The sequence below is a fragment of the Silene latifolia genome, chromosome 3 (genome assembly GCF_048544455.1).
Source record: "Silene latifolia isolate original U9 population chromosome 3, ASM4854445v1, whole genome shotgun sequence".
In the NCBI taxonomy this organism is placed as follows: Eukaryota; Viridiplantae; Streptophyta; class Magnoliopsida; order Caryophyllales; family Caryophyllaceae; genus Silene; species Silene latifolia.
The window spans coordinates 130195238-130267326 of record NC_133528.1 but is presented as its reverse complement, the minus strand read 5'-3'; the positions used below and the strand labels follow the sequence as shown (position 1 = coordinate 130267326).

Genomic DNA, 72089 nt, shown 5'->3' with positions numbered 1-72089 from the left:
AAGCAGTTCCTAAGACTCCTTATGAACTGTGGACGGGAAGGAAACCGAGTTTAAGACATCTTCGAGTTTGGGGTTGCCCAGCTCAAGTAAGGTTGTATAACCCAAATGAAAAGAAGCTAGATCCTAGGACAGTCAGTGGTTATTTCATTGGCTATCCTGAAAAGTCAAAGGGGTATAGATTTTACTGACCTAATCATAGTACGAGAATAGTAGAAACTGGAAATGCTAGATTCATTGAGAACGGTCAAACTAGTGGGAGCATTGAACCACAAAAAGTGGACATTAAAGAAATTCAGGTTGAAGTTTCTTCTCCTGAAGTTACACATGAAATTGTTGTACCAATCATGTCGTCACAGTCAAATGACATAATGGGACAACAACGAAACGAAGTGCAAGACCCACAAAATGACAATAACAATGATGATCAAGTCACAATTCAAGGGGAGAATGATATGTCACGTGAACAGTCAAGGCAACCTGTAAGGCGAAGGAGGGTAATCAATGTTCCAGAGGAACAATTAAGGCGATCTATAAGAGAAAGAAGATCAGCCATCCCAGATGACTACGAGACATATAACGTTGAATGTGACTTGAGCATTAGTGAGGATCCCGTCTCATTCCGTAAGGCCATGGAAAGTGATAATTCTGAAAAGTGGTTAATTGCCATGAAAGAAGAGATGAAATCTATGGATGACAACAAAGTATGGGACTTAGTAGTGTTGCCCGAGGGTTCTAAGGCCGTTGGGTCGAAATGGGTCTATAAGACCAAAAAGGACTCCAAAGGTAACATTGAAAGGTATAAGGCTCGACTTGTTGCCAAAGGTTTTACTCAGAAAGATGGTATTGACTATAAAGAAACTTTCTCTCCGGTGTCAAAGAAAGATTCTTTAAGAATTGTCTTGGCTTTGGTAGCTCATTATGATCTAGAGCTTCACCAAATGGATGTAAAGACCGCTTTTCTAAACGGTGAGCTTGAGGAAGAAGTATATATGGACCAACCTGAGGGATTTGCGTCCCCAGGTAATGAAGATAAGGTGTGTAGGCTGAGAAAGTCGATATATGGACTAAAACAAGCTTCCAGACAATGGTATTTAAAGTTTAATGATACTATCACGTCATATGGGTTTGTAGAGATTACCGTCGATCGGTGTATCTACATTAAGATCAGTGGGAGCAGATTTGTTATTTTAGTCTTATATGTTGATGATATTTTGCTAGCTGTGAATGATCTAAGCATGTTGCATGATGTAAAGAAATATCTATCTAAAAACTTTGAAATGAAAGATATGGGGGAGGCATCCTATGTGATCGGAATTGAAATTTTTCGTGATAGATCACAAGGACTGTTAGGGTTGTCTCAGAAAGCTTACATTGACAAAGTTTTAGAGAGATATAGAATGAATGAATGCTCCGCAGGGATAGTTCCTATACAGAAAGGGGACAAATTTAGTAAAATGCAATGTCCCCGTAATGAGCTGGAACGAAAAGAAATGGAGAGAATTCCATATGCATCTGTGGTTGGGAGTTTGAACTATGTTCAGACGTGTACTCGACCAGATATCAGCTTTGCTGTTGGAATGTTGGGTCGGTACCAAAGTAATCCCGGGATGGACCACTGGAAAGCTGCGAAGAAGGTCCTTAGGTACTTACAAGGCACTAAGGAGCTCATGCTTACTTATAGGAGATCCAATCATCTTGAGGTGATTGGTTATTCAGATTCAGATTATGCCGGATGTATTGATAGTAGAAAATCAACATTTGGCTACTTGTTCCTTTTAGCTGAAGGGGCAGTATCATGGAAAAGTGGGAAGCAGTCTGTCATTGCTACTTCTACTATGGAAGCCGAATTTGTGGCATGCTTTGAGGCCACTATTCATGCATTGTGGTTGCGAAACTTTATCTCGGGACTTAGGATCGTCGATAGTATTGCCAAGCCGCTGAGAATTTATTGTGACAATTCTGCAGCCGTCTTCTTCTCTAAGAACGATAAATACTCCAAGGGTGCTAAACACATGGAATTAAAGTTCTTATCGGTCAAAGAGGAGGTACAGAAGCAAAGAGTGTCATTTGAGCATATAAGAACGGATAAAATGGTGGCAGATCCATTAACTAAGGGATTACCACCCAAGGCGTTCATTGGCCATGTAGAACGCATGGGTGTTGTATCAAAGGCCTTGTTATTATAAAGTTAATATGCTTGTAATAAATATGACATCTAGAATTCACTTACAGTGTTGTTTCTGTTATAATAGACATGTTAATCATTACAGTATATGTATACATTACAGTTATTAGATTACATGTGACTAATTGTGAGAATTAATGTTCTTCTCATATTAAAGGTGACTTAGATTTGGAATTGATTTGTGATACATGGAAGGAATCATGTCGATTAATAAATGACGTGTGACCGCCATGATCCAATTAGTTCTAGTTCATTAAAGATACACAAGTTAATGAGCTTAACATAAAAGTGCACATTATAGTTATTGAACCATTAAATCAACACATAGGCCAAGTGGGAGAATGTTAGAATATTTAATAATATTCGAGTGCCCTATGTGTCTCGGGTTTAAGTGCAAGTTAAACTCATATTAAATATTATGGAACTTTAATATAAAAGACGACTCCGTGATGGATCGGATTCGATTAATGTAAATAAAGTCCGGGAATTATTATTCCCTCTTACCTTACCCTATTATACATCGTCTTTCAACGAAAAGGTACGAACGGTTTTGTTTTGTGAAAAGGTACGTAACCCATCATATATATATGATGGGATACAGTAAGAAAAAGATAATGAAAAATCATCCTGACAAAAACAAAAGCAAGATACGTACATTAAAGCAGTGAAAGGGGAAAAACAGTTTTTTCTCCATCATCAAGAAACATAAAGGAAAAGGGTTAAGGAGGAGAATCAATTGGTTTATACTTCTCATTATTGAATTGATTGCGTCTGTAAGACATGGACCAAGGTTAGTCTTTTATTCCGTCTTTATAATTGTAATAGGGTTGAATTAATTCAAGTCTATATGTTCTTGGGACTGATTTCATTAATGAAATTATAAAGTTAATCTTACATTTCTTACTATCCTTTTCTCTATTTCTTTTTCTGCTGCTCGTTATTTTTCTTCACAACTTTAATTTTTTATTTTTTTTATTAAATTAAAAAAAATACGTTTTTCACTTTATGAAAAAACCTAAAATTAAAAAATTATTTTCTCGTTTTCTTTAGTTTAATGTTTTTGTGTCTAAATTTTTTTTGTTTTCTATTCTACGTAACTTTTTAACTGCGTGAATAAACCAAATTTTTTTTTTAATTTTCTCATTCTTTCCTTCACTGTTTTTTTTTATTATTAGTTTATTATTTTTGATTTTATTTTTATAAACAAAGAAAACGCAATTCTCTTCTATAAAAAAAAAATTCAAAAAGCCAAAAAAATTGTACTACTATTGTTTAAAAATTCATTATGGTCCAGTAATAATTTTAAGAAATTAAAAACAAACAAAATTATTATTTGCATTTGATTTTACAATAAACAATGTCTATAAAAAAAGGAAATTTATTGTTTTATTTTTCGAATCTTATGTTTTTTCTTTTCTATTCTACGTAGTATTTTTTAACTGCCTGAATGAACCAAAAGTATGTTAATTTTCTCATTCTTTTCTTCACTGTTTTTATTTTATTTTTATAAACAAATAAAACGTTATTCTCTTCTATGAAAAATAAATAATCAAAAGGCCAAAAAAATTGTACTACTATTGTTTTATAATTCACTATGGTTCAATAATAATTTTAATAATTTTTTTAAAATAACTAAAAAATAAATAAATTATTATTTTCTTTTGATTTTACAATAATGTCTTTAAAAAAAAGAAATTTATTGTTTTATTTTTCTCTTGTCGCAAAATAAATAAAAATAAAAAAAAAGATAAAAAATTATTTTTTCTTCTTTTTTAAAAATTTAGAAAACACAAAGTGTTTTCCATTAGTTTTATATATTGGGGCCTAATATATTATAACGACAGACCTATCAATAAGGAATTCCCTAATCCCGACTTTTATGACAATCGGGTGGAGTTATTTTTTGGAGCTTTAGAATTCTATTTCCATTAGTTTCATTGGGGCCTGATCCCGACTTTGATGACAATCGGGTGGAGAGTTAAATTGGTTGATGAATAAGACGTAGGATCGAGTGGAGGTTACGTTGTAATTTAGTGAAAACATGCGGATTAGGGAGTGGACGATGTATGTTACAATTGGAAACGTACAATGTTATTGATGAGAATGTGAGAATTGAGATACAATGGTTAGTGACATACGGAGTATATATGTAGGTGTACGGAGTTGAATCATTTTAATGGAGCTTATACATACCTTATTTGTGAGATGGAGGAGTATCATTTTAACGGAGTTTATATCTTACGGAGTATTTGTGAGACGGAGGAGTATCATTTTAACGGAGTTTATATCTTATTTGTGATCGAGATGGGTGGAATATTATTTTAATGGAGCTTACATATTATTTGTGAGAGGCTAATACGAATGTTAGGGGAAGGATGAGGTTGATACAGTTTTTGGAATGTTACGTACTAGGCCATTGAATAGTATCCAATTTTATGTTGGGATGATGCATGGCCGAGATCGGAAATTTGGCCATTTAACGGTATGAAATTTTTGGGTAAAAACTTATGTTTTTTGTTATTTAGTACATTATTGTTAATTAACGGTGTGAATTAGTAGTTCGAAGTTGAGGGTCGAAAGAGTGGTGGCTAACGAGTGTCTTCGAATTTTAGTGATGGCTAGTATTAGAGATAATCCTATTACACCCTCTATGCCGATTATTGTATTCCAATTCCTTGCTTTGATCATCCATCTGCATGCGTCTTTTATGTGTGTGTGTCATTTCTTGCTTAATAATGTGTGTTAATTGTTTTTTCTTGTAATAATGCCTACGTGAGAAAAAAAAATCAAATTGTGTAAAAACAAATCAGAAGAAAAATGTGTGCTTACTTAGAAGAAAAAAATTAAATAATTCAAACTTTGGCTAGTGTTATAAAATTGGTAACTTATGACATATAATATGGTCATTAATTTTTTTTATATATAAAAATAGAAAATAAGCTATGAACTCAAAGACTAACCCTACACATTGTATAATAAATAGTTTAAAACCTATACACGTAGCTAATCAAAGTTAGTATATAACTCTTAGTGTTTCGTGTTCAAATTAGGTTTCGATTTGTGAAACCCGACCTTGTGACTAAGTTTCCGTTTGTTTGAGGTCTGATTTAATTGTAATTACCTAAGATTCGTTTTATGATTCAATGCTTTGGAGCCTACCCGATCAATCGGGGGGTCATAGTGGTCACGGGATGATTGCGACAAAGTAAGAGCAATGTGTTAACCCTTGAAAAGTTTAGCGGCTACGTACACTACACATGACACAAATTGGTATACATGCGAGGGGTGTAGCCTCGCGCTTCAAACCAAATCAAATAAAATAAAATATAGATAATATAAATAGATCAAAAAGGCACAATGCTTCAATGTCTTGGAGGAAACTCAGTGAAACGGGTAGCCACAGTGATCACGGGATGATCGCGACCAAGAGTATAAGCAATAATGAAACCTTCTATACTATATCGCCAAGTCATTGCACTGTGTTAGTGGAAAGTTTGTGAACCCGTAAGGGATGGATCATAAGATAATTAGGATCTTAGATCATAATAACGAATAAATCGTGTATCGATTGCGATCGGAATTAATTAAATTACTTAGATGCATGGTATGTGGAGGTAGCAATCTAACCTAAATTGGAAGTTTACACGAAAAAGTGTATAATGGTTTTGATTAGCTAAATGTATAACAATTGAGCAATTTATATGATGTTGTTTGGGTGAATATTTGTTTTCATGCTCAATTTTTTGATAAATTAAAGGAGACTTATTAATTATATATGACCATATGTTTTGTGCATAAGTTGTCAATTTTATGATATGTAATCAAAATGTGTGTCTAGTGGACTGTGTATTTTACAGGGATATTGGAGTGTTTTACAAGATGGTGAAAGAGGTCTTAAAGTGTCGGAGCTCAAGTTTAATTTATGTCAAATGATATGGCAACGTCTGGTGGTGTTAAGTTCTCATACCACTATACGCATATGTATAAGTTTTATATTAGTTTTTTGTAACCTCGTGTTATTCCATTAATATAAAAACCTCATGTGGGTATGGTGGTACAAGGCCGAGACTACCGGAGCCATTATCAAAGGAGTTGGTCGCCGAGTGAAGATAATTACAACGAGCGGACGGAAGAAGATTTCATGGATTCATTAATTAATTTTGTCATGTACATGTAAAAAGCTAAAAAAAAGATAATAAATAAAAAATAATTGGCGGGACTTAGAACGTCCCCCCGTGGTTTTCTCCCAGAATTTTGGTTTTCCACGTAAAAAAAAATATCGCGTGTTATCTTTTTATTTGCGTTATTTAGCTTTCTGTCAATTACTTTATGCATCGTTCATTAAAAGATAATCTCACCTATTATCTCGTCACATTATTAAAAGCATAAACAATGTTGTCAAATGAATTTTAATTTTCTGAAAAGGTATTTCACACTAAAATAATATGAGACAAACTTTGAATATGTACATTAGTTTTTAACAAAAAGAAAATGTAGAACACAGAAAAGATAACCAACAGTCATCTAAAACATTTACTTAATAAAATTATTCTTAAACATCTTATACTCCCTCACAGTCACTATATTGTTCCCATTTGATATGGGCACAATACTTAAGAATAAGTATAAAAATAGGAGTAAAAGAGTTGTGTGGGGTTGGTGATAGGAGAAATGGATGAATTATTAGTAGTTAAATAAAAAATTGTGGAGCCAAAACATAAATGAAAGTAATAAAATCGGAGTAAAAGAGTTGTGTGGGTTTGGTGATAGAAGAGTGGAATAAATAAAATAAGAGTAAAAGTTTCTAAAAATAGAAAAGGGAACATTAGTTGAATAATCTGTTTCGGGGAAGAGGGAACATTATAGTGACTGGAATGGAGTATAAAATTACATGTGAGGCCACAAGCATTGGAGGCTCCATTGAAAATATTCAACTAAAAATGGTTCAAACGAATTTTATTTACTTCACTACTACGTAGATGGTGTTATCTTACTAACTTAGCTAGTAATAAAGTCATGAGTGACGTTATTTATGATTTGGGTTCAAATTCCGTCAACATCAGTATCATCTTGGTAACTCTCTTTATACCACAAAAAAAAATAGTGAATAGTTTTTTCTTATTAATTTAACCATAGTAAGCAATTGTAATGAAAAGTATTTCTAATTTGACCTAATACGTTGGCAACATAATAGAGCCATAGAGGTTCAGCTAAAATTTCACACAATTCAAATATTAATCTTAATTCGAATATGTATTGACTCCGAGTAACTCAAACTTATTTAGGTAATTAGGTGATAAAAATGAAGCCCACATAAGCTAAATTTAAAGTAAGTCAAAGTTATTTATAGGGACGAAAATAATAATATTTTTTTTGAGGGAAACGAAAATAATAATACTTTATATGTTATATTTTTTTTTTTTTTACAATAGAGGGGATGAACCCCGAAACTTGACTATATATGTAAATCGAATACGCATTCGGGCAAAAGCATATCATAACTCATAATGGCAAGAAATAATGTAGATATATAAAATGGTGATATGAGGTGCAAATCCCCCCTATTACTAAGAGAATAAAAATTTTCTTAATTTTTCCTCTAAAAAGTATCAAGCTAAATAAGGTAATAAATAAAATTTTCTTTTATTACATTATTATCTTTTCAATGAATATGTTCTTATAAACAAATTCTTAATTTTTAAATAAATTCATAATTATGATTTTTTCATTAAAATAAAATTGGTATGGAGTATTAAATTATAAAGTATAAGTTCCTAAATTTTTCAGTAATGCAATAATTATAACTGTAGAGAATAACTTGATACATGTTTACTATTAGCTTCGTGACAAAAAAAACATTCACTTAAAATTTCACAGCTTAAATAATTTTTTGATAAATATTAATGAGGTGCAAATTTTAAAAGTATAAATCCTCCTATATACTAAGAAAATACAACTTCTCTAAATTTTTACCTTTAAAGTGCTCAAACTTATATATGGAAACAAATTAGATTTTCAATTCTTAAACTAATTTTCCATTTAAAATAATCTATACATAAAAACTGTATCTCCTATTTATTAACTTCGTGAAGAATTTTTTTTTTTTTTAAATTTGATGTAGTTAACATATTTTCATAAAAAACACAATTCATGGAATTATTCAATTCTTTTGATTAATTTTAATATTAGTTATTTTTTATAAAAATTCGCGAGATATAAATCTAAAATCTATAACTAATACACTAAAAATTAAAATGCCTATTTTACCGCGTATTTGCGCGGGATCTACACTAGTTATTAAGCTCAATAACTTAGTAAAATAACTCAATAACTTGTAAAATAGCTCAACAACTTTGTGTGAGAGTTCAACAACTTTGAGGCAGTTGTACAATGCTACTATACAACTGGTTGTAGGATAGTATTTGTGGATTTTCTTCCCCCTTTCCATTTTCAGTAAGTTTTTTAGTTGTGAAATTACCATAGTGTCCTTGTATAATTTTTTCATTTTAAAAAAATTGCCATTTATTAGTTGACCTAATTAAATTTGAATAACGCAACGATGAACATTGAGCTCAAACTCAACTTATTCAAATGTTTTGAATGTGTTTTGCATCTGTTATGTGTGAAACATATCTATAAAAATTGCACCTTTTGCATTTTTAAACAACTATATATAAATGATGTTTAAGAGTTTACCTGTAAATAAAATAGGTTAAACTTTCTCAAATAATATTTTTCGAGGTTTAACTTCAAAGTATTTAAAATATAAGATATAAAATATTTAATTAAAAGTAATATTTAGCCAGTCATAATCAATATTTATACTTGAAGTATACATATTTTAATTGAAGATATTAAAGAAAAATATAACGTTTTTTTTTCTACTTTTTCATGTCTTTTATAATACTATATTATTTAATAATCATTACTTTTGTTTTGATTATACAAACGCATTCGCGATCACTGTGTACATACATACTCGTACACATACTCGTTATCACACTACTTAAACTTATTAAAATCTCATATGTATTCAATTTCTTGCAATATAATTTTTTTCATTCCCACATAAAAACGTATCTCTTAGTAGTTTTCTTTAAGTTATGTTTTTAAGAAATACAATTACTCTTCCAAATATTTTTTTTTTAGGATTTAATGGTCTAAGTTTTATAACTTTCTCAAAATGTCTTTTTACGTAAACATAAATATTTTACGAGACACTCACTTTAATCATCTCTACAAATCAAAATATTTCAATAAATATAATGAAAATTATACTCAATTTGAAGCATTTTTCACAATAAACGTAATTATTTACATTTTAGGATTTTTATCAAAGTAATTTTTTAATAAATTTAGAATCAAATTACCGTAATTATTTAATGTAATTTATAATAAAATTTATTAAGCTATAATTAATATTTTGCTGAGATTTATATAGCATTTATTATATTTATATTTAATGTTCAGCTGTAATTAATATTTGTATTTAAAGCTGGGTTGACACGTGATACATCCACAATGCTTCAACCCGATTATATATATATATATATATATATATATATATATATATATATATATATATATATATATATATATATATATATATATATAAGATTACTCTTAAATTTATTTTTATTATTATAATTATTATTAATATAATTACTATAATATTAGTATATATTTATTATATTATTATACTTATTATTGTTATTATTATATTTATATTTATATTTAATATATTTATTTATTATTATATTATTATGATTAATGGTAATATTAGTAGTATTAATATTTATTATTAATAATATATTTATTCTTATTCTTCTTCCTCTTATTATTATTATTATTATTATTATTATTATTATTATTATTATTATTATTATTATTATTATTATTATTATTATTATTATTATTATTATTATTATTATTATTATTATACTTAATTTTATATTATTACTATTACTATTGTTAGGCCCAGTTTAGCCTGGTCTGACTCTAACCTGGCCTGACCTTACTAGGCTGATTGAGGCAACCAGAGATCGGACAAATCTAACTACTATTTGGCTATTGAAGAATATTATAGTAAGCAGGCTACTAAATCCTGGAAGAGAAGCCTGATGGTAAGTGCAGAATAGCCTGGCAGGACATTCAAACAGGCTGGATTAAGAAGATAAACAAGAGAGGCAGTTGTATGAGCTAATAACCACGTCCTATTCTCAAGGAAGACCAAGTCTAACTATAAGACTATATCATCAATGAATCAAGACGTATAAAAGAAGAAGAGCTACATATTAGTTAAGAGTAGAACGAGTCAAACCGGATTAATAGGGAGTGTACCCTATTAATCTGGCAACAACTCCGAGAAAAGAGAGGGACGTTGAGATCAATACAACGTTAACATTTGTAGGACTATAAATATTGTAATCTGGCATTTGTAAATTCATTCATCATTCATTGATTTTTATTTAGCTACTCCACATTTTACCTTTCATTATTTCTCGCATATTCTTATTATATATACAAATTTATTCAGCTTAATACAAGTGATATTCTTTATACTCAGTCTTCCCTTGTTATTCACTCACAATATTCCAAACTTATAGAACTAGATACCCAAATTACTCTTTAATCAAGCCGGATCCATTCAGGGGAAATTCTGCTAAAACAATTGGCGCCCACTGTGGGGCATCTAGTTCTTTAATCAAAAAATTCCTTTTACCATTCTCCATTTAATATTCACATACAAAAATGGTGGAACTCACCCCAGAACAACAATTAGCGGCTGCCCTGGCTAAAATCAAAGAATTGGAGGCAATTCAAGAGAAGGCGACCCAATGAAGCAAAATCAATAGGTCAAGGAATCGAGTCTAGCTTTGAGGAAAAAGCTGGAAAATCAGGCTTCAGGCTCCAAGACCAGATTCGAACCAGGAACCCCATTCTCATCTATTATCAAAAAAATTGACTTTTCCAATTTTGGAACTCCGGAGAAGGATACATTATCCGGTACCCAAATCATTCCCAATGATGAAACAAACAAAACTGAAGCAGTAATAATGATGGCTATGCTTCAGGAAATCCAAAAACTCCACAACAAAATAGAAAATATACCGGTGCCGGACCACTGTGGGTGAAGTAGAAGTTGATGACTTTGCAGATTCACCCTTTGCAGATGAAATTGCAAAGATTGATCTTCCCAAGAAATTTACCATCCCATCCATGAGAACTTATGATGGGACCTCCGATTCACAAAATCACGTTGCCATATTCAAACAGAAGATGTTGGCGCCTCAATACCCCGTGAACTCGGGCAGTCTGCATGTGTAAAGGCTTTGGTACAACCCTGACCGGAGCAGCATTACAATGGTTCATTAATCTCCCAAATGGAGGTATCAAGAATTTTGCAGAACTGATTAATGCCTTTAATCAACAATTTGCAAGCAGCAGAGACATGGCCAAGAGACCCAGTAACCTGTTAAGGGTAAAACAACTTCCTGAAGAATCTCTCAAAGAATTCCTGGCAAGATTTGTCAAAGAGAAGGTGGCCATTCCCAGGTGTGACGAAGAGACAGCGGTAGAAGCCTTTAGGCAAGGAGTCTTGCTTGACAGTGACATCTATGAAGATTTAACCAAGAAAGCATGCCCAACCTTTGCCACTGTTCAATCCATCACCTTAGAACATGTCAGATTGGAGGAAGATCTCAACATCAGAACAAACTCGTCCGGAGGAAAGCAAGGCTATGGACACACTAACAGGAAAAGCTCATACCAGAAAGGAGGCAACCCCGGATCGACCCTATTCCAGGCCCGAACGATCCAAGTCAACATGGCATAAGAACACAAAGGTAACCTTTCTAGCCTTCCAACTATTCCTGAATATAACTTCTCTATTAATACTGCAGGATTAATCAAACGCCTGGAAAGCCTGGGAGATACGGTCAGATGGCCCAAGAAATCCGACAACCCCAGGAAAGACCCAACGAGATGGTGTGACTTCCATCGGGGACATCGGGCACACCACGAAAGAATGCATCCAACTCGAAAAACAGGTGGCATATCTCCTAAAGAAAGGCTATTTGAAGGACTTAATCCAAAGAGCCAAAGAACAAAGATGAAGGACAAAACAAGAGAGATTCGGGGAACGGCAGAGATCCTCCTCCTCCTCCCCCCCATCTATGAAGTCAAGTTCATAAATGGAGGATCGAAAATCGTGGTCCGACCAGCTCGGCCGCCAAAAGAATATCCAGGGAATCTAGACTTGACCCCCTTCCAGGTCCAAGTCATTGCCTGCTATTACTTTTGATGACTCGGACTGCGGGAATATCGATCTACACCATGACAACTTGGTAATCACCATGCAAATTGGCACAGCTAAGGTATCAAGAATCCGATAGACGGAGGCGCTTCAATCAATTTGGTGATGCTTGACGTCATCAAAGCTATGAAGATAGATGAAGGAAAGATCATCAAGAAATCCAGCGTCTGGTTGGATTCAAATGAGAAACAAAGAACACCCTGGGAGAAATTAGCCTGCCAACCTATGTGGAAGGCGTGGCTTCGTATGAAAGATTCGGGGTAATGGATTGCCTATCCTCGTATAATGTAATCCTGGGCGGACCATGGATCCACAACGTCAAAGCAATCCCATCAACATACCATCAATGTGTGAAAATACCAACCGAATGGGGGATAACCACCATCGGGGAGAACAAAGAACGGCTCGAATGCTACACCCAGGCTTTGAAACCCTCAAAGTCAGGTAAGTCCCTTGCATAGCAATTAAAGTCACCTGTCGGGGAAGAATATATTGCACAAACACGGATGGAAACAGGAGAGGTCATTTTGGACCCGCAATTCCCACGACAGGAAGGTACTTGTAGGGTCGGATGCACGGACTCGGTCGGACCCGATCCGTCGACTTTCTCAAAACTAAAATGTCCTGTTTTGCTTGGTCACATTTTGATATGACTGGTATAGATGCTGATATTATAACTTATAAGTTGAATATTGACAAATCATTTAAGCCTCATGCAAGAAAAGAGAAGAAAATTTGCTGCAGAGAGGCATGAAATCATCAACCAAGAAGTTGACAAGCTATTGGACATGGGAATGATCAGGGAAGTAATGTACCCTGACTGGCTTGCAAATGTAGTAGTCGTCCAAAAGAAAAACGGCAAATGGAGAGTCCGTGTAGACTACACCGACCTAAACAAAGCCGCCCAAAAGATCCATTTCCCCACACCACACATCGATGCAATGGTGGATGTCATTGCAGGCCACGAGATGTTAACATTCATGGATGCCTCCAGTGGATTCAATCAAATAAAGATGCACCCTGCAGATCAGGAAAGCACAGCTTTCATCACTGAAAGAGGAATATATTGCTATACTGCTATGCCCTTTGGATTAAAGAATGCAGGTGCAACCTATCAAAGGCTAGTCAACATGATGTTCAAAGACCAAATAGGAGATACCATGGAAGTCTACATAGATGACATGGTAGTCAAGTAAAAAAAGGCAGAAGACCACGTCAAAGACCTGGAAGTAGCCTTCCAAATACTGGAGAAATTCAATATGAAGCTCAATCCACAAAAATGCCATTTTGGAGTCTCAGCAGGTAAATTCTTGGGCTATATGGTGACAAAAAGAGGAATAGAAGCCAACCCTGAACAGATCAAAGCTATCCTGGAGCTAGAACCACCAAAGACGGTCAAAGACATATAAAAGCTGACTGGAAGAATAGTGGCCCTGAACAGGTTCATTTCAAGATCGTCAGAGAGGTGCAAATCATTCTATAGTCTGCTAAGGTAGAACAAAGACTTTCAATGGACCCCGGATCATCAGGCTGCCTTTGAGGACCTGAAAATATATCTATCCTCTCCTCCCTTGCTGGCAAAACCAGTCAAAGATGAACCCCGACAAGATACCTTGCTCGATCACGTAAACTCTTTGTCGGTGCGGTCTTGGTCAAAGAAGCGGACGGACAACAACACCCGTCTATTACGTAAGTAAAAGTCTACGGATGCGAGAGATCGGGTATGGCCTACTTGAAATATATGTTTTAGCTTTAATTATGAGTTGCACAAAATTAAGACCATACTTTGAAACCCACCCTATAATAGTCGAACCAATCTTCCTATCAAGTCCGTACTTAGGAAGCCGAATTGTCCTGACGAATGTGCAAATGGTCGGTCCCAAAATAAGCACATACAACATAACATTTGAACCAAGGACAGCAATTAAGTCACAAGCACTAGCAGACTTTGTGGCTGATTTTAGTCCAACCCTAGAACCCGACCTAATAAAAGAGGTAAATAAACTGACCAGCGACCAAACAGACCTAGAATGGACCCTATTTGTCGATGGTGCAGCTAACATGAGAGGCACCGGCCTGGGGGTAGTACTAAAATCGCCACAGGGGGATAAGATAGTTGTAGATACCTCATTTCTGCACCTCCCGCAAACCACCCGGTGATGATTGGGCCGCATGTTTGATTCGCGGAACGATTTGTGACAGTTCGTAAGATTATCATCAAGTGATTGCTCAAATATTAAATGTCGACCTCATAGTTGTCATCTACGTCCTGATACGGTCGTTTTGGCAGTAATTAGAGTACATTCGGAGTCCGGGTCAAAAACCGTCTCCATTTTCTGATAACTGTTAAATCCCGAGTCGGAATGTTCTGGAATGTTCCGGATATTTCTATTCCATATTTCACAAATTCTATCTTTTGGCAAATAATATCCCGTAATATTCATATTAAATATTTAGGAAGATCGAATTATTTCCGTCCTACCATAACTCAGACGCGGAAATCTTTCTTCAGCAGGAGGAAACCTCCTGGGAATAGACGCAAAGCAGTCTTTGCGCCTATTCCAAGAGACGCAGTGGCTGCTGCGCCTCTTCCCAGACCCTTCTTTGCATGTTTCACGTATCTTTTTCATATCTTTCCGAGATTCACTTCCAAAGAGTCTCCGAAACCCTATTCCTTCACGTGATTAGTATAAATAGGAGCCTTCGTTCCTCATATTTCTCACGCGAGTGTCCGCCCTTCTCTTCTCCCTTTGCATTCTAGACTTTGTTCTTACTAATTGGCGCCTACATGCTTGGACTTCCGACCACGTAAGCTCGGATCTTTCCGGGTACCAGCCTCTCCGTTGCATGACCGACCAATTTGACCAACTACACTCAATCAATTTAATTAATCAATCGTTTTCCTCTTACGAGGGCACTCACTTTGCATTCGCGTCGAGCATTCACTAATCGATATCTTAGTTCATCTCGTTTCGTCAACATGTAAGTCTGAGGGTGTATAATCCTCTTTTATTTATTGTATTTTATTTATCGTATCACCATTGTAAGATTTATGTCGAATACACCATTAAAATCGATTTCTAAAACCGTGCTTTAAAACTCGTTTTAAGTGATTTCCAGACAGATGACGTCGAGAAAAGACGCAAAGAATCGCTGCGCTCTCTTGAAGGAGCGCGATTCTGCTGCGCCTCTTCGTGAGGCTGCCGCAGTTCCTGCTTCTTTTCTTCTTCCTCGTCCTCTGTAATTCGTATGTTCGTTATTTGTTTCGTTTATTTTCTTTAATTCTTCATCACAATAGCTTAATAATCACATGTATATTGTATCACATAATTCATCATTCATTAATATGTTTTAATCGTCATAAATCCGACTTAAATCCCTTGTAATTCATATTTGCGGGTTTTCGTCATTAAATTCAAACCCGGATTTTAGAGATTCAATTTGTTCATATTGAGTTTCGAAATTCGTCATTGATATAATTTTAAATGCCTTCGTCACATATTCGTTGTATATCCGTCATATTTAGCCTAATTGACTTATTTCAACAGAGGACTCATTAATATTTTCATAATTTCATGTAAATAATCCGTTTGCATTCGTCTCATTCATGTTTACTGTTTTATGACCATCATTGACATATAATAAAAGTATTAATCACTTTCATCCGAGTAAATAATTTAATCGATCCATAAAATTACCAATTAACATTAACGATTTGCAGTTCCGGCTTCACAGCCAGAACTCACCCTTGGAACAGACGCACGAAAGAATCGCTGCGCCTCTTCCGAGGGCGATCTCTCTGCGCTGTTCCAGGTTGATTTACGTCCCTGAACTCCGTTTCTGCCTTGACCTAGTTTAATTAGCCCACGTATTAACTAACTAATATCCGTAATATCGCTAATTCCTGTTCGTTGATTTATTTCTTTTTATTCTTTTATCTCTTTTTCTCAAATTATCCGTTTTAAAGGTATTTTCGACATAAATCGCCTATTCCAATGTAATTAATGTAATTTTCGTTATTGTAATTTATAGCTATTGTATTTCTTTTATCATTTGTATGTTTCCACATGTAAATCAACATTAAATTCCAACTTCGACCCAATTGTATGCTAATTACGTGTCTACCGACTTAGTATTAATTCTCACATGCTAGGATTAAAACTTGGATGTTGCATTGCATGCATATAGCCGACGATATATCGAGTATAAATAACTTCCCTAATCATTAGTAGAGGCCGCTATCGAGGCGGGCGGGATTAGGTGTTCGATCAAAAGAGCTTCCTAATACGTACCCTCACCCCTTACTCCAGATCTCCGTTAGCACCCGTGTTCATTGGCATCCACGAGAGTCATTCTAGACATAGAATGCTAAGGGTAACGATTGCTTAGTGTTCATGTCACTACTTTGTGTCTTGACATGACACGAGGTATTCGAACGGTTCCAATTTCCCATAAAAATTGGTGGCGACTCCTTACAAAATGCAAACGCTTGTTTTTTCGACCTTCACCAAGCGCCCCCGTGGGCGGCCCGCTTTCCACAGTTTGGCGACTCCGCTGGGGATATACACTTACGTGTAGCTAAGGGTGAAACTCGAACAAGGTTAGGGAATAGTTTGTACAAGACAATTGTCGGTTTTCATAACTCGGTCTTCCTAGACCGTTTAATTCGGCCTTCCTAGGCCCCACCCAACCCATTCGACCAATCGTCCCGTCTAAACGGTCCTAATTCTTATTTGGGCCTAAGGATGGATAACGATTGACGTCATCCATACCATGATGCTTACTCTTGTTTGTGTCAAGGGCCTTCACTACTTGAGGAAATGGACTAGGAATCGGCCTTACTCTTGTTTGGCACGAGCCTCTCCACAGACTTCGGGTTTGATGGTTCGGTATGACAACCTACCCTTTAAACCAAAACCCTTCTAAATGCACTCAGCATCCCGTTATAATGCCTGTATAAATGTGTAAACCCTACGTGATCACCACTTCTAAACAAAACCATGACGAATTTTCAAAAAATCAAAATCCTTATTTTCAAACAAGAATTTCGAAATAGGCCTTTAATTAGCGCAAAATCCGGTCAAAACTCCGTCCGTTTGTCGCGTCAAATTTCGGGCCACAAGCCCATTTCAAAACCTCACTTCGAGTCCACTCCTACAACTACACTACAGTTGACTAGGACACACATTTTCAAAGACCTTGTCTTTCTTCAAAACTCACTCAACACAAGTGGCACACACCCACTTCACGAGTCAAGACTTTTCTTCCTTTAGCAAGTGTGATAGAATGGTCGATCGTGTTTTGATTTGTCGCCGATCTCTTATCCAGTTTCCAAGATGCCCGGATCAAGTGATGAAACAAACCTCCAGCAAATTCAAGAGAGTAATGATCGAATCCTAGCCGCGCTAGCCCAAATGCAAATCACTCAAGAACAAACATATGACCGCCTTGAACTTATCGAAGGCCGTATCTTTGATGTAGAGGGAAGGTTGCCTCCCCTTAAAGGTGAAGTACTACGTTTTTCCGATGACGAGTCTAAAGATGAGAATCCTATCATAGGAACAACTCATGAGCAATGAGAAGAGACTCCAATACCTAGAGGAGCAATTGATGTACCTTAAAGGGGATGACATTTATAGGGAAAACAATCGCAAATATGAAGCCGTCAATTCCAAATTGCCAACTAACTTTAGCATGACGGATATCCCTAAGTTTAAAGGACATGAGAACCCTTTGAACCACATCCGCGCCTTCAAGGATTACATGTCTATCAAAGGCATCAAACCCGAGATGTTCTTAAGGATCTTTCCTTCATCTCTTGACACCATTCCGAAGCAATGTTTCTACACTTTAGATCACAAAAAGGTCGCTACTTGGGAAGACGCCGCAATCGAGTTCTCGAAACAATACGCGGATAATGCCGAGATCCAAGTCAACATGCGTACTCTAGAGGTCCTTACCCAAAATGACAAAGAAGGATTCACCGACTTCCTAAGTAGGTGGAGGAAGACTAGTACTCAACTAGTTGAACGCCCGGATGAGGCTACTCTTGTGGAAAAGTTTGTGGATAATCTCAAGCCCATATATGCCAACCATTTGAGATATCAAAACATCAAGACTTTCAAGGACTTAACTGTACTAGGAACACGAATTGAAGATGACATCCGTAAAGGACTCTTGTCCAAAACGGTAGGTCGAGGATATCAAGGGTCCACAAGTCGTTCATACGGCTCTACTAGCAAGACCGATGAAGTTAACCTTCTCGAGCCATCCAAGAAAACTACTCCACCAAGGAAATTCACAAACCTTGGGGATACATACTCCAACGCTCTAAAAAGGCTAATGAAACAAGGTAAACTCCAACCCATTGGACCTACTCCCGAACCCGAAAGGAAGTCCAAATTCTGGGATGAAAATTCCTACTGTGAATACCATAGGGGCAAAGGTCACGACACAGAAAAATGCTACAAGTTGAAACACGCACTTCAAGATATGATTGAAGATGGTCGACTCCCAATACCACCAGGAGGTAAACCCAACAACACTCAGAATCCTCTTGGAGTTCTAGTGATTACAAGTGATGAATCTACCTTAGATTGCTCACACCTCATTTCTCCCACCGAAAATGAAATTCATGCAATTGAGAAAGAGGGGTTCTACTCTACTATCCCCCCTACCATTTCCGACTTCATCACATGGGCAAGGAATGTAGATAGACAAGTGTGGGAGCTAGAAAACATGGTAACGGCCTTGCGCCATCCCAATGCAATACCTAAAGAACGCGTACCATTGATCTTCTCTCAAAATGCCACTATGCAAGAAGTAGTCACCGTGGTTGATAAACTAGTCGATCAAATCATACGACTAGAAAGTGACATCATGAGAATGAAGGAACTAGCTGCATCGAATGGGGTTTGGGCCGATGATGATGAAGACGAATATCTCATTGAAAACTCCTTAGTCAAGGAAATAGTCCAAAATGGTGAAGACCAAGATGTGGATCACCTAACTCGTTCGGGTCGCCCATATCAAAGCACTACTCAAAACGGTCCAACCAACGTCATCACACCAAATGACAACGAAGATGACCCCACTGATCATTTGCTCAAGCAATTACAGAAGACCAAGGCTGATCTTTCACCGCAACTAGTGGCAAGCTCATTTCCGCATCGCCAAGCTTTACTGCAAGCTTTGGCCAAATTGAATGTAGCACATAACTCCACTCCTGAAGATATAGTCAACTTGGTCTTCCAAGAATCACCGAAGCTAAGTAATCCTATTACTTTCTCAGATGAAGACTTGCCACCTTTTGGCGCTAGTCACAACCTTGCTCTATACATTACTGTCATTTGTCTAAAGAAGAATGTGCCAATGACTTTGGTAGATGATGGCTCCGCGGTCAACGTCATACCCCTCAAAACGGCATACAAGCTAGGCATGAAAGAGTCGGATTGGACTCCCACCAATCAAGGTGTACGTGCATATGACGGTACACGACGAAAAGTGGTTGGACTTGCTAGCCTAACCATAGCCACGGGACCAATCGAACGAAAAGTTAACTTCCAAATAGTGGACATCGAAGCTTCATTCAACATACTTCTGGGAAGGCCTTGGATTCATGCTTCCAAAGCGGTAACATCCACCCTTCATCAAAAGATCAAGATCCCACTAAATGGCAAAGTTGTGACGATCACTTCGTCACCCATCAAGGCAATAATCGAGAAACAATCAAACAATCAAGTCCTTGCGGATCCCATATACGAACTTGGGGCTTCCAAAGTGTGAATGTCATAGAAAGTGAGTTGGCACCCTTATACTATAATCCCTACTCCAACTTGGTGGTCAACCACATACTCAAATCTCAGGGATACTTCCCTGGAATGCCTTTGAACCCAATTCGGAAGAACACCTTCGCACCATACAAGGAAGGCAACTCGACAAGGATACCACTTGGACTAGGGTACAAACCCACAAAAGAAGAAGTTCTCGAAATGCTCGCTCAAGTCCAAAATCGCAAGCACGTGGGAGTCCAAATGAGGCCATATCTCCCCACTCTAAATGGGTACTTCGTTCAAGAAGGAAGTTCAGAACTCTTCCACGGATTTCCCGAACCTTGGCATTATCTTGAGAGGAAGTTAGCCGGAATCGAGATCTTTCACGATTGCTACTTTATTCCTCCCGAAACGGTTCCTACCGTCAAAACCCGTCAAGCACCTTGCTTCGACGAACAAGCTGTGAGCCTTTTGTTTGGAGAAGATCGATTCATTAGGGCCGCGCAGGATGAGATCATTACTATGATACTTCAGGACGATCGCTTCAACCCCACCGCGTTGATCACAGAAATCGACACAAAGCAGCAGAAAGGATGGAGAAAATCTATCAAATGGACCAACAACCAAGGAAGACTCTTCAAGCTCACCACTGGAGAAGGAGAGATGTTCAAAGGAGAACCAGAAGACGATGAGTTCGAGTCGGAGTCGGAGTCAGAGTCGGAGTCTAGAGAAGTCATTAGAGAGTCTACTCCTGTTGTCATCCCCACTCCCTTCGTTTCTCCTAGCTTAGCCTCGAGTAGTCACGGTAGTTCGGGAAATGCCCCAATTACTGTTCCTTTGCCACCACTGACCATGGATCAGTTGGCTTCTTTGTTTCAACTTTACTCGAATCTTAATATGAATAAATCAGGTTCTGCTTACTCTTTGTGTTCTTTCGAGTGCAATTCTGTTTATGATGATACTGAGGATGACCAAGACCCAGACTTAACCGAAATACCTCCCTACGTAGCCAAAGAAATATTACAAGAAGGGGAAGGGGGACCAGTAATAGAAGATACCGAACCCATCAACGTAGGAACCGAACTAGAACCCAAAGAACTTAGGATAGGGACTACCTTGAGCTCCACCGAAAGGGCCGATTTCATAGACCTCCTAAATGAATTCAAAGACGTTTTTGCTTGGTCCTACAAAGACATGCCAGGGATCGACAGGGATATCGCCGAACATAGGATTCCGATTAAGCCAGGTTTCAAACCTGTGAAACAGAAGCTTCGACGAATGAGAACAGAATGGGCTCTAAAGATTAAGGAAGAAGTTGATAAGCAATTCAAAGCCGGGTTCATCAAAGTTTCCGAGTATTCTGACTGGGTAGCTAACATAGTACCCGTACCCAAAAAGGATGGGAGAATCCGTGTTTGTGTTGACTTTAGGGACTTAAACAAAGCGAGTCCAAAAGATGACTTTCCTCTACCTCACATTGACATATTGGTGGACAATCACAAACCACGCATTACTATCCTTCATGGATGGATATGCGGGTTATAACCAAATCAAGATGGCCATGGAAGATATGCACAAGACCGCATTCGTCACCCAATGGGGAACATATTGCTATACAGTAATGCCGTTCGGATTGATCAACGCCGGAGCTACATACCAACGCACCGCAACTACACTCCTACATGACATGATGCACAAAGAAGTTGAGGTATATGTAGATGACATGATCGTCAAATCCAAAGAAAGAGAGGGACATATTGCGAACCTTCGCAAATTCTTCGCAAGGCTACGAAAGTACAACATGAGGCTCAATCCCCAGAAATGCACGTTTGGGGTAACATCTGGCAAACTCCTGGGATACGTGGTTAGTCAAAGAGGAATAGAAATAGATCCTTCTAAAATCAAAGCTCTGATCGAAATGCCACAACCTCAAACGAAAAAAGAAGTCGAGGATTCCTGGGAAAAGTACAATACATAAGTCGATTCATATCGAAACTCACGATGATTTGCGAGCCTATCTTCAAGAAACTCAAGAAAACAGACCACACCATGTGGGATGATGATTGTCAAAAGGCGTTTGACCGAATCAAGGAGATATTGGCTAAACCACCAGTGCTCATGCCGCCACAACGAGATCAACCTCTTGGTTTATATCTCACAAGAATCGAAACGCCATGGGTGCTATGTTTGGCTCAAATCGTAGGGAAGTGAAGAAAGAGCTATTTACTATCTAAGTAAGAAGTTCTTGGAATATGAGTGCAAATACTCACAACTCGAAAAGACATGCCTCGCTCTTGTGTGGGCAACGAAGAAGCTACGTCACTACATGCTCAGCTACTCCGTCAAGATATACTCCAAAATGGATCCAGTCAAATACCTCTTCGAGAAACCCGTCCTCAACGGACGTCTTACAAGGTGGACTCTGATGCTCTCAGAATTCGACCTCAAATATGTGCCACTGAAAGTCATAAAAGGTCGCGCCGTCGCCGAATTCTTCGCAGAAAACCCTATCAACGACGCACAAACCATAGATACTTGGTCATTTCCCGACGAGGATATACTTCAAACAGATGTAGACTCCTGGGATCTATACTTTGACGGAGCCTCAAACTTAAGAGGATTCGGAATAGGAGTGTTGCTCATTTCTCCTGAAGGTGAGCATACACCGATTGCTGTCAAACTCGACTTCGAGGTGACAAACAACGCCGCAGAGTACGAAGCTTGTCTCATTGGGCTACAAGCGGCAGTAAGCTTAGGCATTAAAAACCTCCGAGTACATGGGGACTCATCACTAATCATCAACCAAGTTACAGGATCCTGGAAAATCCGAAGCGAAAGCCTCGCACCCTATCAGGCTAGGATAGACCAAGTCGCTCAATTCTTTGATCACGTAACATACCTACACCTACCTCGGGAAGAAAATCAATTTGCAGACGCTCTTGCGAAACTTGCATCTTTGATAAATATGCCAGATCACATGATAGACATGCCCTTGTGTATCGAACGACGGTCGAACCGAAACATGTCCACCAAATCACCAATGAAGAGGAAATCGCACAGGAACCCTGGTTCCAAGCAATCCTGAATTTCAAGCTTAATGGTACCTACCCACCGGATATGGACAAGAGGGGACAACGCGCCATACGCCTATTAGCTTCCCAATACATTCTGATGCAAGGTGAATTATACAAAAGAACACCTCTTGGTGTAGTCCTACGATGCCTTGATCATTCACAGGCACGAAAGGTGATGGAAGAAGTCCACGACGGAGAATGCGGTCCCCACATGAGTGGGCCTATGATGGCAAAGAAAATCACACGTTTAGGGTATTATTGGACCACAATGGAATCCGATTGCATCAAATACGTGAGACATTGCCACAATTGCCAAATCTTCGGGAATGTACAACATGTCCCTCCTTCGTTGCTATACACGATGACATCTCCTTGGCCATTTTCCGCATGGGGAATTGACATAATCGGAAAGATAACCCCAGTAGGAACAGAGGTCACTGTTTCATTCTAGTAGCAATTGACTACTTCACCAAATGGGTAGAAGCAGCTTCCTACACTGGTCTTACGGCTAAAAATGTGGCAAAATTCATACAAAACAACATCATCTGTCGATATGGTTGCCCACATGAGATCATTAGTGATAATGGGTCACACTTCCAAGCTGAAACCGAGCAATTGCTAGCCAAATATAAGATTAAGCATCACCACTCTTCGCCCTATAGACCACAGACTAACGGCGCGGTAGAGGCGGCAAACAAGAATGTCGTCACAATTCTCAAGAAAATGACTGACAACTATAGAGATTGGCCAAGCAAGATACCTTTTGCCCTATGGGGTACCGTACATCGCTTAGGACGCCCACCGGGGCTACTCCTTTCTATTTGACCTACGGCATGGAGGCCGTACAACCAATCGAACTAGAAATACCATCCTTGCGTATTCTACTCGAAAGCCAAATCCCTGAAGCCGATTGGAAGAAGGATAGATATGAAGAACTCATCCTCCTGGATGAACGTAGGCTACGCGCCTTACATAATGTCCAAACATATCAAACACGTATCAAACGAGCTTTCAACAAAAGGGTTAGGCCAAGAAACATCAAAGAAGGAGACTTAGTACTCAAATCGGTTAGAGCTCTTTTACCTGTCGACCCAAGGGGAAAATTCAAACCTAATTGGGCCGGACCATATCTAGTCAAATCCATACTCCCAGGGGGTGCGGTTAGAATCACAGACCTAGATGGGAATGAGTTTTCAAACCCCACAAACCTTGACCAACTGAAACGATACTATGCCTAGAATAGGACCACACACGCGCCTCGCGTAAACCCATGTGTCGCTCTTGTGGCACTAAATAAACGGCCCCGGGCCAAGCTGAAATAAGCTAAGTGTCACTATGCTCTTGCATTTTGACAAATTTGTCATCCTCATATCATCAAATAAACTAAATTCGCACCTTGAGAACAAGAAAAAGCTCATGCTTAGTTTCTACGTTCATTACAAGCTCTTGCTTAGAACAATTATTCTTTTACATTTACTCGAACTACGCGCAAGGGTTTGATTTCGCTTTTTTAAGTGAATACGTAGGCAATCCTTCATAGGATTCAACCCATTATACCTAAAATGTAAATAGAAGGACATTTGCGTTGCATTTGAAATTCGACAAGAATAATAAAAGAAAATCACAACCGTTTCATAACCATTCAACCTTTTTTATTCCATTCGCTTTCTAATAATAATAGTACGTTACATAATAAAAATAGAATAGGCTAGGATTCTAAAAATCCCTCCTTTTTATTACAACAACAATAATAATAATAATCAAATAATAAATAAGGACTCGGGCTATTCCTCCATCTTCCCCTTGCCCTTGTCACTCTTGTCATACTTCTTGTCACGACCTCGAGCCGGGCGCTCTTGCACCACTTCAGACCTAATCACCAACGGTCTTTCTCGAGGCCTGACTCTGCCATTCTTGCTAACCACCATTTCCGCAGCAGGAGTAGTCTTTGATTTCTTTGAAGGGTGAATGACTTGAAACCCGGCTTCTTCTTCTCCCTCTGTCAGATGCTTCTCCTTCTCTTTCTCTCCCTCGCGCACCTTGTAGTCAACAGGCTCGCGTTTCCTTAGTCTCTCGCGCTCTTCCGAAGTCGCAGCCTTTCTCCACCTCAGATAAGAGTCCGTCACCCACAAAGCATTGGCGGAGAAACTCAAGAACCACATGTTTCTTTGGGCCCATTTGATAGCCCACTCTCTTCGGCTCTCTGTAGTAAGCGCCATAGCAGTCTGCGGGACGGTGTCAAGCCTAGGGATCGTCTGCTTCAGCCCAACTTGCCTCATCAATCTCTCCGGAAAGATGCATACCATGAACTCCAGTCCCGGAATGCGCACGGACCTAGTGGGATCCAAAGAAGACACTCCAGTGACGGACTTGAGGTGCCACCACGGTACAACCCACCTAATCAACGGGCCATCATCATTCTTCAGCTTGTTCTTCCAATAGTCACAGACCCGGGTGAAGTCCACCATGTACAACCACGTCCTCATCGCAATCATACGGGAATGATAGGAAAGTGCATGAACTGGGGGCTCGAGCAGTCGGAGCCGTTCCATAAGCCAAACCTACCAAAAGCAGGTATTAGACACCAAACAACAACAAAAAAAAAAAAACAAACGAAAAAAAAAACAAAAAAAAAAAAAAAAAAAAAAAAAAAAGAAAAAAAAAAAAGAAAGAAAGGTGTCTTTTACCTGTAGGATGACGGGACTCCCCAAAAATGGCAGATCACGGTTGGATTTCCTATTATCCAAGCCCAAAATAATCTCTCCTAAGCATAAGCAAGCTGGGCTCCTGCGCAGCTCCATTTGCTCGATAAGGCACAAAAGACGAGGGTCACCTCTCAAGTCTTCATCAACATGCCCTTGGAAGACATACACATGCAACAAACAAAAGCCAAATGCTCTCCTCCTAGCAACATGAGAGACAAGTAGGGTCACCCTGTGATGAATCGATCAATAAAATCCAACATTCTCACGCCTTTCGGGGTAACTAGACGATCCACCTCAAGTCCGGTCACCCAAGCAAGTCTCTGAATTTGCTCTTATACCCTTGTGAAGTGGAAGGAATGGCGGGTAAATGTTCGGATCCCATCCACCAATAGCAGCACTATTTCTTCAGAAATGGGCAAATGTCACCTCCTGGGAACGCGAAAACATGATAATTCGGGTCCCAATAGTCAAGGCAAGCATCCAAGAACGGTTTTACAATCTTAATGAGTTTCAAACTCAACAAAGACCCAAGGTTATAAGCACCCATGTCATGCTTCTCCATATTCGAGAACTCGTTGGTCCATTCCTTCAAGCGGATCTCCAAAGTATTCATGACGACAATTTTCTCTTGAAGATTTATTTTGAGAGTTTTATGTGAATAGACGAGGAAGAGACGGAAGAATTGTGTGAATTAACGCCCCGTCGACGCTTCTATTTATACTAATTGTTGTTTCCAAAAATCCGCCAGAACGGACAAACTTGGGAACAGGCGCAGCACCCGCTGCGCCTCTTCAAAGGGACGCAGCTCATGCTGCGCCTCTTCCCGATCTCACTTCGTGATTTCCGTTTGGATCTTTCCTAATTCTATAACGAATAATTTCCTATTCCTACGGGATTTTATTTTGGTAAACACGAGCAGTTTACCATGTTTCAAGTTTCCTATTTTTGCGGGCACGCATTTCGAGGCGACATCGACACCTTCGCCATTTCATGACACTCAAACTTTTTATTCTTAGGAAATAAATTTCATTTTTTTTTAGGAAGTAAAATTTTCTTTTTGGGAAACAATTTCTTTTTGTTTTCATTTCAACATTTCATTTCTACACTTACAGATTTCTCTTTTTTCTTTTTTTTTTAGGGGGTAACCCTCCCTACCGTCCGGTCATTTCCGACAAAATTTTTGCATTTTTGCATTTTTCGTGCTCTTTCGAGTCTCATTTTGCGCTGGTCAAAGGCCATATGTATAAAATGTATGTTTTGCGTGATTTCTATGTAAATTTCGGCAGCATGACGGCGTAAACCGTTATCTACCAAACCTGTTCAAGAACTAACCTGCAGATACAAGCAACACAACCCAAAGAAAGAAAGGCACTCGGGGCCGTCGTATATACACCAAATGAAACAAATGTACAAGCAATCGGGGGCTTGCGCCCAACAAAGTCCAAAAGTCCAAAATGGGGCTTGCGCCCCGAACAAAGTCCAGAAATGTTCAAAATCAGATGTCCAAATGTACAAATCTACAAAACTACACAAAACTACTACTGGGCACCCTCCAACTCAGCAACCCTCGCCGTAAGAGCAGCATTCTCGGCATCCCGAAACTCGAGCTCCCTCAACAAGCGAGCTGTCTCCTCCCGAGACTGGGTCAACTCTCGCTCCAGCTCACGACCAGCCTATAAACAGCAATAAATTGGCTCATGTCAATCAATTCAAACAAAACTGAAAATCAAAAATCAAAAGAAATCAAATGAGGTTCATACCTGACGACCTCGACCACCGACGAGTGCCTCGATGGCGGTAGCTCATAGCCGGTTGGCCACCCTCCATAGTGCCACGAATCGAGATGGCGCGACCTGCATTTCAAAAGAAATTCTCAGTAAATTGAACAAGTTCAATCAAATGTGTTCTTACACGAAGGGTATATAAGCTGGAGGCTCACCCTCCGAATCAGATGCTGCCAGTCGTCTAGGCCAGCATCCGTCACAGCTACGTCGAAGTCACGCAACTCGGAGATCGTCGTCCTCCCAGTCGCGTCAGTGTACTCGAGGGTCTCGGGGTACTCTGGGGGCTCGATGCCCGCCGCCTCGACCTCCTGCAAGGACAAATAATTCTCATTAATCGACTATCTTTCGTCGTAATTCTCAAGATCAAATCAAGGAAAAGTAAAAGATACTCACCACTACTGGCCAGTACGCCAACCTCCCGTAAAGGAACGCCGAGTAGTCCTCGCCAGGGAGAAGAAGGTCGTCGCCACTGGCACCAGCCAGGTCCGCCTCCCTCTCAGCGTCAGTAGGCTCCCTGAACATCGTCCTCGGAGGATCAACGGGAACCGTCAACGCGTCCCGAGAGCATTGACGAGCCAAACGCTCGCCCAAATACCACACAGGACCCATCGACGTCCACAGCAGCAGCTGACTCGGGCTCCTAGGTCGAAGGACCTCAGCGACAAAAGGAGGCACTCCAGCGTACTCCGCCCAAGGTCTGGGCACCCACTGCGACAAGATAAGGCAAAGATCATTCCTGTGATCAAGCGAAGGCAAAGGATAAGAAATATAAATAAATACGAGTGGGATACTCACGCTGCTCAGCTGAAGGGCGTTCACGTCCCGCCGGTAGACATTGTGCGAAGAGCGCTTGCTCTTCGTCCGGCACATCACCCAATCCCTCACCACGGGATAGGCCTTCTCCAGCGGCTCCGTCCTCTTGGGCGCGAGACTCGGGAAGTAAGAGTACACCCACGCCTGTAAAACAGAATAACCAATGACGATCTTTCGTGATTCGATAAAGAAAGGAATTTACTTTGGTCTAAAGGAAGGTTCGTACCTCCAACAGTAGTCCAGGTCCGACAGCGCCAGGAGAAGTCCCCTTCTCCATCAACTCCGGACGAACCATGGCCCTCATGAAGCGGATGAGGACCGCAAAACCAGCATGACCCGGTCCCGGCGTCATAGGGAACTCGGTCGAAAGAAAGGGAAGAAGCTTCGTCGATAGCCTCTCGCCCTTGTCTCCGAGGTAAATCGAAGACAGAACCACCAAAGCCACGACGAGCCCTCTGCTCACCAGTACAAGGAGGAGGAGCGATCTCCCTCCCATCGATCGTCACCGGGCCGGGTCTTCCCATAAAGTAGTCTCGAACGTAGGTACTGGTACCAAACCCGAGATCGCAACAGCCCTTCGGCGACAAGTTCCAACCGATCAATCTCCTCGCCTCGGCCGAGTCCGCCCTCATGGCGCCTCTCGCCACACCATCTCCTCGGTCCCGCACGGGACCGAAATCATGCCGTAATCCTCCGTAGTAACTCCCACCTCACCGAAAGCGCGGTGAAACGTGGAAGTCGTATCCCAGAATCGGTCCAAGAAAGCGCGGACCAGGCTAAGATTAGCCCGCAACTTCCTCTTCACGATATCCCTCCAGGCCTGAACCAGAGGACCAAACGCTCCACGCTCGATCATAGCCCTCTCCTCCGCCGACAACCGCTCGTAGTGCTCCATCGTTGTCGTGTAACCCGAGAACGACCTGATGTTCCCGGCCTCCTATAATGATTTGAAACAAAGCTATCTTTAGTTTTGGCTGAAATTTGAAAGAAATTTGAACTAAAAGAATGAAAGAGGACAGTAGTGAGTAGTGAATTCCTATTTACTGTGCTCTTCACCGTCCCGTAGGACAGGTGACCCTCTGCAGCCCACACGAGGTGCCTACTCTCCCGTGTCTCGGTCCACGCAGAGCTCCCCTCGGTGACGACCTCCTCGTCCGACGTTGGCCCGTCTCGGGATCTCCTCCTCCTCGACAGCCTCCTCCTCGTGAAACTCAGCAGCCATCACCGCAGCGGTGAAGGCCTGCTCTAAAGCCTCCTCAACAGTACTGGCGTCTATCTCCATGGGAGTCCTCCCAGAAGTAGAAGCCTCATCACCTGCAACGTTAAAGTAAATTCAGGCCGCGTCACATGACGACAAGCCTTTGTTAAGGAGTTTTCGAGCCTTGAGCCAAACGCCCTTTCCATGCCATCTTTGGCCATATTCCCGCCAACCCAATCACTCATGTGATAAATTGGGTCAAGTCAAGTCCAAGTCAAAGCCTAGTTCCAGGTTCAAGTCGAAAATTCGGCAGCATTTCGTTATAACGGCGATTATGCCCTAGAAAGGTGTCCTGAAAAAGTTGTCACAAACCAAAATTTCGAGATGGTAGAAAGTTTACCCATCATCCAAGGATCCCAAATACCAAATTTCATCGCCAATGGGCATTCCTAAGGCTATTTTCGAAGCAATTTACGGTTCAGCTGTAAAACCGTCTCAAATTTCACTCAAGGGCTCAAAACTCGATGAAAATTCGAAGCAAATACATGATTATATTCCTAACATTGCCTACTATCCGTTTCTAACATCAATTTGGCATAGCAAATCCATTTGGGGGAAAAGCCCCAAATTTTCGATCAAAAGGGTCGAAAACCCTAGTTTTCGCGGCTCAAAATTCAACAAATGTAGATGATTAATGCAAGATTGGAACACATACCTTGATTAGTCATGTTTAATGCAAGCTTTTGGATCAAACCTCGACGGAAATGGTGAAGATTTGAGAGAGAAATTGCAAGAATTGTGTTTCGAAATAATGAAACACAAATCCTTCTGAGTTCGCGTTTTTACGCAGAAATAGCCAAATTGGGGAAAAGACGCAGCAGGCGCTGCGCCTCTTCCAAGGGACGCAGCTCTTGCTGCGCCTCTTCCTTGTGTTCCCTCCATACGGATTTTCAAAAATTCGTTATGAGTTCGTTATTTGTGGGCCCATCTTTGGTGCGCCTCTTCTTCAACGCTATTATATTCTTTTGGTCCGTTTCGATGATTTTCTTTCGTTCCGCCCGCATTTTATCCAAATAGCAATATTTTTGCGTATTGCTCAAGATCATTATATCCAGTAGCAAAGATTTTTGCAAAGTATTGCTCAAATCCTTTTATCCAAATAGAGAGTATTTTGCAAAAGATCGCTCATTCAAGATTTCTCTCACGACGATCTAGATGTTCCTAGTCGTCAAAATATTCCCCAGCAAGAGTTTGTTTGGGACCGACGCAAGCAGATTCAACCTCAAGTTTTGCCAGAGTTCGCTTGAGACTAACGCAGCGGATTCCCCGGCCAGCTTTCTGCGACGTCCTGCCGCTTTCAATATTTCTTGTTTCCCCGCGGAGTTCGACCAAAGTTCCTTGTGACCCCTAATGCCTTCAGACACCAAGTTATCTTCAGACCAAAGAGTTTTGCCGAAGCGTCTTCAGTTCCATTTCACCCAGGGGTATCTCGGTATGGTTTCTTCTTATGGTCAAGCGAGCTTCCTTACGTAGCCTAAATGGACTTTAAACGACCCTCCCGATAGTCGATGCACTCTAAAATGTTCCCGACGACAGTCCTTGGTTCGACCCCTTGAGCCGCCTCGCGTCGTCAGGTTGTAATCTTCGATTGACCTGATGGCTATACTTTGACTTTCGCCTTGTCCAAGCCTCGGTCAAAGTGGGGGCTCAGAGATACCTCATTTCCGCACCTCCCGCAAACCACCCGGTGATGATTGGGCCGCATGTTTGATTCGCGGAACGATTTGTGACAGTTCGTAAGATTATCGTCAAGTGATTGCTCAAATATTAAATGTCGACCTCATAGTTGTCATCTACGTCCTGATACGGTCGTTTTGGCAGTAATTAGAGTACATTCGGAGTCCGGGTCAAAAACCGTCTCCATTTTCTCGATAATCAAGTAAATCCCGAGTCGGAATGTTCTGGAATGTTCCGGATATTTCTATTCCATATTTCACAAATTCTATCTTTTGGCAAATAATATCCCGTAATATTCATATTAAATATTAAGGAAGATCGAATTATTTCCGTCCTACCATAACTCAGACGCGGAAATCTTTCTTGACAGAGAGAAACCTCCACGGAATAGACGCAACAGTCTTTGCGCCTCTTCCAAAAGACGCAGATGGGGCTGCGCCTCTTCCCAGGCCCTTCTTTGCATGTTCCACGTATCTTTTTCATATCTTTCCGAGATTCACTTCCAAAGAGTCTCCGAAACCCTATTCCTTCACGTGATTAGTATAAATAGGAGCCTTCGTTCCTCATATTTCTCACGCGAGTGTCCGCCCTTCTCTTCTCCCTTTGCATTCTAGACTTTGTTCTTACTAATTGGCGCCTACGTGCTTGGACTTCCGACCACGTAAGCTCGGATCTTTCCGGGTACCAGCCTCTCCGTTGCATGACCGACCAATTTGACCAACTACACTCAATTAATTTAATTAATCAATCGTTTTCCTCTTACGAGGGCACTCACTTTGCATTCGCGTCGAGCATTCACTAATCGATATCTTAGTTCATCTCGTTTCGTCAACATGTAAGTCTGAGGGTGTATAATCCTCTTTTATTTATTGTATTTTATTTATCGTATCACCATTGTAAGATTTATGTCGAATACACCATTAAAATCGATTTCTAAAACCGTGCTTTAAAACTCTGTTTTTGCGGATTTCCAGCAGACAGACGTCGAGAAAAGACGCAGCAACTGCTGCGCCTCTTCGAAGGAGCGCAGTTCCTGCTTCTTTTCTTCTTCCTCGTCCTCTGTAATTCGTATGTTCGTTATTTGTTTCGTTTATTTTCTTTAATTCTTCATCACAATAGCTTAATAATCACATGTATATTGTATCACATAATTCATCATTCATTAATATGTTTTAATCGTCATAAATCCGACTTAAATCCCTTGTAATTCATATTTGCGGGTTTTCGTCATTAAATTCAAACCCGGATTTTAGAGATTCAATTTGTTCATATTGAGTTTCTGGAATTCGTCATTGATATAATTTTCGTCGGCTTCGTCACATATTCGTTGTATATCCGTCATATTTAGCCTAATTGACTTATTTCAACAGAGGACTCATTAATATTTTCATAATTTCATGTAAATAATTCGTTTGCATTCGTCTCATTCATGTTTACTGTTTTATGACCATCATTGACATATAATAAAAGTATTAATCACTTTCATCCGAGTAAATAATTTAATCGATCCATAAAATTACCAATTAACATTAACGATTTGCGCTTCGGCTTTACGCCAAACTCACCCTTGGAATGACGCAAAGAATCGCCGCGCCTCTTCCGTGGGCGCAGTCTCTGCTGCGCCTGTTCCAGGATGATTTCTGTCCCTGAACTCCGTTTCTGCCTTGACCTAGTTTAATTAGCCCACGTATTAACTAACTAATATCCGTAATATCGCTAATTCTTGTTCGTTGATTTATTTCTTTTTATTCTTTTATCTCTTTTTCTCAAATTATCCGTTTTAAAGGTATTTTCGACATAAATCGCCTATTCCAATGTAATTAATGTAATTTTCGTTATTGTAATTTATAGCTATTGTATTTCTTTTATCATTTGTATGTTTCCACATGTAAATCAACATTAAATTCCAACTTCGACCCAATTGTATGCTAATTACATGTCTACCGACTTAGTATTAATTCTCACATGCTAGGATTAAAACTTGGATGTTGCATTGCATGCATATAGCCGATGATATATCGAGTATAAATAACTTTCCTAATCATTAGTAGAGGCCGCTATCGAGGCGGGCGGGATTAGGTGTTCGATTAAAAGAGCTTCCTAATACGTACCCTCACCCCTTACTCCAGATCTCCGTGAGCACCCGTGTTCATTGGCATCCACGAGAGTCATTCTAGACATAGAATGCTAAGGGTAACGATTGCTTAGTGTTCATGTCACTACTTTGTGTCTTGACATGACACGAGGTATTCGAACGGTTCCAATTTCCCATAAAAATTGGTGGCGACTCCTTACAAAATGCAAACGCTTGTTTTTTCGACCTTCACCAAGCGCCCCCGTGGGCGGCCCACTGTCCACAATAGTACAAGCTATAAGCTGTGCATTTGAGGCTACCAACAATGAGGCAGAATATGAAGCCCTAATAGCTGGATTAAAGGTATGTATTGACCTTGGTGTGCAAAACCTAAAGGTACGTACTGATTCCCTTCTTATTTCCAACCAAGTAAACGGAATATATACTGCAAAAGACTCAAAAATGATGCTTTATTTGGAAGTTGTTCAAACTTTAAAATCAAAATTCCGCAATTTTAATATTGACCAAATTCCCAGGGACTTGAATACTCAGGCCGATGCCTTAGCCGGCCTAGGATCCAACTTCAGTCCCCTTGACTTTGACAAAATACCCATCGTACATTTATTAGAACCTGCAATAAATAAACAAGATGAAAGTTTCCCAATTTCTGTTGCCAATTCTTGGACAAAACCCTACTACGACTGGCTACAACACGGAATCCTTCCCCTAAATAAGCAAGATGCCAGAGCACTAAAAATAAAAGCTGCTTCATATACTATTATCAACAACGTGCTTTTTAAGAAATCGCAGGCTGGACCATACCTCAGATGCCTGGAACCACAAGAAGTCAAGATATTATCGAAATCCATGAAGGATACTGTGGAAATCATAAAGGCGGAAGGAGCCTGGTAAGCAAGGTACTCAGAACAGGTTATTATTGGCCCACCTTGAGGGCCGATTGCCTGGAATTTAGCTCTAAATGTGAAGCTTGCCAGATTCACGGACCATATATCCATCAGCCATCTGAGGAACTACATTCCATATCCGCACTCTGGCCATTTATGAAGTGGGGCATGGATATAGTAGGGAAACTACCTCAAGCACCCGGACAAAAAGTTTTCATGCTAGCAATGACTGACTACTTCTCCAAGTGGATAGAAGCTGATTCATACAGGCAAGTCAAGGAAAAAGATGTCATAGCATTCATCAAACACAACATCATATGTAGATATGACATCCCCTCTGAAATAGTATGCGACAATGGCACGCAATTCGTGGGAAAAAGAACAGTAGCCTTATGTGCTCAATGGAACATCAACCTGGTAACCTCCACGCCAGGATATCCAAAAGCTAACGGTCAGGCAGAATCCAGTAACAAAGTAGTAATCAACTGCATAAAGAAGAAGCTAGAAAGAAGGAAAGGCGGATGGGTCAAGAGCTCCCTCTCGGTCCTCTCCTGGGCCGACAGAACCACGCCTAAAACATCCACAGGCCAAACCCCTACTCCTTGGTCTATGGATGTGAAGCGATAATCCCGGTACGAGGTCAACATTCCATCAGCCAGATGCGGCCTGAACACAATAACAAGCAATATACCTCTAATGGAGGACAACCTGGACTTAACGGAAGAGCTAAGAGATGCAACCAAGATTAGATTGGCAAAGATATCAAAAAAGAGTTGCAAAAAGCTACAACAAGACTGTCAAAGCCAGGGTATTCAGGGTAGGAGACCTTGTCCTCAGGAAAGTCTTCCAAAACACAAAAGAAAAGAATGCTGGCAAATTGGCCCCAACCTGGGAAGGTCCCTACCTGATTGGCTCAATAGTCGGCCAGGGAGCTTATAGATTACAAACCATGGACGGCGAAATAATCCCAAGAGCTTGGAATATTGCACACTTAAAACTATTTCACATATAAAATATATCTCCCAGTCCAGGTATAATTTTCACCTTAACATTTATTGCCTGGCCTGATATGAAACTAAATGTATGATACTTGCCGTTATATGAATAAATGCCGTATATGATTTCTTCAATTATGTGCCCTAGTACTTGTCAATATTCTCATATTTACTTTTACCAAGTAGAATCTTCAACACTTGTTTTACATACTGCATTTTATTTAAAACAAATCTTAAAGATTGGGGGCCACCCCACCAATATCCAACGATACCCAATTTTCGATTGCAAAACAGCCTTAAAATATTGAGCTCCATTATACAAATCTGGAAAACCTCTTCCCGACTTGTATAACATAGATGGGTCATAAGCCCTCCAGACAGTGCAGGGACGTAAGCCCTCCGGCATGTGCAATAACCCCACCCATAACACGAAGAATCGGCGATCCAAGACAAAAAACTCGGCCCGATCCAGGTCGAATAACTGGCCAGATCCAGTAAAACATCCAATACTACAAAAGTACCTTATCGAAACACAAAAAGGAACCAACAAAGACCAAATATTTATTCATCCAAAATAGCCAGCCTTGCCTCATACTTAATAATTATCCGTTCCAGGGACATCCCCCCTGGATGGGCCAAGAAATACCTAAATATCCATTCCACGAACACCCCCCCTGGATGGGCCAAAACAAAGAAGAAAAACATAAATCTAAGTAGGTTTTGAGCCAGTAACCGACTCACAACCATCCATCATTTCCTGATCACCAGATTTTTCCTTGGAAGGAGGAGAATCCACTTCTTCTTCTTGACCCATGTTGGCCAAATCAGGATACTGAGTGTCCAGTGCTGTCTCATCCCGGTCCGGATCCCAATTAGCCCGGTCAGATTCCGGATCCCTCATAGCATCAACCCGGCCTTTCCCAAAGAAGTACTGAGCGACATCAGCAAGCCGCGCCTCCACTAATTCCTTTTCAGCACCAAGCTCTTCATTCTTCCTCAGCTGATCCTGCATTGCCTGCTTCTCAGCAGCCAGCTCTCCCTTGACAGCCTCCAACTCTTGCCTGACAACCTTCTCAGCATTTTTTGCAGCCACCTCACAAACTATAGCAGCCCTGGATGCCTCTCTAGCTGTCGCCAGCTGAGATTGAAGTACTACTTCATTACCCCTGGATGTGTGCAGCTCACGGTTAACCTTATCCAGTTTTTCTTCCAGGCTAGAAACCCTGGCCTGGGCATCCCTGAGCTGACAAGCAGTAGCCAACCCGACATCCAATCCCTACAAGAAACAAAATTAATCAGCCCAATATAAAGCAACACAAAGAGCACATAAACAATTAAAACATCCCTTTACAACTAACCTCCTTAGCTTGAGAAGCAAGTTCAGCAGCCTTTGTCACAAGAGAAGTCAGGATAGAAACCACTTTAGTAGAAGACTCAAGGGTATTAGCAGACAAAAGCTGGCCGCCCATTTTTGCAGAAAATTCGTTTATCCGTGCCCGGGCAGCATCCATATCGTCAATCCTAGCAGACACTTGCCTGATACTCCTGATTGGTTGAGCTGAATAGGCTCTTTCTCTCCCCTTCCTCTTCAGAATAACATCTTCCCTTCTCCTTTTAGAAGCCCGAACAACCTCCCGGTGATACTAGCCTCAGGCGGTTCTTGGGGAGGCTGGACATCCGAAACCAAAATATCAAGCGTCTTGTCACTCCCACTAGCCTCCCGGCTCTTGGACTGTTCAAAATTCTAGCTACCCCACCTTTAAGTCTTTTGCAATAAAGCCGGCCAACCTAGAAGACCCGAATACTGAATATACAAAGAATACACATAAATATCAGATGAGAAGCGATAACAAGACAACAATTGACATAAAGACATATAGAAGACGTACAGGAAAGAGCAGTGGAGCTAGGCTTGCCTTTGGGCACTTTGACCACACTCAGCTTGGTCTTCATATACTGGGGCAATACATCCCTGACCAGACTAGCAGGCCAGACCCTCTCTTCCTCAGGAATAGCAAGGAAAGCCTCTATCCTGGAAATAGCTTCCTCGTCAAGAGGATCAGAGTTCCAATCAGGAGCTGCAAAAATCATCAAAAACACACAGGTGAAACTCAAAACATCCTAATTTCGTATAATATATATTGCAAACTAAGAGTACAGGAAACCTACCACTCTCCAAGGGAGGATATCTCAGATAATCAAAGCCTGATCCCAGACTCTCAGTCCGGATGAACAGGAAAGTCTTTGCCCAACTTTTTTCATCTCCAGAGTCAAGGTTAGTAATTAATGGAGACATTTTCGACTTGATTCTCAAATTAAAACGACCATTAACAGGATTTTTCATATGATATATTGCCTTGATATCATTAATAGTAATTACAAGATTGTGTTTAGCACATAAATTTTCAATGGAATGAACAAGTTTCCAAACCATTGGCATGATCTGAAAAGGTGATACTTCCATAGCACGAATGGTATCAATCATTAAAGGAGTAAAAGGTAACTTACAACCTGCTTTGAACGCCCATTCGAAAATACAAAACCAACCAGGTGACACCTAGTTAGCTCTGACTGGTCAAGACTCAGGAATCCATACCTCAGTCGAATCAGGAATTAATTTCTTCTCCCTTAAAACCCTATCATAGTTTGTTTTCAGTAAGTTTTCTTCAGGAAAGTAAGGATCCAGAGATTGAAGAGTAGAAAAAATAGAATCCTGATATTTAAAAGCTATAGCACGAGCAGGAGGATCAACTTCAATCACCTCCTCCTCCCGGACGTCTTTGGGTTCGGTTCAGCAGCCAGCTTTCCTGGGGTGCGGGACGCTTTTTGGCTCCCATATCCTTTATTATTTAGTTTATTGTGATGAATTTTATTTTATAAAGTTAGCAGAATGGAGCTCCTGGGAAATAGGGGAGAATTTTAGAGAAAATTTAGCAAAGAAAGTGGAAGAAATTTGGTGAAAAACAATCTCATCACAAATACCGTATTTATAGAAGGGGAATAACGGTGCAAAAACCCTAGAAAATGTAAAACTGTCAGCATGACATCATTAGCCGTTATAGTGTTTAACGGTAACTAGGAGTCTAAGAGTCATTGAGCAAATATAACTCTCTTTATTGTTTAGCCCGGTAAAATTGACATCTCACCCCTGGCCTGATCCAGCACGGGTAAAATGTCAAGGGGCAATTGTTAGGCCCAGTTTAGCCTGGTCTGACTCTAACCTGGCCTGACCTTACTAGGCTGATTGAGGCAACCAGAGATCGGACAAATCTAATTACTATTTGGCTATTGAAGAATATTATAGTAAGCAGGCTACTAAATCCTGGAAGAGAAGCCTGATGGTAAGTGCAGAATAGCCTGGCAGGACATTCAAACAGGTTGGATTAAGAAGATAAACAAGAGAGGCAGTTGTATGAGCTAATAACCACGTCCTATTCTCAAGGAAGACCAAGTCTAACTATAAGACTATATCATCAATGAATCAAGACGTATAAAAGAAGAAGAGCTATAGATTAGTTAAGAGTAGAACGGGTCAAACCGGATTAATAGGGAGTGTGCCCTATTAATCTGGCAACAACTCCGAGAAAAGAGAGGGACGTTGAGATCAATACAACGTTAACATTTGTAGGACTATAAATATTGTAATCTGGCATTTGTAAATTCATTCATCATTCATTGATTTTTATTTAGCTACTCCACATTTTACCTTTCATTATTTCTCGCATATTCTTATTATATATACAAATTTATTCAGCTTAATACAAGTGATATTCTTTATACTCAGTCTTCCCTTGTTATTCACTCACAATATTCCAAACTTATAGAACTAGATACCCAAATTACTCTTTAATCAAGCCGGATCCATTCAGGGGAAATCCTGCTAAAACAACTATTATTATTAATAATAATTATATTTATTATTATTATTATTATTATTATTATTATTATTATTATTATCATTTATAATGTTATCGTTTATATTAATAAATCTATTTTATCATTATTATTGTTATTATTATTATTTTATTAGTATCTTTATTATTATTTTATTAGTATCTTTATTATTATTATGATATTATTTTATTAATTATATATCTAATTATATATTTTTATAATAATAATAATAATTATTATTATTATTATTATTATTATTATTATTATTATTATTATTATTATTATTATTATTATTAGTAGTAGTAGTAGTAGTAGTAGTAGTAGACTAGTAGTAGTAGTAGTTTATTATGATATTATTTTATTAATTATATATCTAATTAGATTATTATTATATTATTATTAATAGACCTGTCAAACGGGTCGGGCGGGTCGGGTCCCGAGTCGGGTCAGAATGCGGGTCGGGTCAGATACGGGTCGAGACAGGTTATGGTCAGAATACGGGTCAGAAATAATTTTTAACGTCTTTTTTAAACGATTTTTTAAATTTAAAAAGTATTTTTTTAAAAAGTAAAATATATTTAAAATTATTATTTTAATCATATTCATCATATACAATAATTATTAAAATATAATTATTAAAATATAGTTTTTTTAATAATTATTTTATTATTAAATATTATAAAAGTTATATAAAATTGACTTTTTAGTTAAATTTTTAATTTTAAGTAATAAAAAAATAATTTTTTAACTATATTTTCAAATATAATATATAAATATCAATATTTTTAATAAAATTCATGATTTTCCCTTGACCCAACGGGTCGACCCGTTCGGGTCGGGTCTCGACCCGAAAATAATGGGTCATTTCGGGTTCTGGTCAAACGGGCCGCGGGTCGAAAAAACCGGGTTTGTAACCCTAAAAAAACGTGTCGGGCGGGTCGGGTTTTCGGGTCGGGTCGAGTTTTGACAGGTCTAATTATTAATGAATATATTATTATAATATTTATTATTATTATTATCATTATTATTAATATTACTCCGTATTATTATTATCATCATCATCCCCTATAGACTAAAAGAATAACACATATGTGTTATTCCCGCTCATCTTTTCTCCCATACGGAATATTCCCTTCTAATATATTGTAGTCAAAATATTTTAGTCAACCCATATATGGAATATTTCTACTATAATATTCTACACAATTAATAATAATATTGCCGTCAATCACTATGCCCACATATATGGAATATTTCTTATGGTTACGTTTTATATATAAAAATACATTTACATTAAATTAAATTCATATTCAATTTATTAAAATAATATTAATACACTAAATCTCTAGAATTAACCTTTATAAAATTATCGTGCTGTAGCACGGGTTGCTATTATTATTATTATTATTATTATTATCATTATTATTATTATTATTATTATTATTATTATTATTATTATTATTATTATTATTATTATTATTATTACTATTATTATTTTTATTTTTATTATTATTATTATTATTATTATTATTATTATTATTATTATTATTATTATTATTATTATTATTATTATTTCAGTTAAGTTTAGTTCAGTTCGGGTCTATTAAGTTCAGTTCGGCTCCATTAAGTTCAGTTCAGTTTAGTTCAGTTAAGACAAATTCAGTCCAAAATAACAAGACCTTAGTTTAGGTTGGTTTAAAATTTAAACTCAACTTTATTATATTTAAATTAACTCTCAAGTCATGTTCTTTCTAACTTAATTTCTGATAATTTCAATTCGGTTCAGTTTAATTTAGTTTCTCTTCATAAATTAACTCTTACTTTCACCCAAAAAAAAAATTAGCTCTTACTTCAGCTATATTTAGCTCAGTTCAGCTTCTATCATCCGAAAAGAAACTGGCTTCAACTCCATTCGATCCAACTCGGTTCAATTCATTTAGTTTAGTTCAGTTCACCTCAGCGTCATTCATTAGTGTCGTCATTCATTCAGTGTAATTAACCACTTTTAGCCGAAAATAACAAATCCAATACTCTATGTTTGACAAAGGGAGGTATGTTCCAAAAATCCAATATTTGATAAAGTTAGAGGCAAGTTTGAAATGTGCTACCTCATCCCTGTCAGCTATATGGTTATTTTATTTTGGGTGTTTTGGTTATTTATTGACCTTTCTATTTTGAAACTGTTATTAATAGGTAATTTGATCCACACTCAATTTAGTTAACTTGTCATCCTATAATGACCCACTTCTTTTTCCCTGGTGTAATGCCAAAATCAAAGGTACACGGGATAGACGGAAGGAGTTCTATTTTAGATATTTGTCAATTGACCCACCATTGATGCCGCATGAGCTTTGGAAAGAAGTTCATGTAAAACAATATCTCAATAATATTTATGCAAAGTCTCATGGACAATCATGAAAAAGAAGTTCGTAGCAATTATTGTATGTAAGAAATTTTGGTGTTCTCCGTTATTGATGAAGTTGAGAGTTGAGACTACAAGAATAATTGGTTTAGCATGAAAAGAAAAAACAATAAGCTTTGGAAATTCATGGCATTGTACAGAATGTTCAGTTGTTCATCTCTATGGAATCTGTATTGAATTGATTAGAATTCTATAAAACTCACTTTCGCCACGAAAATGACGAAACAATTAGCCTACTTTATGCACTACATTATTCATATATTTTCAACAAGATTGAACAAAAAATCAAAACATCCCACAAGTTCAAAGATGGTATATTTCTAAAGGCAGCAACTATATTTGTTCATTCACAAAGGAAGGTATCTTAGGCTCAATAGTCATTTGCTGAATCAGGCTGTTGATAATCAGGTGGAAGAAACTTACTTCGGCCTGAACCTCCTGGAGATTCCGCCTGAAGTTCTTTTCTTGGGATTTGCACCTCAGATTCTGCAAAAAGATACCGTCGTCTCCCTGGAGGCGGAGGCAGAGCAGATTTTGCAGTTGCAGGTGCAGGCGCAGGTGCAGGTGCATTATCCTCTTTCTCTGTTGATATCAAGCTCGCTTTTATACATCTACTTGGAGCTGTCGAGGGTATATTGGCAACTTCATGTTTTCTCGCTTGTGGATCCCCCACACTCCGTCTTGTGGTACTAGCTGACGAGTTTCGTGGCTTTGTTCTGACTGATCGAGGCCTTGGTCTGTCCTTACTGAACAAATCATCATCATAATTTTGATTGTCATCTTTTTTGTTTTCTGATGCAACTTCTTGATTTCGAGTGGTAGAGGCACGAATTTTTTCTTGTTTCAGGTTATTGAGTTCCTGGAGAGTTATTTGGGAAACACTTTCGTTGAATTGAGAGTATGAATTGTGCCTTCTTGTTCTGAGCTTATCTTTTTGTTCTTCATTCATCAGCTTGCTGTTATCTTCCTGCTTCGCCTTTACTTGAGCAACAGTAGACATGCTTTTAAACATTTTGTCCCCGGCACCAATTCCGGATGCAAGTACTGTTTTGATAGGTTTATCCTGAGAAAACAACCAAAAGTTTAGAGTCATCTAGCTTAGCGGGTAAAATCATCTGTAGAAAAAGGTCGGGTGTACATACAATGCCTTGAGTGCGGAGTTGCTGTTGCCAGGGTAGCGAATCCCATTTAACCGAGAATTCTTGTGCAATCTCTTGCATCAACTGAATCTTCATTTCGACTGTTGGAGGATTTGATTTTAATTTCTCCACAAACTAACCACGATTAGACATTTCATACAGTCAGGACAGGAACGAAATCTAATTCAATATGCAGTCATAATAAAGACTAGAGTGATCATAAATGTATTTTTGCAATAAGTTTACAGAGATTTCGGGTATAAGTAAGTACCTCTTCACTGACGAATGCTTCAAGTGAATAGTCGTATTTTGAATTGAACAGGTTTCTAAGATCACGTAGTTCGGGTAGATCAGAAAATCTAGCTGCAGCATACACCAAGGAAGAAACAGCAGTTTTGCATTTCTCTGGGCACTCCCTAACAAACATAATGATATCAAATCCAGTGAGAACTATGTTGCAAAAAAAAAAAAAAACACCTGACACCTGACACCTGAACAATAAGTGATATGGATTTCTTCAAGAACCATAGCATTGTATGTCCTAGATGCAATTTTAATTACAGGGAATTCGGAAACAGCTTCTTTGTAATGTCAACAGCAAATATAGCGGTAAGGGTACAAATAGTAAGGTTATACGACCCCCTTTCACCTGGCATAGGTGCATAGACACACTTATGTGACAGAGTTATAAAAGGTTTGGAGTTTACCATGAACGCATTTTTCCATATTTTAAGGCGATATCAACCATATTTAGCGAGATTAGACCACGATAACCGATACTGTGACCACGACTAAAACCGAGATTTAGTACTATGCAAAGAAAAGTCTTTGATACAGATAAACTAAGATAAAGTTGTTACATATATATAATAATGTTTGATATATCATATAGGAGTAATGAGTTGTCAAAATAATTAATTAATGAATGAAGAGAATAAAAGGCTTGAGTTTAACTTGGTCAATCACTATCATGCAAGGAACGAATATGTAAATTGGTAGGCCACTAAGAATTGTAAAGTCAAATCTTTTGTACATCAACATCATCACATTTTAAACTGAATGAGATGAGATACCTTTCTTTGTGCATTTCTTTCAGATTTTCCAAAATGCAAACACAACATTGGCCCACATACTCATAACAAGAAGTCAGGTTCAACTCAGTATATAGCCCTTCAGCCTGCATCAACGTATACAATGTGACTAAATTACAAATGGATTCATTTTCTTTCATTGGTATAAAGAGAATTAGAACTCAGTCCCACAAGGCGATTATGATGCTGACAGGATTCGAACCCATGTTATGAAACATTCAAATTCCCATTTGTTAATATGCTAATCAAAATGCCACCTAGTCTACGAGTGATTCTAATAGTTCTTTGGATTAAGAGTTTAAGACAATGGGATGACATAACTAAGTGTTATTTACATCACGGTCAAAATTGACGACCACTACTTTTATTTCGGATTATCCCTGAAAAGTCGCTTCATGAATTAAGGTATGAGTAAAGATTGATAAAATTCGTTTTCAGGTAATAAAATACGACTCAAGTTAATTTACTAACTTTGACTATCATAATCGTTAAATCATTACAGTAAATTTCTTGTAAGACTGTAGTTGTCTACATTGCCTATTAGTATTACTACCAGAATTTTTGTTGTAAGATGACTCGGAGAACAACAGAAATTGGTACGTTTAACAAGTCAAGATTTCCACTGAATTTTTGCAAACACCATATTTCGTGCCTTCCTTGCTTACATTTGATTTTCTTTCAAGAAGAGAAAGAAGAAAAATAAATAAATAAACCCATAAACATTTGATAATGATTAAATTGATTATAGCGTCAACAAATTGACAATATTGGTTACGACGACACATATCACATTAAGTATTTACTAGCACAACTATCGACTAATCCACACATATTTACCCGTTAAGCTGTTGGTGATTTAAGAGTAATTACCGGTACATTTAGCGTAATTAAGATTGGTTCGTAGATGGGTAATTTCTAAATAATATAATGTGAGTTCGGGAAGTACGGAGTGTACACTCACATAATTATTTACGGAATTACGGTATAGTTTTCGGTTCGAATAACTATGACGGAGGTTGGTAGTAATTAAATTACTCGGGTTTTTAAATTAATTGAAACCGGAATTTCTGAAGAGTTGTGACTCTTCAGAAATACATCTCCCTATACACTCCTTTGTCATTATAAATAGACAAAGGGATGAGAAGAAAAAGAAACAGTGAAACGTAATTTTCTACTGCATCAAGGAACATATAACATTCTACAACAAAATACTTCTTAATTATATCTCTGTATTCAGTGCCGAATACAGAGGGCAACCGTCTTATCTCAATAGAAAGTTCGATACAACCCAGGCACTAAAGTAAGGGTCGAATTGTTCTATTACGAAAGCATAGCGATTCGGTGCGGTTTTCATTATTGTCAATTCCTGTTTCGTGCATACTCAATATCTAACATAAGCTAGCTTATACTCCCTCCATTCAACTCCACACTACACTTATGCTTTTTGCACGGGTATTAAGGAGCGTATTAAAAAAACGTTTAAAAGTACATAGGGAAAAGAATGGTGGGGTTAAAAATGTTAAAAAAATATAAATGTGGGGTTTTATGGTGGATTAAAGTGGGCCAACAATGGCATTTGATGTAAATAAGTTGTTGGAATTAGGATAAAATTGTCTTTTTTATTTCCTTTTTAGGAAAGGTGTAGTGTGGAGTTGAATGGATGAAAAAGGTATATGTGTAGTGTGGAGTTGAATGGAGGGAGTATTCGCAACGTCATGTTCATAAATGCTTAATTGCGTATTAACAAATGTCAAAAACCACAAAATCAAACAGAACCAAAAATCATTTAGAGGTATACACGATTCTTCATTTTAGTGAATTTCTCACATGTCGCATGCATATGTGAAAGTGATATCAGACTCGGTACCATCACGCACCATTAACTCATCTCATTTTTCAAATAAAAATGAAAGATAAGAAAGAAAATTACCCTGCCATAAGCATTAGGATCAAGATTATCCTTCAAAAGTTCAGCAATATCTTTCTTTAAAAACTTTTGTACTGAATTTCGTTTCTTCTTTATCACCTCTAAACGTGTCTTCGTCCGATTTAACGCCGACTTACTACATTAATCAAATAACCATAATAAGAAACCAGAAAAATCCCATAAACAATGTAATGCAATACTCTACTATTGAAAAAAGAGAGAGAGAAACTTTAGTTACCATTTGGTTCTAAAATTACTGCGATTGAGTAACACATCCAACATTGTTGCAAATTTTAATTTTTTGATTTTCTTTTTTCCAAGGCGATCAAAGATTATGACTTTATATGAAGAAGAAACAATGTAGAAGAAGAAAAAAAAATAAGTTGTTCCAAGAGATAATATTAAGAATTGAATGAATGAAGTAAAAAGAATAATGAAAGAAAAAGACAGAGAGAAATAATGGAGGTTTTTGAAGGTCTGAAGGAGAAAAAAATGAGGTAAGTTAGTTTATAAAGAAAGAGAGAGTGGTGGTGAGGTGTAAGGCAATGCCAAGTAGGATGGATATAAAGCCCTGTAAAACAGAGCAAGTTTGTTAGATTTCTTTTAATTTTTTGTTGTAAATGTCCCTAAATTAAGGGTCTTTATAATTTATAGATGGCTTCATTCAATGAAATCTACTAATGTAGTGTAATGTAATGTAATGTAAATTTTCTTTTAGATTGGGGCTTCTTTTGGACAATGTAGCAGTTATGGTTTGGAGATATATAGTGAGATAATGGAATGTTAGTTGAGATAATGCATGTATTTATACTGAGTAATGTGTGGTTTGAGTTGTTTTTTAATCAATACATATATATAAAGCAGAAACTTTTCGAGCGATATTAGAGACTCCAACTTTTTTAGAAATCCTAATAAGAGTAGATTTCGAAAAAAAGTTAAATAAATAAAATTATCCTAATTAGTGTTTAAAACAGATTTTAATAATATTATTCTAATATAAGTAGAACAAATATATTTTAATAAAAGGGTTTTTTGATAACTACTACCTTTGTATTACCCTGTTTTAAGAACTACTACCAAAATAATTTTCGCTTAAAAACTACTACCAATAAGTTTGAAATTTTTAAAAAACACTACCAAATCTCATCCAAACTCAATAAAACATAATCTCAGCCATTTATTTTTGAATTTCCATACTAAGTTGTTAATTTTATCCCTTAAACTAATTAATCTGATGAAGTTTAAGCAACTTTTTTACCTTAATTACGTTTGATAGGTGAATTAGATGAAGCTAATTTAAAATGATTTTGCCCCAAAATGATTGGAAAACGGTAGTATTGGTAGTGTTAAAGGGATAAAGTTTACAACTTAAGATGGAATTCGAAAATAAATGGTTAAAATTGTGTTTTATTGGGTTTGGATGAGATTTGGTAGTGTTTTTAAAAAAAATCAAACTTACAGGTAGTAGTTTTTAAACGAAAATTATTTTGGTAGTAGTTCTTAAAACCGTGTAGTACAAAGGTAGTAGTTATCCTAATATAAATAGATTAAAATTATCAAATAGATAATAGAAATTCATAATAGTTCAAGTTATCGCATTTATTTTCCCCCGGTTATGGTCTCATACATTTTTAGTTTGTATTCTCGCATCAAAATTCAAGAAGCTGGCGGATAAAAGACGAATTTATTTATTAAAGTGTTATGTTAAGATCATGTAGTGTAATCTTACGTAATTACACGAAGTATAAATTACGATTTCTTCAAAATGTAATCACTAAATAATCATTGGAGTGTATGTATAGAAATCATAAGCATAAATGCCTCCATATACATTCAAGTTATCAATACATAAAACATTTCACTAATATGGAGATCATTAGATGGAGGAATGAAACCGAGAAAAACTGAAGTAGAATTTAGGGGATTAAACAACTCAAAGCTTTTGTGTAACAATGGAACAACTCATAGTGTTATTCATATGATGAATTGAAGATCGGTTCTAGACTCACGCATTAGTAATATCACTTAATTTCATCTACTACAAAATTTCATATATACCACCAGCATATATCCAAGTAATCTAAACATTACGAAATAGTAGGTACTACACACTCAAAATACACTATGTAACTAATTATATGGTATATTAATGTCAATACAAATTATTCATATACTATATCTCAGATTTCATTATAAAAATTAACTTAAACCTAAAAGACGAGCTTAAAAGATAACTGAAAATTCGGAACCAATCAGTTATTCGATTAGATAAAAACTGTTTTTTAAACTAACCGAAAGATAGCTTTTTTTGATAATATGGCATAAAAGGACATAGTAAGTACTCCATATTTAATATTATAAATAGAGGTATTAAAAAAACAGGTAGCTTATTTCTCACATGCTTCACTTATTTTAGTAAATAATTTATCCACCAAATAGTTACAAAAAAAAAAAAAGATAAATGAAATTTTGGTCGATAAATTTAAGCTTATTTTTTTCGAAACAAAGCCTAAATATGAGGGATCTCTTGACCTTCATAATATCAAATTAATTTATTTTTGATAATTTTTTTGGCCCATGTTGACTTACTTTTGAACCTATTGATAGGAGTTAATCTCATGTTCCATTTTTAATTTTATAAACTTAATTAATAAAATAAATAGCTATTGGTTCAGAATAAATATTAGCAATGAGACATTGTAACACAAAGTACGTATATATCATAATCATGAGAAATAGAGTAAATTGGTTCAAAATATGTAGCGTTCCAAAATTATTAACTCTATAATAAGAAAAAACAAATTTGATCAAAAGGAAAATCTATCACAATTGTCCAATTATATCTCTTTTGTCTTGGATGCAGCGAATATAAATAAAGTTTCAGACTCAAAGTAAATTTTAAATCATGTCAACCATGGGTGTTAGCTAGACATCGGTAAATAAAATATCAGAAATATTTGAAAATTATAGAATAAGCGAGAATATAACATTTATATGGAGCGAAATATTTTAAGATCTACAAAAGTTGATCTATGGTTTTGAAATTTTTTACTTGTGATAACTAAAGGCATGTAATTTTTCAAATTAATATGGGTATGAGAAAGCCTACATTCGTCCTGTCCCCTCGCCCGTATGACATCCTTGATTTTAGTCTCGTTAGACTTTGAGAGCAAAATTCATTATCTTTTAGGAATTTCACACTAAATGTACGTCATCCTCTTCGCAAAGATCCTATGTATTGCTTTTGCAGAGTCGTCAATACATTAGTTTGACCATTATTTTTAACATATTAATGGTCAAAGTTATAAACGACATTTGACCCTTGAGAAGTAATGGGAAAAATGTTTATTAAGAAGGAAAGAGAGTATATATGATGAATTTTTAACATAACTCATAATGGTATGTTGTACCAAGTGTGGTATGTCGGGTATGTTGTTGAGGAACATCAACTCCGTAAGAGGACTATCTAAAGAGACACTGTCTTATTATCAATCGTCTTGGGAAATTCAAAATAGAAAGGAAGATAATTACGGGTTCCAAAGTTGGCAAAAGGTATGAACCGAGCATAAGAATGACTTTCTCAGATACAAAGATTCCTTTCGTTCTGAAGCGGAGACAATATACATTGAGGCTATGCTACGCTAGACAATAAACAAGAGTAAGGGACAATCACTTAATCATGTTGGAATTTATGTGCTGAAACCAGTTTTTATTAATGGCCACCTTTACGTAGAAGCGTGAAGAACAACGTCATCCAAGGGAGACTATTTTTGCTAAAAACCAATGACGCGCGAGATTATAAGAAATAACTCTAAAATCCAATTATATGTGAATGTTATACAACTGATATAGTCAATACAAAATGCCAACATTTTTGTTCCGTTTTTGTGAGGGGAACTGATGATTAATCACTACTCATCTAAATCAACTCCCAAAATTTTGTTTGCTCTCATTTTCAGCATGGTTTGACTTTTTGCTAAATTTAATAGTTTTATATTAACAGACCATGGTAATGCATAAAATACTAACTTGGTAAGTCAACGATTTGAAATGATGTCATAAAACTAATAAATGATGTTGCCCCGTGAATTCTTTGTAGAATCACAGATATTTTTGATTGTTTTTTAGAGACTAATAATTCTATTGGAATTCAGTTTGGATTTGATGTTGCGAGAAGTTTATAAGGAGCAAATACTCTTAATTGTAAATATATATTATTCCGGGTGTAATTCCAGAGCAAGTATAGTTACCACCCGTGGCTTGTTAAATGATGTCTTGAGTTGGATTCTCCTTTGGTCTTAGTCGTTCCTCTCGGCCTCTCCTGCAACAATGAACGAACTGAGGGCTTGGCTTTATGCCAAGCGTACTCACTCCGACGCTCAAGTCAGTAAACTTAAGGGATAAGTTGTTACTTGGCTTAATGTATATTGTAGAGAGATAAGGAAGATATTACCAGATGAATAGTGTATTTAGGTTTTGTTGTGGATTTGTTCGATCCTTTCCTCAATGAAGGTTGAGGAGTATTTATAGGCTTTCACCTTTTGTCACGTAGTGGCCAAGTGGCTAGCAGGTGGAAAGACTGATCTACCCCTCAGCCGAGGGACCTATGGCAGGCCGGCGGGCCCTGTTTACTCACCGCCGAGAGGTCTTGGATGTGAGTACGCGGGTATGTGTCCCGGCTGGCAGGTTGCCATGCCGAGACCCAGGCTGACAGGCCGATGGACTGCATCGGCTAGGCTGCATAAGTCGTTGACTTGCTGTGGATATCTTTGACCTTGCTCAATATCTTGACTTGGTCAGCGGTGCAGAATATGCCCCATCAATTTGCCCCCAGCGTAGTCTATGCCGTGGTATGGGCTCCGATGTATGCTTGAGCGTATATTCTGCGCAAGTAATTTGTAAAAAATTTTCTGCATCGGCTTCTTCTGCGGCGGCTTCTTTTACCTCGGCCTGGTCTTTCTTAGGCCGTACCATATCCCCCCTCCACATGGATGTGTAAAGGGCATCCGATGTGGAAAAGGAACTGACGCTGGCCGAGACCAGGGTTGAGAGAGCCGGTTGTTTTTGATTGCCCCCGACCGGCGCTACTTAGCTTGGTTGATCATGTTGCCGGCGGAGAGCAGATGCTTGGGAATTTGTTGAGGAAGGTGAATAGGCGGAGAGATATGAATAGGCGTGTTGAAGACGCTTGGTCATCATTGCATTGATTGACGTCTAATCGTTGCAACGATTGACATCCCGTGGTTGCATGTCCGACACGTGTCTCTGCGCGCCGATTGATTGATGCTTCATGGGTGTTCGCGATTGGTCCTTCTTCATGGGCTTTTTCCTATAAATAGGGCAGTTATCCCGTGAAATTGGCCACCAATTTCATTCTCCAAAATTTTCCTCTAAACTTTCAAGGGTTTCATTGTTTTCTAATTTTCGAGTTGTTACTCCGTGGTGTTTTTCTTCAAGGTAAACAAACTTTCCAATTTCTTAACTCGTAAGTTATTATTGTAAACATGTCTTCTCGCGATGCCGGGCCTAGAAACCCGACGCGGGGGTTCCCCGTCGCGTCTTGATGAGGAGGAGAAGTTGGACGCCCTCCCGATAAGGCACAGGGGCCCTAGGTCTCCTTCTCCTGAAGTCGATCCTCGAATTTTGGAGGAATGGGAGGATGACTCGATGTCGATGATGACGCGCACGATTTTGGTGATGATCTTTGAAGAGGCTCGTCCCAAAGAGGTGAGGCGGTATGTTATGGATCACGGTGACGTCTGCAAGGTACGCGTTGACCGAACTTGGACCCATAAGTTGGCCAGTTGTTCTGGTGAGAGATTTTTCGAGGGTCATTTCTTCTTTGGCAGGGGATACAAGATTGTTATCCCTGAGGAGGGCCAGGCCGTCTGTTGCCCTCCGCCGGGCCATACCGGAGTATACATGCGACACTTGGAGTACGGGCTCCGGTTTCCGCTGAATGAGTATGTCATGGCCATCATTAAAGCTATGAACGTCGCTGTGGCCCAACTGCATCCGTTGGCCATGAGGACGATAGTCGGCTTTGTGTGGCTTTGTCTCTTCAAGGGGGAGGCCCCGACGGTAAATTTATTCCGCCGGCTTCATTATCTCCAGCCGTCAATCTCTGGCCGCGTCGGTTGGTACAGTGTGCACACGGAGAAAGGTTATGTCTCTGTTGACAAACTTACTTCTTGCAAAGACTGGAGAGATCGGTGGGTGTATGTTAAGGTGCCGGATGACTATCCGCTGCCCCTCTCCTTTCAAAGACCAAGTGAATTTGCGGTGTGAGACTAAGGCGGAGCATGACAGATGGGTCACCGGAAGAAGCTTAAAATGGATGCCGCAAGGTCCTTCTTAAGGAGGACGAGAAGGCGCGATGAGGCTTTTTGAGTTGGACAAGAGTGGGCTGCCGAAAAGATGGATCCCCCCAACGCAGATCATTCTTCAGGATGAGCCGCTTTGCCATGTCGGCCTCATACCGGCCCTAGCGCAGGGTGAGTGGGGTCGGTGTGAGGCCCATCACCGTTCTCATTGTGTCTCGAACTTTGATTCATTTCTTCTACTTAACTCTTGCTTTTATTTCTTTTGCAGACCACTTTGGACGTGATTTGTCTGAGGATTTCCTCCGGAGAATGGGGCTGCACAAAGACAAAACCGTTGCTAACTTGCATCCCAAGGCTCTGACTCATGACCGTAGGACGTCGCCGAATGATCTTATGGACCAGTGGCTGAAAAGCTTGAATGCGGTGGAGGCCCAGGCGAAGGTTGTTAGTAACATGCCGCGCCATACGCGAAAAACAAAACCTTCGGCGGTGATGGCATCGACATCGGCTCCGCCTTCCATCCCCCCTGTTCAGAAGGAGACGGTGGAGGTCGTTTATATCTCCAACGGGGATGACTCCGATGAAGAGGAGGGGTCGCCCCTTGTCCGTAAAAGAAAGCAGACAGCCTTTACCGCTGCCGTTGCTTCTGCTGCTGACGAGGAAGTGCGCCCTTCGGCCAAGAAGGCCAAGCACGGTATTGATCTATCCTGTGGCTCAGACTTAGCCGGTTCCTTAGGCGCTGCCGGTGACAGGCTCTCCGGCATGTCTGTGTATGTTGATACTGACGCTTACTTTGAATTTTGTAGATCAGCCGCAGTCGTCCGCCGCTCTTATTGGGCAGCAAGTGGAGGGGAATTCTGTGCGGGCTGGTGATCAAGGCGTCACCGTGAACTCTTCGTCCCAGAAGGCTTCCCTCTCCCAGCTACAGGCCGGTGATCAAAATGTCACCACTGTCTCTTCATCCCAGAAGGCTTCCCTCTCCCAGCTACAGGCCGGTGATCAAAATGTCACCGCTGTTTCCTCCTCCCAGAAGGTTTCCGTCTCCCAGCTTATAGAGGAAGGCACGGAGCTGATCAAGGAGCTGGCGAGGTGGAACGATCTTACCGGTGCTCGTATCGTAGAGCAGGAGAAAGCCGTGGCTCAATCCGCTTTTGAGCTTAATGCCACTAAGAAGGTGGCCGCGAAGGCGAAGCTGGATCTTCTCAATGAGCAGAGGCTTAGGGAGATGCTTTGAGAAGGCGCTCTTGGTGAAAGGAAACTCGGGCGGACGCCGAAAAGGAGGTCCTTCTTTGAGAGAGCCAAGGCCGAGGCTGCGGCGGCCTGGGCCGCGAAGGCTGGCTGGAGAAGTGTAAACTTGTTCAGAGGCACGCCGACCTCTACCTCCAGCAGAGGAACGAATCCAGGGACCTATTTAAGGCCCAGGCGGAGGTGATTCGGAGCAAAGAGGCCGTCACCAGGCAAAAGGAGAAGGACATTGAGATGCTCCAAACCGTCATGCTCCCTAACATGTGTGCTGAATTCCGGGATTTGGCCGAAGGAGCTGCTAGGGAAGTGATTGGGGAGCTCTTCCCTCTTGATGGTTCCTTTCCGTGGGGCAGGTATGACGAGCTGCTTGATGACAAGCTTGAAGCCAAGGAGAAAGCCGTGGCGGAGAGGGCCAAGGAGGCGGTGAGGGCGAAGATAGAGAAGGAGGCGGCCGCGGAGAAGGCAGCTCTTGCTGGGAAGGCTAAAGCGGCCAGGGAGGAAGCCGATCGGGCAAGGGCAGCTGAGGCCGCCGAGGCTAAGGCCGAGGCCGCCGAGGTCGCTAAGGAACCGCCGGGTTACCCATCGAAGAAGGTGCCGCTGCCGCTGCTGATGGCGGGCAACAACGGACATAGGGAGATGATATCTGTAGCCTTTTGTCTTTTGGCTTATCCTTGTAATTTCTTGTAATTCGTTGAACATTTTTAATAAGAGTTCGTTTCTTCTGCCTCCGGCCTGGCCGAGGTTTTTACCTCACTTCTTTTTCTTGCGCTAGTATTTGAGCGTCTCAGTCGTACTTTAGCGTCTATGTCTTCGTCTGGGTTGTCTCCTTACGTTATTAATTGAGTGTCTCCTTTGTTTCCGCCTCGGCTTGGCCGAGGCGGTCTAGAGTGCGTATCTCAATCGTTAACGCTTCTGAGGCATTTTGAACGCTTTGCGAGTATCACCTGCGCTGGTCGTTACCATCGAGATGTCTGCTTCCTGGTGGCGATTGCCGCTCTTGTCGGTGTGTGACAGTGTGAGCCAGCATCTGCTTCTCGTTATTGACTGCCGTGGCGTCTACCACTTGGAGTGACTGCGTCGGCGTCAATTCTCTTGCGGTGACTGCCGTGGCGTCTACTACTTGGAGTGACTGCGACGGCGCCTATTTCTTCATGGAGACTGCCGTGGCGTCTACCACTTGGAGTGACTGCGTCGGCGTCAATCCTCTTGCGGTGACTGCCGTGGCGTCTACTACTTGGGGTGACTGCGACGGCGCCTATTTCTTCATGGAGACTGCCGTGGCGTCTACCACTTGGAGTGACTGCGACGGCGTCAAACCTCTTGGGGTGGCTGCCGTGGCGTCTACTACTTGGGGTGACTGCGACGGCGCCTATTTCTTCATGGAGACTGCCGTGGCGTCTACCACTTGGAGTGACTGCGACGGCGTCAAACCTCTTGGGGTGGCTGCCGTGGCGTCTACTACTTGGGGTGATCGACGGCGCCTATTTCTTCATGGAGATCGCCGCTCTTGTCGGTATGACAAGTGTGAGCCGACATCTGCTTCGGTAAAGACTACCGCTCTTGTCGGTATGACAGTGTGAGTGGCGTCTGTCTTTCTTCCTAGTGACTAGGGGAAAAATGAACATTTTGATGGAAGACTTGGACGATTTTTCATTAGGTAAAAACATGCGTCGGGGTGCCCACAGCTGTTTTGGACACCTCCGCCGCTACATAGAGTATTCCCGAGATTACCAGTGTCCTAATGGCCTATCAAAGGCACACCGTCCTAGTCAGCCGCTAGTTACATCCATGAGGTCGCCCTCCTGTTGTAAGGATAGACTTTTCCCTTTTTCCGATTTCTTTGCCACTTTGAGGGATTGCATGTTGCATCCTCCGGCGGCTACACCGGACGTTGACCACCTCGTCATTCTCGTCTTTGGAGATGAGCTTATGCGCTTCCCCCCGGTCCGAGACATACATCGGTGTTAGGGCCCGGATGGACATTCATGCGTCGGCCCTCACTCGGGGTGACTCGGCCTATGAGAACGTTGTAGGCGGACGAGCCGTCGATGACCACGAACTCAGCTAGGACATTTTTAGCCGCATTCTTTTCGCCGAATGTCACCGGGAGTCTGATTGACCCCAGTGGTACCAGGCCGGCCCCAGAGAAGCTGTATAGTGGGTTGGTGCAGGGGCTCAAGTCCTTGACTTTCAGGCCGAGGCTGAGGAAGCACTCCCTGAACATGATGTTCGTGTATGCGCCTGTGTCAATCAGGCACCTCTTGACTAGGTGGTTGGATATGTCCAAATTGACTACAAGTGGGTCGCTGTGAGGAGCGATGACTCCTTCGTAGTCCTTCCTTCCAATGGTTATATCGGGGATGTTGGAAGCAGGGATCGCTGTGTTGGGCACAAAGTTGATGGCTTGATATAGCTCGTTCAGGTGCCGTTTGTGCCCATGAGCGGACCCTCCGTTCTCGTTGCCCCCGATGACAACATGGATTACTCCTATCCGTTCGAAGACGGATTTCTTACCCGAATCGTCGGCGTCGGTCTTTTGGCCTTTGGCGACGTACTTGCCGAGGCTCCCCTTCCGGATCAGCTCTTCAATGGCATTCTTCAGATGCCGGCAGTCGTTGGTTAAATGGCCGGTGTGGCCGTGGTACTCACAGTACTGGCTCGTGTCACCGTCACTCTTTGGCTTGGGGGTCTCTCCCACTTCGGCCCTCGTTTTACTCGGGCGAAGACCTCGGCGGCGATACGACGAGAGGGGTTTTATCACTATACCGCCTCTGGTGGTACGTTCCCGAACTCCACCCGGCGCCTGTCGAGTCCTGTTTCCTGGCAGACTTGTCCGACCGTGACCTATTATTCTCACGGCGCCTTTCATCGGACCGTGACCCGTTGTTGTCACGGCGTCTTTCATCCGGGTTGTCCTCCCGGCGGTTCTTCTTTTCGGAGTGTTCGGCCTCGCTGGGGCCTACCCATGTCTTGTGATAGTCTTCCACCTTGATGGCCTGGTCGGCCATCCTCCTGGCGGCATCTAAGCTCAGGCCTCCGCACTTGATAAGCTCATTTTTTAAGTCTCCCATTGGGAGGCCCTTCATCAGCGCGAAGGCCGCCAGTTCGGGATTAATTTCCCGAATCTGCTGGACCTTTCCATCGAACCTCTTCACATAGCTTCGTAGAGACTCGCCCCCCTCCTGTTTGATAGTTAGGAGGTCCGATGTCTCCACGGCCCTTCTCTTGTTGCAAGAGTACTGGGCTAGAAAGGCGTCTCTTAGGTCGGCGTAATAGTATACCGAGCCGTCGGGAAGCCCTTTGTACCAACTTTGAGCCATCCCATGTAGAGTTGTTGGGAAAACTCGGCACCGGACCTCATCGGGCTGCTCCCATACCGACATGTAAGACTCGAAAGCCTCGGCGTGGTCGGCTAGATCACTATCTCCTTTGTATGATAGGGGTGGCAACTTGAGCTTAGTCGGCACTGGACTTCTAGGACGTAGGCGTTGAGGGGTGTCGACCACGTGTCGAACGACACGCGGCGATCGGCTCCTCGCATTCCTAAACCGGCTCCTCTCCTCGTAGCGGGAAGGACTCCTTCGACTCGGGCTTCTTCTCCAACTCTGCTGAGTCGGACTCCTCTGGTTCCTTTGGGGTAAGCCTCGTTCGTGTTGCGGGGGACGCCTGTCCTCCCATGAGTGCGGGAAGGACTTAGGTCTACCACGCCCACTTTGGGCTCCCCGGCGACTTGGTGGGTCGGCTTCTCCTAGTGCTCCGTTCAAATTTCTCGAGTCACATTTTGGGCCCTGGTCTCCTGGATGGTTTCCGCCGCTCTTGTCGGCGTGACAGTGTGAGCAGGCGTATTACTAATTAGGTCCAGGACCATTTTCAGTTTTGCTATGTCAACCACATGTCCCATGATGGTGACCTGGTTGGCTGGCAGCGGCGTGTCCGGTATTATTGGCATCCCGAACTCCGGTTGGATTACTCCGCCGGTGGAGGACTGCATGACTCCAGAATTGTTGAGGGTATCGTCGTGGTAGAATGCGGTTTCGTCGGTCACGACTGCGTCTTGTTGTTTTGACATCTTCTTAGCTTTTTGGGTGGGTTTTTGTTTTTTTTTTTTTGTTTGGGAATGAATGTGACTAGCTTCTAGTATCTTTCCCCACAGACGGCGCCAATTGTTCCGGGTGTAATTCCAGAGCAAGTATAGTTACCACCCGTGGCTTGTTAAATGATGTCTTGAGTTGGATTCTCCTTTGGTCTTAGTCGTTCCTCTCGGCCTCTCCTGCAACAATGAACGAACTGAGGGCTTGGCTTTATGCCAAGCGTACTCACTCCGACGCTCAAGTCAGTAAACTTAAGGGATAAGTTGTTACTTGGCTTAATGTATATTGTAGAGAGATAAGGAAGATATTACCAGATGAATAGTGTATTTAGGTTTTGTTGTGGATTTGTTCGATCCTTTCCTCAATGAAGGTTGAGGAGTATTTATAGGCTTTCACCTTTTGTCACGTAGTGGCCAAGTGGCTAGCAGGTGGAAAGACTGATCTACCCCTCAGCCGAGGGACCTATGGCAGGCCGGCGGGCCCTGTTGACTCACCGCCGAGGGGTCTTGGATGTGAGTACGCGGGTATGTGTCCCGGCCGGCGGGTTGCCATGCCGAGACCAGTGACAGACAGATGGGCCGATGGACTGCATCGGCTAGGCTGCATAAGTCGTTGACTTGCTGTGGATATCTTTGACCTTGCTCAATATCTTGACTTGGTCAGCGGTGCAGAATATGCCCCATCATATATAATCAAGGTAAAATTATGTTTAAGTGATCTAACATTTTCTTTGAACACACTATATATAATTATGATAATTGTTTTACGTAACATCATTAAGTTTTATTTAGTTGTTGTAGGTTAATATAATTACAAGACTCATAAAGGTCTGTCTTCGTTAATAAGGATTTATTTTGGTGAGTTGCACTATCTTTACAGAGAGAGCGTTTTTATTGAATTAAAAACCAGTTGTGCTTGCGACAAAGAAAAACAAAGTACATATTATAACTAAATCACTTGATGTTATAACTTATAAATACTCCCTCCTATCCATTCTTTTCTTCCCTATTTCCTAAAACGGATTATTCAGGTTTTCTTCCCCTTTCCTTTTTGAGAAAGTTTTTATTAATATTATACTCTTACCTCTTTCCACTCATCAAACCCCACTATATACTTTATTAATATTTAATTCTAATTATTCCTACTTCTCTCCAATAACCAAACCCCACTCATCTCCTTTATTAATATTTAATCATAATTATTCATACCTCTCTCCAATTACCAAACCCCACTCATATATTTATCAATATTATACTCTCCACCCTTAATCTCCGTGCCCACTTCAAAGGGGAAAAAAAGGGTGGATAGGAGGGAGTACTATTGAATATCAAATTTTTACGGTCACTAATAATTCATCAATCAACTATGACAACGGTGAATTTTTTTCCATCAATGATTCAACATAGTTGAACTTTTTTGTTAACTTAAAAATATATTTTTACAAATAATCCTAATAGGAGCCCCGTGCATCGCACGGGCTTTCCAACTAGTTAATATATATGTTAGGAAGTTTGTCATAATCATCATCATATTTCTCTGCTGCTTCAAATCTTATTATAACATGCATCTAGTAATATTTAATTTAATTTTTTTTATTTTTTAAAAACAAACAGCAACGGTTATTGAGAAACAACCCGTTGTCTTTAGTTATAACAACGGTTTTGTATATTACAACCCGTTGTTATAACTTTCTCCCCGAAATTGAGTCACACTTTCGACAACGGGTTTTTATACTTAAAACCGTTGTTAATAGTTTTAACAACGTGATCCTTAAGAAAACCAACCGTTATTAAAACCTTTAACAACGGACGCTTTAACAACGTTCGCTTTTTTATATAACAACGGTTTTTAACCGTTGTTATAGCCTATATCTGTAGTAGTGTTAGATCATAAATGTGTGATTATGTAAATACTTGTATTATCTCAAATATCGGACGGATGGAACATTAATATATCGTAATTCGGATCATAAATTGTCATAATTAATAGACAATTTGTTATAAGTGGGTATCGGTCTGAGTCAAAGGGTTTACGACAATATTTGTGAAATTGCTTGTGAAATTATTTTTGTGACACACATCATGCAATCTTGAGCATTTGGATCAACGGGATTGATGAGTGTCATACGAAGCAATAAAATTCATGAAGGGCCCTCGTATACTTGATGTCACTCATTATCCAACCAAATACTTTTTTTTTTCATTTTATGTGAATTGCAAAATTATGTGAATTATTACTTTTTTGAACTTCAATTCCTTTAACGAATCATACGACCCCAAAATTTGAGAGGCATGGTTCAAAAAAAAAAAAAAAAACATTAACGGGCACATGACGGAGGTGCTTGGTAAACGACGGATTGCATGAATTTTACTCCCTTCGTTTCGGTCATTTGTTGTCCTATTCCATTTTGAGTGTCCCAGTGCAGTCAATTGTTGTCCTTTTTGTTTTAGGAATGTATTTGATGAGTAAATTTGATACTTCACACCTAATTTGGTCTACTTGTCATTTAATAATTGGTCTCTTCCTCTATCTTTAGTCATTGTGTCAAGACAAAAGGACAACAATTGACTAGGCGGATGGAGTAGCTTATTTGGGGATTTTAGCATATTTGACCAATTAATATGCTGTTTTGGGTGTTTGCTAAACAACATATTGAAATAGTAGATTGAGGCTGAATCTACTTTTTTACTATATGTTGCTTCCCCTACATATTTTATCACTAGATTAGGAAAAAAAATTCACATTTTACCACTTGAAAAATACTAAACTCTACCTTCATTATATAGTCAATAATCTGTTCATGTCCTTATATACCAATTCACAAGGAAGATAGAGAATCTATTGATTTAAATCTGCTAATTAGTAAACAACTTTTACAAAATATGTTAATTCAATGTGTTAGTTCCTCTTTGGTACTCAACAAAAAAATTTAGTAGAAGAAGATTGGTTAAACAGATTAAATGACAGATTTGAATGACATTTGGTAATTAGCGGATTTAAGTTAATATATTGTTGTTTTTATGCGCAAATGATGGATAGATTCATTTTTCACAATCTACTAAAGTAAATATGCTGGGGGGAAGCAACATATTGGAAAACAGTAGATTGAAGCTCAACCTACTGTTTTAATATGTCATTTACCAAACACGTAAATTAGTAGATTAATAAGTCAAACATGCTAAAAGCTTTAAACATGCTCAAAATTCACCAATCTAGTATTTACCAAATGCCCTTAGTCAAACCTGATAACAAATTGTGCTAATTATAATCTGTTTTGGTCAATATTAATCCGCTGTTTACCAAACAGGTCTAAAAAACCCCATTTCTTGTAATAGATGGTACTCGAATGTGGACATTTAGCTGGTAAATTAGACTCTAAACGTTTCAAATTTGCATATTAGACGACTCTGATAAGGTTGGGGTGGTAGTAGTTAGCAAACGTGTGTGGTCCGTGTAGTCGTGTAGATATACAAAAACCAAGTGATAGAAAGCTAGATGTGTGCTGGTTAACGCAAAATCCTTGAAATTGAGAGTTGGCTAGCATTAAGATAAGATATATAGTAGTTACTTGTCCATAACGTATGTAGCCGGCGGGAAAAGGGTAATTAAAATAGGCGTACTGAACATGAAGGCATGAAACCAACCTACTACGCAAGATTCTTTCTTCTTGTTCTGGCCTCCTTGTTCTACCTTCTCTTCGAATCACATTGTAGTATACAGAGTAATATGATATTCACAAAGTCTTGTAAGGGTACGTAATGCACAATCACGTTAGTCAAGTTGTATTTTTGTGGTTTTGACGGATGAAATGAACCCCAACGAAGATAGAAATTTATGCACTTGGGTCTCTTGAAAATAAGAGGTATTTGTGTTAATGAAGTTAGTATTTTAGTAGTTATGGCATTACTTCAATTTTTTATCATTAAATTTAATTTTTAATCATTATATTGGTTTAGTTACTTTGTTATTAAGTCAAACTTATCAAGGTAATCACTAGTCGTTTTCATTTTGATGGATATTAAGCTTAAAAAATAGTCGAGACTTGAGTCATCAATGTTATCGGGTCAATACCGGCTTGGGTTCAATCGGGTTGGGATGATATTGAGGTGCTAAACTTTCAGGTTCTATTAGGTTGTTTTTCGGGCTCATCGGGTCGGGCTTATCGAATAATATATATTCTCTTCAAAATTCCTTCAGTCATAAAAGCCACATATGGGTTATAAATGACATCAAATTGAAAGTATAAGATAAACTCGTGTATGTGTTTGAGCCGCCGGTTGGCCCGAGCCAGTTTAGGGTGGGTCTTTTCTAGCTCAACCACTCTAAACCTGCTAAAAAGCAATGAAAGAATTGGTTTAGCAAGTCAGGAACGAATCGTCGCTCCTATGGACCCGCTGATGACCTAAGATCTAAAGGTAAGGTTTAGGTCGAGTTAATTTGGGTCGAGTTGGATTATTTTGGATTTCCGGTCAATTTCATATGTTAAGTTGTTGGTTCATTTTAGGGTTGAGTAAGAAATGAGGTTGGTTAGTAATAATATCTATAAAATCTTATTAAAAGGTTAGCCTCAAAAAGTCACGCAGACAATGCCACGTAGGATAAGTAAAACCCACGTATGCATTTACAATGCCACATCTTAATCCGCGTGTCACTCTAATCTATAAAATTTTATTAAAAGGCTACTTGAAACACCTATTAAATGTCACGTAGACATCGACTAAAAGCCACCTAGGATTATAAATGTCACGTAGACATCGACTAAAAGCCACCTAGCAATAAATTATTTTTTAATCCACTCTTTTTTCCTTCTTTAAAAAAAACGAAAATCGGATTAGTAATCCCCTGTTCTTTTACTCCACCCACAAATGAATCAACTACATATACAATTTTCAAAATATTATCTTCCCCAATTTTTTTTGTCAAAATTCATTTGGATTGCCGATGTCCACGTTGAAATATATTTCTATCTATACAATATAGTTAAATGACTAGCTAAATCATCTATAAAATACCATTAAAAGACTAACTTGAGTAGTATTTAATTGTCATGTGACAACTCTCAAAACCTCCTAATATGCTATAATATTTCATGTCTAATTAAGTTCTAATAATAATAATAATAATAACACATTCAAGATGTTTTATTATGCATTTACTCCACTTTTGTTTTTCCTCTTCTCCCATTCATTGTAAGTTCGTAACCTAATTTCAACCTTTCATCTTACTCTTGAATTCTTAATCTTAATGAATGTTTTAGCATTATATATATATATATATATATATATATATATATATATATATATATATATATATATATATACACTTCATCTCTTTAAGTGAAATTACATATCTTTTGTGTATATCTTGGTATTGATTTTTTTATTTTTTATGGTTTTTTTAACATTTCTATTAGTAAATTAAGTCTAACCTCTTTATTTTGTTGTGTTTTATAGGATTCAATGTCATGATCTTCTTTGATGTGAACGCTTTATTGTTATGTTGTAAGTTACTATTTTCGCATATTGTCTTATTTTTCCATTTTTTTATTTGTTTAACCCTTTAATTTTCATATATGTATAGTTTCTATTCTTATCAGCTTTGAGTTCAATATGAAAAACAAAACCTTATATTTCACCTCATTCATAAATTTTTAAAAAAAAATTAAAAAATATAAGTTGCAAACACAAAAAAAAAAAAAAAAATTGATGCAAACCTTTTATCTCTCCCCCATAACTTTGGTTATCAATTTACCCTATTTATTTAACTTTATTATCTTCTTAATGATGATCTTTTTGCTTTTCCCTCACCATTATATAACAATAATCATAATTTCCATGTTATTAAAAAAATTGGTATGTAAAGTACAATATTATAAAATGGCAAGATTAAATATTTCACTAAGTCATCTTACTAAGCCATGTGTCATAAAAAAATTCATTTTTTATTATCATGTGTCACATGTTTATTAGTAAAAAAAATTAAAAAATATAAAGTCTCAAACATACAAAATAAATTAAAAAAAATTGATTCAAACTTTTTATCTCCCTCTCATAACTTTAGTCATCAATCTACCCTATTTATTTAACTTTATTACTTTTATTTAATGATGATCTTTTTGCTTTTCCCTCACCATTATATAACAATCAAAATTTCCATTTTATTCCAAAAATTGGTATGTAAAGTTTACATAGATAACTAGAATATTTTTTTACTTTTTTTCTTTATTGTATATTGAATTAATTAGAATCTTATTTTTTATTATTTTTGTGTTTTCAAATTGCAGGAGGATGATACATACTCACATAATTTAAAAATAATACCTTAAACAACTTTTTATTAGTTGAATATGTAACTCTTTTCACTATGAAGTTTCATGCGGCGGCCCTAAAACCCCATCTATAATCTGTACAATCTAATTAAAGGGGTACTTAAAATGACAAATATAATTAAATGTAACATGGAAATTTTAATGTGACGTGGATTATCAATTTATAGTTACATGACATTGATTTCATTCACTCATCTATAAATAAATCTATACAATTTAATTAAATGGTACCTAAAATGAAAAATTTGAATGTGACAAAAGAATGTAAATGATATAAACTTTTTAATTTCCTCTCATCTTTATACCTATTAATAATTAATACATTCTACTAATTTAGTATATCATTTTTTTCTTAAATGATGAATTTTTGGCTTCCCTCCTCATTTATACTACCTATACACATTGTCATATTTTTATCTACGATTATCATCTCTTATGTTATCACAATATCTCTACTTGTCTACCTTAACACCTTTGACATTTTATTTTGTCGATCTAAACACTCTAATTTGTTCAATCAATAAAGAGAACTTAAAATAACGCCTAAATATTTGTTGGAAAATAAATATTCATAGTCCATAATCTTTAACCTGATTAAAACAATAAATTATTAACGATCCCGTGATTTTCACGGACTCCAAAACTAGTTACTAATAATAACTTCGGCTATGTTACTTCACATTATTTCAAATTACATCCCATTAAAGGTTGAGTGGTTTTGGGTTAGGTTATCGAGTTGGGTCAAGCAAGATTCAGATCAGGTCGGATCACTTCGGATCTCATATTAATTCGAGTCAGTTTCAGATTACTTTCGGATCTCAGGTAAGCTTTATCAGGTCTAGTTGAGGGTCATGTGGGTCAAATCGGACTCACCTCTAGATCGACCCAGTCCAGCAGTGCTCAATTGCTCAAATGCTCATAGTAACAAGTTCTTACCTGTGTTACGCGATGGGCTTAGACCCGTTACAAACCAAAATTAGCCCATGGGCTGTGACCCGATTCACCCCGTAAGGCACACGGAGCATACCATACCACATTACCATGTAATGATTTGGAAGTCTACCAGCACTCTATATATACCCAACACCAGCCACATACCCTTTGATAAATCCCCCTCTTTTATTCCAATCCCCAAAATAATTTTCCCGATCTCAAACCCTAACCCTAGAAAACACCATCAATCATGTCTTCCAAGGCTGGTAAAAACTCCTTCCTCTCTCCTCAAATTCATCGATTACTTCAATTTAATCGCCGATTTAGGGTTCTAACCTCGTAATTTTGTTCCCAATTTTGATTTCAGGTGGAAAGCAGAAGCCTTTGAAGGCACCCAAGAAGGAGAAAACGGAATTAGATGAGGTATATCTAATCTCTATCGTAATCATTCATTCTGTGTGTTTCAATTGTTTGATTGTTTATTGCAGTATTTACGGTGTCCATTCGTGCTCAATCAAATGATCTATCTTTTGCAGATTTCGTGTTTGATTATGTTATGTATGATTGTTGGTTTTTTTTCACATTTAATTGCTTATATTTTTTTTTAACAACTTTTGTGAGGTTAATTTTCTGTGTGTAATTATGGAATGATATGCTTTGAGCTGAATTAGATAGATGGTTGGAATTACTAGGGTTTGATAGCTCGATGTAGTTATATGAGTGTTCAATTCGTAGGTTCTTGATGTGAATAATCTTTTTGTGTATTATCATATTCATGGGATCATGTGTAATTGTTCGAGGTAAAGAGAGTATTCGCGATAAAATTCCGTTCTTGTATATTAGTGGGTCCTTAGTGCCTTCTGTAAGGCTATATGCTTGACTCGACAATACGAGCAATGCTACATACCATTAAACCACACAATTGTCTCTGTGTGGGGAGAAGGTTGGGGAGAAGAAAGCGTAGTTGTTTAGGCAATGTAATTTCTGGGAATAGGCTGTAGATTATGATTTGGATTAAAAGAATGTCGACTTCTTTGCTTTTAATATAGTTATTTATATGGTAACTATTGGATATGATCAATTTGATTTTGGGATTAGTTGTTTGATAAGAGTTATTTGGTACTGTCCGTTGCCCAATGATGAAACTCGTATAAATGAGTGGTAGCATGTGGTTGTATTGATCATTAGTTATTCTTTGCGCCGCCACCTTCCTATACTTCTTCTTCTTCTTCTTCTTCTTCACTCTCATTGTGATACTTAGGCCCTGTTCTTTTGGACACTTGATTACTACTGCTTCTACTACTACTACTACTACTGTTACTATCACTACTCCCGTTGTTACTGTCACTGGCGGCTGGTGCAAGAATATTTGTGATGGATCCCACATGCTTATAGTCACAAATGATTGTGAAAAGCTAGGAGATCTGAGGGCGTTGCTTCTTCATTTTTTAGTTTTTGAGGTGGAGAATTTGCATTTTCTTGATATTGTGAAAAGCTATTAAGTGCTGATTTATTAGTGAAAGTGATTTTGGCTTTGCTGTTATTAAACCATGCTGTACTCTCATGGTTTTTCCAGGAATGTACGATCTTTTCCCGTGTAATTTCTCTGGACTTCCGTCGTCCTCAAACATACTTTATGTTGTCTGTATTGGTTTGTATGTAAACACCTAAAAGTTGGTTAGGTTGTGTCTGTGTCTTGTTCTCTGACCCTAAGTTGTGCTTTACTTTTTTAAACCCTTAATCGGGGGCAACCAGATTAACCTCATGTATGTATACAAATATGAACTCGTTTCTTTAATTTTTTAAGCTTTGTTCACATAATTGTCTTGTGTTTAATTGGGTTAAGATTTTTTTTGGCCTTGTTATGGTAATACATTGACATTGATATGTTGCTCTTCTGTTAGAAAGCTTTTTTATGTATAGTTTGGGAATGTGCGAGGAAAGTACAGTATCTTCTTTAGATTTTGAAATTGCATGCAACTTCAAATGCGATGTAACTAATTAATTTTATTTCATGAATCTGAGTCTGCCTCAATCATTAAGTACTAAAGTTTGAACAAGTGTTGTATGTGACCAAAATTAGGCCAACCATATGTATTACTCATTCAATTTTTATGGTTAATTGATTTGGCTTGCAGGTAAGACCACCTTTTGTAAATTTAATTGAGTTCGATTGTTTTTCTCTTATGGAGGCTTGCCGCTCACAGCATTTGAAAATTTATGATGTCTTTTATTTATTCCTAATTTGTTTTCATTATGTATAGGTTGACAAGGCTAATCTCCAAAAGAAGAAGGATGAGGAGAAGGCACTGAAGGAGCTTAGGGCCAAGGCATCACAGAAGGGAGCGTTTGGAGGAACGGGATTGAAGAAGAGTGGGAAGAAATGAGGGAGTTCGTAGAAACGACCGAAGTTGGAGTGATTATGTTATATACTTACTATGTTATTGTGATGACTAATGTGTCAATTTAGTGATTGATGTCATTTGAGGTTTGTTATGCTACGAAAGTAGCGAATCTGCGTGTTTTATGTAAAACTACTTATCCCATGGAATGTGAATGTGCCCTATCATTAACCCTGGTAGTATGCATTGATGTTGAGGTAATAATAATGACTTTATGACACGGTCACTTGTGTTAATTGCGCGTGTTACTCCTCTGATGGCTGGTAGGCTGGTACCAACCGCTGGACAGCCTGAAACTCTTATGTTCAAGACCCTATGAATCCATGATGACAAGTTCCAATGTATATGATTTGCTTATTTTCTTTTGACTTTATTTGAACAACCGGATTCTGTAAAGATAATTAACATATGTAAATGTCGACCGTCTCCGTTAAAAGTTAAAACGTTTTAACAGGAGAGTTTCTGATGTCGACTCTCGGACACAAGTAGAGTTAAAGGGTGAATGAGAGATCAAATGTCAACTCTCCTACACACCTACACAAGTATGGGTGAAGGCAGTCGCCAAATCTGCCAATGTGACTGGGTTTAAGATAATATGGCCGATGGCCGATAGAGACGCTGATTTCCCTTACTTTCCCTAGATGACTAGCTGAGCTGGTACAACTGCCCTGATTCTTACAATCTGTGTCTTTCAGTCTCATTAAATCATCATGTGACCCTGAAAATATCAGGTTACCACCACCATGTTAAATTCCAACAGATAATAACATAAATTAGATGGAGATATTATTAACTCAATTCATATTATTCATACACTCAACAATAATCACTCTTTCATTCCAATCGTTTTAAAAAACCAAAAAAAAAAAACACTCAAACTTGATAATCAAATTTAAGAAAACTTGAAGTATGGTTTCAAAGTTTCAAAGGGCCAAGTCTCCTACTAGAAGAGCTCAAGGAGATCGACGATCGAGGAAGAAGGAATTCAGCATACATTTCCATGAAAAACTTGTCAACAATGTCAACATATACAGGACAACTAAGCCGCGAGTAGTAATTCAATGCTTCTTCAACATCCAATGCATGATCAAAGTCTTGTATTTCTATCATACCCAATTCTTTCATCTTTTGAGCTAACATGTAAGTCCCGTCATTTGGATACCTACTTGAAGAACTTCCAGAACTCGGTTCCATTTTTCGGGTTGGTAATACTTGATTTACTCTGTGTGAGACCTCATTTGCAGTGTTTGTGACAATTGTGTGATTATGAGAACTTGTTGGGACAGTTTGATTCGGAGAATGATCGGTATCATGATCGGTCATTGATCGAGTTGAGAATTGAGAGTAGATATTGTCTAATTGTTGGGTATTTTGGTTAATGCTTGAGCAAGATAAAGGGTTTAAGAAGAATGTTCTTGGTATAGTATCATACCTTCCAAAAAGCATGCTTTTGATGTTTTGCAGGGTTTTTTGAATGAATTTTTTGGTTTTTTGGATGGATTTCTTGAACAACATTTCTACTTGTTTCTCTCTACTTGTCTTGGTTTTTGACAGAAAAAAAATGGGGAAGTAAGTCATGCACTATGCTTTCTACATGTTTAGCACATATAGTAGCACTATTATATGTGCTTTAACTTTACCCTTCCCCTTGGTGAAAGTAATAATGATCATTGATTATGATTATGGTTAGCTTAGGGCAATAAGAATGGGAATTCCTATTTGTTTGGGTTAATTTATTTGTGTGTAACGACCCAAAACATCAATCAGAACTTGCACTAAGTTGTAACAAGAACTAGTAGTAATTATTCTCTCTTTGTTCAGATGGTTAAAAACTTAAATAAGACCGTTGTAGAATATACAACCACCTTATATATTATGTACTTGTTTACTAATATGTATAATGTTCCTACCACAGTCCATAGTCTTGCACAAAAACATAATTGTGTTCGGTATTGCTAGAACTTTTTTTTTTTTCATATTTTAAGACACTTGAATTTTCTTTAATATTTCTCAAAATATAATATACTTATATATTATGATTTGTATACTCTTATATAAATATTTTTCATTAAGTATTTAGTGATATAAGTTCTATAATCTTCCTCTAAGTATTTTTTACATTTTTTAGAGTTAATCAGGGCATTGATCAAGGAATATAGCTAAAGACAAAGAAAGGTTTGTGAAAGTGGAAACATTAAAGTATCGCAAAATTATGGTTAATGATCTTTCTACCCCATGCTAATCACTAATCAGGAGGAGGCAACCCTAATATACCTAGGAAAACTCCACTTAGATATGTGGGTGACATGTAATGGTTCACATCTGTGGCGGATTTAGAGGGGTTAGCAGGGGCGCTCGTCCTTGTGGTTAAAGAATAACTTGAAAGTTTTAGTTAAAATTTCCGAATCTTTTTCAATTTTACTTTGTATTCAGTGGTGGATCTAAGGGGCTAGAAGGGGCTCTCGCGCCCACTGTCGAAAATTCCAAAGTTTTTAGTAATATTTTTCAAGTTTTTTCGAGTTCTCCCTACACAATTACCTTTCGCCTCCACCTGGATCAAGTCCTGGCTCCGTCACTGGTTATGTCATTACTTGTTCGCCTGCGCTGAGATTTTTCACCCCCTCTAACTGTAAATCCTAACTCTGTCAATGAATCGGAGTATAAAATTTTTGCAAATATGAACGAGACACTTTCTAAAAAGTTTTATCAATTAAAGGCTGCATGACAACTTATTGTACAGATTGGCATTCATTCATACTTTATATAGGCTGGTCCAATTGTGACTTGTCCTAAAAATAGATCTTCCAAAACGATTGCTCTCATCCACCATTTTAGGTGCTCAATCAACTAAATTCCATTAAGTTGGAGTAAATAGTTATAGTACCATTAGGATTTTGGCCTAGTGATTGAGAAAGATGGCCTATATACTGTAGCTTACTAATTCCACTTTTTCAATTTCCTTTATAATTATTGCACTTGAACATTGTGATTTCATTAGACAAATATAAGTGGCCATATCTTGATGACAACTTAGTGTGTTTGTTAAGTTTTAAGTGACGACATTTTCGACTCGAGAGATGGCCATATCCGACCCTTAACATCATGTAGCTAGAATTACAGTCAAGTTACACTTACACTATTTGAGATGGTATTTGTCTCATAAGCCTGGGCGATATATGAAAATAAAGGAAATACAAATATAAGTATATAGGATAGGCTTACTCAAGAAGTTACAAGTTAATATTACAAAGTCAACTTGGTCAACTCAGGTTGTTAGCTTAGTTGTACAACTCTAGAGAGTTTGTTACATTACAAATTTTTTTTTTTTTTTTTTTTTTGGCAGTTGTAAAACAAGTTCTACCTATACATATGGCAATTGACTCATTTGGTCAAGTGCGCTTATTTTAATAAAAACATAACCTAAAGCAACAAAGTAAAAGTAACTGCATTGGGTAAACGAAGCGTGTTGATGGTGTGTGGACGGCTGAACACGATGATCATCATCCAAATCAATCTTGAAGTGGCAATCAGAACTCGCCACAAACTCGAACAAAACCTTACTCTTTTTTGTCAACGGTGCTTCGGAGAAATACCTGCAACAAGACACAAAAATGTGTCTCGGAGATTCATCCCCTAGGCTATAAGACACAACTCCTGGAAACCAACGAGACCCTTGAACCGTCGAGGCTGAGCAAAGTGTACTTACGCCACTAGGACGTAGAAAGGAAAAGCGGAAAGCATACCACGAAAGTCTGCCTCCAAAGGAGAAAAAACTCCTACACTCCGAAACACAAACCCAACAGACAAGTACCTTGTAGCCAAGAAACGTGAGTAAGTAGATTGGTAGTAAAATAAGAGCCACTTTGTTGATCAACCTCCTAACCAACATCATCTCAGAAGGATAAATAGAGATGGGCACAACACAAGCCGAATGCAGAATTACCCTTACCCTTATTGGGATTATGACGTCTAAAATTATTCGGAAGAACATAAAAAGACTGAAAGAAAATTTAAAAACCATGAGCTTGTAGAAGAGACCACCGCAGCCCAACCAAACCAACACGATTCCGGACCCTACTCAACCCAACCATGACACTTCACATACCCTAAACCTTCAACCGTAAACTCATTCCGATTTAACCGATGACCCAACGACCACCCAAAACCGATCGGTCAACACAGTGACCACAATAGACCAAATCAAACCACGATTCTCCAAAACAGCCTCCCGAGGCCACAGCCTCACATGCAACAAGACCAACAAAGTCCAACGAAGATAACAGACCATAAAACCGCCAAAAACAACCGAAAACCTGACAAGGGACAGACAAAGCAAAGAACCGATAGGTGGGGGAAATGGGGGGATCACCAATCGGTCCCAAACTGCAACTGACACCCCAGACAACGGACCGATTGATGGGGGAAATGGGGGGATCACCAATCGGTCCCAAACTGCAACTGACACTCCAGACGACGGACCGATTGGTGGGGGAAATGGGGGGATCACCAATCGGTCCCAAATTGCAACTGACACTCCAGACGACGGACCGATTGGTGGGGGAAATGGGGGGATCACCAATCGGTCCAAAACTGACCCGAAAAGCAAAGCTCATCGACACAACACAACAAAGACTGCCGGACTTAACAACACCAAACCGACCACCATAACATTAAAAACCTAGGACAAAGGCCTTACCAGGGGGTGGGGAAAGGGGCGAGGGGTAGGGGAAACACCCC

At 38.8% G+C, this 72089-nt stretch overlaps 2 protein-coding genes and 1 long non-coding RNA gene across 3 annotated transcripts; 1 reads left to right on the top strand and 2 right to left on the bottom strand.

Moving 5' to 3' along the window:
- Positions 1-36266: 36266 nt before the first annotated feature.
- On the bottom strand, positions 36267-37071 carry LOC141649684 (uncharacterized). The gene is made up of 2 exons (XM_074458367.1): positions 36916-37071; positions 36267-36833 (listed from the first exon to the last, which is right to left on the bottom strand). The coding sequence occupies exons 1-2, from the start codon at positions 37066-37068 to the stop codon at positions 36267-36269; spliced, it is 720 nt and encodes a 239-aa protein (XP_074314468.1). The 5' UTR covers positions 37069-37071.
- A 4899-nt stretch (positions 37072-41970) lies between these two features.
- Positions 41971-46503, bottom strand: LOC141646288 (uncharacterized). Its single transcript, XM_074454236.1, has 6 exons — positions 46269-46503; positions 46034-46166; positions 44086-44189; positions 43284-43428; positions 43016-43147; positions 41971-42936 (listed from the first exon to the last, which is right to left on the bottom strand). The coding sequence occupies exons 1-6, from the start codon at positions 46310-46312 to the stop codon at positions 42244-42246; spliced, it is 1251 nt and encodes a 416-aa protein (XP_074310337.1). The 5' UTR covers positions 46313-46503; the 3' UTR covers positions 41971-42243.
- An 18551-nt stretch (positions 46504-65054) lies between these two features.
- On the top strand, positions 65055-67588 carry LOC141648032 (uncharacterized). The gene is made up of 3 exons (XR_012545912.1): positions 65055-65216; positions 65318-65373; positions 67215-67588. It is a non-coding gene; the product is annotated as an uncharacterized LOC141648032 (long non-coding RNA).
- The last annotated feature ends 4501 nt before the right edge of the window (positions 67589-72089 follow it).

Excerpts from the sequence above, each read along its gene's own strand:
- LOC141646288 (XM_074454236.1), bottom strand. The coding sequence starts at position 46,312 with ATGTTGGATGTGTTACTCAATCGCAGTAATTTTAGAACCAAATG. Across the intron at positions 43,148-43,283 it reads AAGCATTCGTCAGTGAAGAG|TTTGTGGAGAAATTAAAATC; the intron begins GTACTTACTTAT and ends AATCGTGGTTAG. Across the intron at positions 42,937-43,015 it reads AACTCCGCACTCAAGGCATT|GATAAACCTATCAAAACAGT; the intron begins GTATGTACACCC and ends TTGTTTTCTCAG.
- LOC141649684 (XM_074458367.1), bottom strand. The coding sequence starts at position 37,068 with ATGGATGCTGCCCGGGCACGGATAAACGAATTTTCTGCAAAAATGGGC. Across the intron at positions 36,834-36,915 it reads TTGCTTCTCAAGCTAAGGAG|GGATTGGATGTCGGGTTGGC; the intron begins GTTAGTTGTAAA and ends TGTTTCTTGTAG.